Genomic DNA, 72,089 nt, shown 5'->3' with positions numbered 1-72,089 from the left:
AAAGAGCACTCTTTTCTTGTTAACTAAAACAAGCTTTTTAATTTTGAAAGTAGATCGGGACAACTTTCCGACCTACAAAAATATGATAAAGTTTTATTGGGGAGAGGGAGGGGTTTTTAATGAATTTACAAGATTTTGAATCACACATTTCACTAATGTTTTAGAAGTATTTCAAAAATCTGATAACGTTTGAAATACAAATTCTGCGCGTTTATTGATCACAGTAGTAAATCGGACACTGTTATGATGGTTATGTTATGATGGTTTTGATGACTCTCCGCCATTCCCCTTGCAGCAAACGTATATGCAGAATAGTTTATTGTATCGAGATAGTGTTCATGTTCATAACGTTCCAGGATCTGGAATTCGATCCCGTCCTCAGGAGGGAAAGTACCTAAAACATAACACGATTAGTCACAAACTCAGCCATAAGCTGAACACCACAAAATAAACCCCTCACATAGAAGTGTATGATAATACAAGAAAACAATAATTAGAGAGCCTGCGTTTATTTTACTAATATTATGTTTGGATACTGTCTCACCTGGAGGGTAGAGAATCTAAATCTCGAAACATCTTGTAATAGTATATTACGTTACTAGTCCTGAAAATAAGTGTTTACCCGACGAGTGTGGTCGTTCCCGTGCGAGACGAAGTCGAAGAGGTTATGTTTTTGTTTATAACCATTCATTGCCACCTAAATACAGTATAATCAGCTGATTGGTGTCCGGTAAAACGCATTGCAGTACAGTAGTACGCAATGAAACCCCATTTGAATAAGCTGGCGGCAAACAGCTGTTTTCTGGACTAAATCCTTGCGTGGGAAGTTCGTCAAAATAATGTAGTGTGGCATAAACGTTATTTAACTGTCATAACCATAATGTCACAATTACCAACAATAAATAAACGATTTTTATAGCTTTGCAACGAAAATCAACACGAGGTAAGTAAATAGCAAGAAAGGACTATACAAAAATTCTGACAAAGGCAATCGATACAATAGAATTTAAGTTGGCAAAACTTGGAGCGTTTGAAGGTCTTGCGACGGCGAAGGGCTTAATACGCTCTTGACACGCTTATGCCCCAAAGACCCCCCCCCCCCAGCACCATCTAACATGGCACACTTTGTGATTCCCACTCTCAGAGTAGTTTAAGAAGCTTCTCAAAAAACTAAAATTGAGGTTAGACTACTCTTAACATTTTGTTTGGTTTGGTGTTCACTACAGTTGAATGTGTGGTGTTATGCTTACAATAAAACTATATTATATGGGGAGTTAAAAGAAGTGTAATGGGCCATAACTAGATTTGATATGTAAAAATAAGTCTAGAATGCTTGGTAGTTCCTTTACTTTTTCCGCTTAGTTCAGCTGTAGCCCGACAATTGTAATTATTGACAATGTCATTTTGTGAACTCTCGTCAATTCTCCTTTTGTGAAACTTGGTTCTTAGAAACCTAAAAACTACCCAGAATGTAATCGTTAAGACTTGGTATTAAAATGATGGTAATTTTAACAAATTAACATTGAAACCAGAAACACCCCGTCAAATTTCAAAAATAAATTAAGGATGGATATGAATGGACGTTTTAGTTTATTACAAATACAATCACTCAAAAATCGAGGAAATCGCTTTGGAAACGATTGAATGACTTCAAAAAGTTTGTAAAACTGTTTGGGTCTGTGTACGCACTGTATATAGGTAGCAACAACGCTTAACAATGGTAATTTAGTTATGGTTTTTGCTGGAATATGACACATCCCTCAATTACTTATTCATAGTACATTTTATAGTACATATAAAATGAATACGTATTGAATTTATTTTCCCCTTTTTACATACATTAAAAATTTGTATAATCAATTATGAAGAAAATTAAAGACAAACACTGGTTAGTTTATAATTTTATCAGTCTTGCCAGGTCTGACTGTAGCTAAGACTAATTTATACAAAAATGTATATACATGGTGTCCCGGAACTCTCTACCAATATTTTAGGGCATTGTTCTAGAGTAAGAAAAATATACAGGGCGAGTTTTAAATGAGTTGTCCCCCTACTTTTTTCTACATTTCTTAAGATATCAACTCTGGACCACGTCAGATGATCATTGTAGAGTAGTAAATACTTCATTTTTACTGGCTATAAATATTTGGCTGCCATTTTGGATCCGCCATATTGGATACAAAGTTTTTTTTTAAATGTAAAGGTAGGGTTGTGACCAATCGTTTCAAAGTAGTTTTTACGCCGAATATGATGCTGCAATCCGTTTAATAAAAATCTTTATCCATTCTAAAGTTATGAGAACTTTTTATAACTTTATTTTTAGCCCATTTTAACATTGTGCATTTACAAACTAAGACCATAATCTCAAAATAGTGCTAGATAAAGATAAGTATACACCACCATTCATTGCCGACCTATTTTCACTTGGTAATGACGGATGTATTTTTTCGGCCGCCATCTTGGATCCGCCATTTTGAAATGTGATAAATTATTTTAAATATGAAGGTGGTGTTGTGACCCATCATTTTGAACTACTTTTTATGCTGAACTCAAGAACCACCGCGCAGCTTATCCTAAATAATGTGTGATAAATATTGTTGTAAACATTTTAATTGTGTGAGAAGTCCTTGCTGTTATATGGTTATACCATTATATGTACAGCCATGTTCGATCAAATCTTTGATAATGAATTGACAACTATCGTTCGTAGTACAGTATATGTATTCTTTGATAATCATACTTATTATGCTAAAATAATACTATTTTACATTTACTAAGTATGTAATATTTGCAATCCCTTTCTATTGATGAGGATTTTGAATTAATTATACAATTGTGATATTAATCATCACATTTTAATGCATATGTTTTATAGCTATGAGGATGTGGAAATGAAAGTGGATTTTTTATTAAATTAATTCCAAGAAACTCTTAATTTAACTTTCTGAATAACTCTAAATAAGTATTGTACAATGGTTATATTGAAATCATGCGTAGGGCAATTTGTATCAATACAAATAAAAAAGGAGTAAGTTTCACAATATAAATGAATACCAACAGGCTTGCATCCCAAAATGACCCACTCAAATGTGAAATAAAAATTTTTTTTTACATCAATAAACATTTATTGCTTTACGATTTTGAATTTAAGGTTTGCTTTGTAGGATTTGAATGGACATCCAAACCATCAAACTTAGTATTGTTAGATGAAACTAAACACTATGTTATAAACGCACTCAAAACATCCATAACAGTCATAGTCGTAAGTTTTGATAGTACGAGGAAAACTGAAGTCCAATGACTTAAGTTATTGGATTTAACGTTGTGATAGGGAGATCGTGTTTAGATTTTATCACGTAATGGAGAAATGGCGGCACAAAAAAATCAAAGTATTGTAATGCAAAAGCTACAGGTTGTGCATATACTTAAGCAAGACGTTTTAACAATACTGTTCATTGTATAGAAGAGGTTAAGTTACCTTTATTCTGTCCAAGTAACCCTTTAAGTCGTCATTGTATACAAGGGGTTAAGTTACCTTTATTCTGTCCAAATAATCCTTTAAGTCGTCATTGTATACAAGGGGTTAAGTTAACTTTATTCTGTCCAAGAAGTCCTTTAAGTCGTCATTGTATACAAAGGGTTAAGTTACCTTTATTCTGTCCAAGTAATCCTTTAAGTCATCATTGTATACAAAGGGTTAAGTTAGCTCTATTCTGTCCAAGTAATCCTTTAAGTCGTCATTGTATACAAGGGGTTAAGTTGCCTTTATTATGTTTAAGTAACCCTTTAAGTTGTCATTGTATACAATAGGCTAAGTTACCTTTATTCTGTTTAAGTAATCCTTTAAGTCGTCATTGTATACAGGAGGTTAAGTTACATTTATTCTGTTTAAGTAATCCTTTAAGTCGTTATTGTATACAAGAGGTTAAGTTACCTTTATTCTGTCCAAGTAATCCAAGTAAGTCATCATTGATTACTTGGATAGAATAAAGGCAACTTACCACTTGTATACAATTAGTTAAGTAATCCGTAAGGCAATACACAAAATGAAAATACTGTTCAACTGACAATTAATAATTAGTGCAAAAATTAGTGACAAAAATTAGACAAAATTAGTGCAAACATTTGAACACCCAATTTGTCGACTTGCTTATAACCGTAAGGATTTCATTAACTTGTCAAAAGAGTCACCACACAGCGTGAAGTCATTGTAACTGATGCAGAACTGATGGCAATATCATCAGCAATCGACAGCGTGCAGGGCGATAGCGATAACCCATTCTGCTGCTGATTCGGATCTTATCACAACGCTGTTCCAAATGTTCGAAACTTCCGTCATGACGTTATGGTATTAGGTTTCCAAATCAGTTGAAACTTTGTGTGGATACGAAATGGTTTGTAGCATCACTGCTATTGTACAGAATTACTTTTCTTATTTTAGACGTGTTAACGTATCCTAATTATCGAATCGTGCCAAACAGTTATTGTAAATTTATATCTTTACCATGACTAGTATCGAAACTAAAGGACAGAAATTTGGAAATTTAATAAAAAAACATTTCCAAAAGTAAAAAAAATTTGAATGGATGCAAATTTTAGCACATGCTTGAACAGGAATTTTTTTCGTTTTTTTTGGACTACTGCATATTAGGATGAGAATGATCTACTTGCCAACAGAAAATAAAAATAAAAATTGTCACGACCGTTATAGCTGTCATTAGATTACCAACCTTATAGTTATCACTATCAGGTCTGCGACCAAATACAATATACTGTTTTTACAAACTACTTCTGAAACCAAAGAATAAGCCTAATCTGCACACTATAAAATTTTTGCCAAAATTTTCTTGGAAAAAGTGTTGTTTAATGTATTACATAGGGATTTTAATTGAATTTATATTTTTCTTAGTTTAGATGTAATAGATTTAAATGATTTTTATGTTGTAGGAAGTTAATCTATTTTATTTCTTTTACGAATGAAAATACAACAGTATACTGTATGTTTATCATTTTATCATTTGTATTGTTTTGTAATATTGCTTTCAAGAAAATAAATACATTCCTATTCTTACTCTTCTTATTCTTATTATGGAGATAAACATTATTTAGTTGACACAAATGCCTTCAGACGAACTGGTGAATATTTACCGGTAATCTATTATTATAGTAAAAATAATAGGCCTACTAAAGCAAAGCCAGTCATGCAATGGTTGACAAAGGTTTTTTGTAGATTAAACTTTTACCTCCGTAGAAAGGATTTTCCAGTTGATTGAAAGAACAAGATCCACGTCCTTGGCTTGAAACGTAATTACTAAGACGTGACTCATCTAACCTTCCCATTTCTCCCTCCTACCCTTCATAACCCTTCTAACCCTGAACACCACAATTTGTAAACTAAACTTAGGGAATTAGTCTAACGATGACCTGTTTACAGGGTTTACAGTAATGCCAGGAGTGGAGGAAATCCCCACAGTCGTTACATGTGATTGGGTTTTTGTAAAATGTAACTGTATATGGATATGATTAGGCTCGAGTATAATATAAAACGGTGTATTTCATATTTTTGTATATTTTTGGTTAACCTGTAATTAACTTTATGGATCGTAACCTAAATCAAGGCTTGTGTAAGTTGTTTATCATTTCCAGTTTCATCACCAAGGCATTTCAGAGGACACTAAACGCTTTAAGAGCGGTTCAAACATCTAAACCATGGTTGGTGTGGATATGCCGTATCGACTTGATTTAAGGCATTGACTAGTAACTAACATGAAATATAAAAACATCTCTTCTCGTGATAACAAAACTGGCACATTATATACTACATAAATTAAAACACCGAATACCAGTTGGTTTACTTAATTCTTAAGCTCGCAGCTCACGGTTACTGTAAAGCTTACATCCATGAGAGTAGTCGTTTCCCAAGCTATAACTTAGTATGAGGGAAAATCGATCAGCTGATTTTCCTTCGCTCTAAATTTACTTTCCCTCGCTCTCCATTTACTCACTACGCGCGCTAGTGTTTTGGTACGGTTTGATTTAATTATTTGAATCTGCTGTATGCATTGTTAAAAGTTGTTTTAGCGAATTTCCCATATAGAGAATAAGCTATTGCCGTAGACCTTACGGTAAGACCTGGACTCGGGACCGATTTACTGTTTCGTTTTGTGGTCCCCAGAGGCCAATAACGCCCTCCATTCAAATTCATATATTTATCCAATTTTGATTAAATTTTGTAGAAACGTGTAAACCTACATTTATTAGAACGAGTTCACGAACCAGCATGATCGGACTATGGGGACGGGGGTTTATGGGGAGCTTTTATGGGTTAAAAATTTGTTTTCCCCCATTTTTACTTTAAAAATATTAAATTCCACAATTTCTTTCTAGACTATTTTGTAGAGCTTAAAACAAGAAATAATTTTGTATATTGAAGCGTTGTTGTATACCTAACGGTTACGGAGATAATTAAAAAAACAAACTTTAAATTTTAATTTCCCATGTTATTTTTATTATTTTTATGGAGAATAAATAACCTGTTGTAGTTTGCTTGTTTGTGGATCAACTTTAATCAAATTTGGCAATTTTGTTTATTTCATACTAAGCTATCAACATTTCAATAAAAACACATCTCAATACCTTCCCTGTAGCAGAAAACCTAGGTACTCATTAAAACTAATGCTATTTAAATAGGAAATAAATCTGACAATTTTCAGGGAATATGTTAGTAGAAATCCAGCCAGGTAACTTGTAAATTCACTTAGTCTACAGGTTTGCTGCGGTGGGGGTATTATTCTTTTATTTTGATGTTTAAAAAGATTTACTGTGAAATATACGTAGGTTTCCTTTAGGTCATTTTCTTTTATTTTATGTTTTAAACATTAATCGAAAACATGTAGGTATCCTTTTAGAAGATTTTATTTTATTTTGACGTTTAAACAAACTAATTGAGAAATAAAATAGTTGTAATATTACTGAGGTCTGTTATACTGTGTATTTGTGTATTTTTGCGTCGTGATGAAAAGTATCGTTCATAACTCGTACCAAAAGTTATTTTCCAGCACTTGATCCATTATTCCCGTCCTCGGCTTCGCCTTGTACGTGAAAATATCTCTCATATTTTTGGCTTCGCCTCGCACGTGAAATTGGGGTTTCCTGTGTAACACACAAAAACTTGAGCGCGCGCCGGAAAATGCCACTTTGGGTATTGGGGTGTTTTTTTTTTAAATATTTTTATTGAAATGTTGATAGCTTAGTATTAATGAAACAACATTTTCAAATTTGATTATAATATATCCATAAACACGCAAACTAAAACAGTTTATTTATTCTTCATAAGAATAACATGGGAATTTTAAATTATTTTTTTATCATCTCCGTACCTTTTGGGCATACAACAACGCTTCAATATACAAAATTATTTCTTTTTTGAGCTCTACAAAATAATTTGGTTCATTATAAAATTTCGTGTTTTTAGGGTTGAAAATCGGAAAAATCTATTTTACCCCATAAAACTCCCTATAAACCCCCGTTCCCATAGTCCGATCGTGCTGGTTTAATAGTCCAAACTCGTCTGAAAACGTAGGTTTACACGTTTGTGATAAATTTCATTAAAAGTGGATCATTTTTGCTCGAGTTATCAAATTAAGTCGTAGTTCTGTCTTCGGATACAGATGTCGTAGTGTTGGCTTTACACTTTATGAATGGATTCTCTTCGGAAGGTTTGCAGGAATTGTGGATGCGACTTGGTTCAGCCAGAACTTCATGATATGTACTAGTTCACATTATAGCAAACAGGCTTGGAAGTAACCTTTGCTCAGTTCTCCCAGCACTCCATATTTTAACGGGCTGTGACTTTGCCAGCAAATTTGGAACAAAGCGTGCTACCCTAAAATGTAATCCTAGTACTTTGCTAATGGACTTTGGAAAAGATGGGGAGGAAGAGATAGAATAAAGTTTGAAAAACACAGAGAAGTATCTAGTTCACATTTAAAAAAAGGATACTCAGTGTGAAACTATGAATGATCTAAGACACTGGATATAAGTACACCGTCACTGTACAACGAATACTTTTAAAGAACTGCATCCTTTGCTCGTGAAGAAGTTCTGTCTAGTAGAGCTACTAGACAGCATATCTTACGTGATTTTTATTGTACATACTTCCAAATTCATTGCTTGGAAGAACACTTTTTTCAACTCGATCCTTTGAGTTTTGGATACAGTGATGGTGGTTACTCTTTGTTGGTTTTTGGGTCAAAATCTGATTTCCAGCTTTGCCCAAATGATCTATTAGAATGCTGCAACTGCAAAACCTGTCCCAATCAAAGCTGCACATGTGTACGAAACTAGCTGGCATACCGTGTTGCCCTTTTTTAAATGTAGAAGTGTTCCTGTAGTTGACTGCCGCTATGCACACAAGTATATTGTGAACAGTTTCATTTTTCTGATGACTATAAAAGGGAACAGATCTAAATCCTCTTAACCCAAAAGGCTTATAATTTAGATCCAATAACTGCGCTCAAATTTTATGATCCACTAGTTCAATATCAATAGCAGTCCGAAGCAGCCTACCACCAAAGACAATGTCAAGGTACTGGTTGTGTTAACAAGACGTCAATGCTTGGCCGATGCACCAACTTTGCCGCCGGTCCCGTTCCCGCTCCATCGCCGTTTTAATAATAAATGTTATGAATTATAATAATAGTTACTGTTACATCCGTAGATCTATAATTATTTGTGATAATAAAAAATCATTATATAGAAAGGTCTATATTTTTTTATTTGTATACGTCATGTAATAACAAAAAATTAATTTAAAAATATTTTATTATTATTTTAATAACTTATATATCTGTCAGAAGCTTCTCGAATGCTTTTTGCAGGTTTTTTACCTTAAATGCGAAGAAAAAGTGCTATGTACCAAATTACAAAATAACAGCTTTTTATAATTATTAGTTTTTTTGGCAACAGAGATAAAACTTATAGGTTAAATATGACAATTTTAATATTTTAGTAGAAATGCAGCCAGGTAAATGTTTGCTTAGTCTGCAGGTTTGCTTCGGTGGGGGTATTTTGACCTTAAATGTAAAGAGCAATAAGTGCTATGTGCCAAATTAAAAAGAACAGTTTTTTTTAAAGATATTAGAATTTTTTGCCAAACAAAGTAAAAATTTATAGGTTAAATTAGCATAAATTGCTCAACTACTCCTAAATAGTTATATTTAGGGCATTTTTGTAAATACAAAAGTTGTTTCTTATTGTGTAAGCAACATTTATTGTAATTAAAGTAACTCGCTATATATTACCGTTTTCGAGATATAAGCTCCAGATGAGTTTCATGTAATAAATGCCGCCGCCATTTTTAAAATGGCGGATTCTGAGGTTATGCCCACTCTGCCAAGCTGGCACCCACGTTAAAAATGATAACCCACATAGTACCTACATGATCCCTTAGGGTGTTTTTCTATACATAAAATGCACACGGGAACCCCCCTAGCAAGTGGATTAAATAGCCGCCATTTTACAGTATGACGGCAAACTAAAATTCCTTACTGGACACCACATTTTTCGTCTCAAGCTACTCGTTTAGGAGTTAGATATGTTAGATATGAGAACAATTGCGTTATGTACATTCTGCACCCAGTAGCTTCTATCTTAGAAATGCATCATCATTCTAAAAGGATAATAGAATACATTAAAAATATTAATTTAACTGTAATAAAAAGGGCACCATTTTAAAATAGTGTGGGTAACATTAAATTTAAAAATCCTATATTTTATTATCTTTTAGAATGAAGATATAATTTTTAGATTTATTAATTATTCTTTGTATGAATAAAATCGTATTTACATTCCACCATTACTTATTGGGAAATAAAGGAAATTTTTAAGCATTCATTTTTCTTATGTTATGAAAAAAAGTTTAACTTATCCATATAATTTTTCCATATAATTATAATAGTTTCTGAAATACCAATGGTGCCACAGTTAAGTTGTTAACAACCCTATATAGTAGTCATTTTCGAAGGTAAGTTGCATATTTTTATACATACAATATTCATGCAAATATTCGTCTAATTTGGTGATTTATTCGTGTATTTGTGATTTCAATTCAATAATTGGAAACAGTCATTATCAATACTATGTGTGCAAAACTTTCTGTGGGGATTAGTCTCAATTGTTATTAGGAAGTTCCTATTACAGTTTATAAGCAAATCCAAAACCAGTAAAATTCTACAACTTGACGATTCCAATTCAAATATTATAATGTTTCTAATGTTGCTGTATACCTTGAAAATGACAAATATGATGAAACATATGTAGTGGTTTAGTCGAGTCAAGTCAAATCATTTATTTTCACACAACGTTTTACAGATCCAGCATAGCTGAGAAACAGGTGAAATGGTCATGGACAATTAAAATACATAAAACTATAATAACTATACAATATGCTAAGAAATCTAATATATACATCATGTAAAAAATCATTAACTTTGTAATACCCTTTATTAAGCAGCAATTTGGTAACTTCTTTTTTTTTGTATTTTTCAAGAGATTCTAATGATTTAATATTTTTTTCAGGCAGTTTATTATACAGTTTTTCCCTAGATATTGTGGAAGGGTTTCAAGTGAGGTAAGTCTATTAATGGGCAGTTGAAAATCATTTCGATGTCGTGTTAAATAATTATGGTTATGGTTTTCATTCAAAAAAGATAAAAGATTTTTTTTTATCGAGATTAATGTTTGCAGGATATAAACTGACGGAAGTGTTAATATTTTCAATTCTCTAAATAATAATTTACAGGACTGCCTAGGTTTGAAAATTTCATAATTCTAAGGATCTTTTTTTGAATTTTGAAAATGGTTTCGGCATTTGAGCAGCTGCCCCAGAACTCTATTCCATACAACATGTTTGACACAAACAAAGCTTAATAAACAAAACACACTATTTGAATTCTTAGGTTAAGAATACGCGAGTATAAACAGGAACAAGTCGGATCAACAATTAAATTGTCAACTGATCAGCTGATTAGTTGACGTTCGAAACATTACAATTTTACTTCTTTTCTCTCAATCCTTGAACCACATTGGTCCGTTACCCGTGTTGTTGTGAGAAAAACTATGCTGTTATGAAATGAAACTATGCTGTTACGAAAGTAAACAGCTGTTAAGTGAAACTTTTCAATCCTAAGAACTGAAATGAAATGGCTACTTTAAAAAACTGTCGTAGGTAATTGTATATTACGTTAGTAGTCCTGAAAATAAGTGTTTACCGGACGAGTGTGGTCGTTCCCGTGCGAGACGAAGTCGAGTACGGGATTACTATTCGAGTCCGGTAAACTCATTTTGGACGAGCGACGTACGATATTTTACGGCATACTACTAAATCCGTACAAATCCTTATATATTACCACCAACTAAAGAACAACAATCACTAGTCATAACCTCTAAGAAAGGTTATGTTTTTATTTATAAACATTCCTTGCCACCTAAATACAGTATAATCAGCTGATTGGTGTCCGGTAAAACTCATTACAGTACAGTAGTACGCAATGAAACCCCATTTGATTAAGCTGGTGGCAAAGAGTTGTTTTCTGGACTAAATCCTTGCGTGGGAAGTTCGTCAAAATAATGCAGTCTTGCGTAAAATTCGTTACAGTACAGTAGTACGCAATGAAACCCCATTTGTTTAAGCTGACGACAAACAGCTGTTTTCTGGACTAAATCCTTGCGTGGGAAGTTCGCCAAAACATTGTAGTGTGGCGTAAAACATTTTTTACTGATACACTCATTAGTTAATCATCCACACATGAAAGGAACGAAATGCAAGAACATTGCAAACGTGGTGTTATATATCAGCCGCAGTAGATGGTCTGGATATTCAAAACCTTTGGATCACTTTCGACCGCAAACCTGATGTAACTTATCTCTCTATGTAAGTACTCGTAGAACGTAGAAGAGTAACATTTATCGATTCTCTCTTGACACTTGTGCATCGCCCTGAACGAGCAGGTATGTTGCAATTGGTTCTGGTCCCATCACATTACGATTGTAAGGACTATTACGATGTCGTCATGTTTAATGGTTTATGGCAAACTTGCTTTTTAAACGATTTTCAAGAATGTAAAAAATGCACTTCATTGCTTAATCAAACACTGTGACTAGTTTTACAACTTCTTTTTTTCAGTTATCTGGATATAAATAATAATGAACTACTGTTTTGGTTTGAATTCAGTTGTGAAGTGTAGGGGTTTTCAACGGATTTACTTTTTATACATCAGATAGGTAAAACAAGTTAAAATAAATTGATAGCTATCTTTCAACAACTCGCTAGACGCTAACACTAACTGAGCACTAACAACTCGTATGGTTTGACAAAAATAGGGGTATCCCATCTTAATGATTGATAAAATGATTGATACAAATTGATTGATGTGCACTAGTTTTACATTGTATTAGACAAGTAAAACCGTAAAAATAATAAGTATACTATTGTCTCGATCTTATCTGAGTATCAGTCTTTATTCACCGTTATGGTATTTTGCCTACTAGATCATCGTAATTTATTATTAATTTATGGGCTTTTTTATTCGGTTGGAATTAAAAAAAAGTCTTTTAAAAATAAATGCCAGTTTCCAGAAAAAATAATAAAATGGCAGACACATGACACATTAAATTTAAATTTCTAATTGAATGAAAATGGGTAGTTTTATAAAAATATTTTTAAGGTTTACATATTTTAAATGCAAATCTCACGGGATTTATCTTTTAAGCTTTAGTTTAGAGAAATGTAATAAATATTGAATGGTTGAGTTTGAATACTTAAAAAAAATTAATAGATAATTTTTCATTCAAATTATATACCTGTTTTATGTCTTATAGCTGCAAAAGTAAAAATAATACTTAGCTGAAATATATGTCTAAACTGAAATAGACAATGCTGATACCTGCTGACTATAAGTTAATTACAAAAATACTACGTCCTAAGGAGAAGATAGAACTATGTTAGCATGTGTACAAATGTTAATAAGGAAACTAAGTTCCCAGCCTTTTGGTAAGAGGAACTTTCATCCGCAGTCTGATTCCTGAGAAATCAAAGAGGTCCTGATGGCATTCTTGCGGAAATCCTCAAGCTCGTTGTTAAGTACAATCCAAAACTACTGTTGGATATGTTCAACGCCTGCTTGGTAGATGACGTTTTTCTGTCGGCGTGGAAGGATAGCTTGACAACTGTTCCTAAATGTAACTACTTGGTCAATACCAATACAATATTCTTATTCTTAATAGTGAACACTCGTTTGGAAAAATATTATCAAAGAATACTTTATGTGAAAATCAGTACAGTACAGCACGGTCATAAAACAGGCTGATTGGTACATGGAAACACTGTATAAAAGGAAATACAAGCAATATTACATATTTATGAATGCATTGTAACTCTAATTTACCTGTTTCTTTTATCAATTGAATATTAGATCGAATGCAATAAGCATTTTAGTAATAGTAGACAATGCAAGTACATATACCCCTGTAATACAGTTTGTCAACATCCTGTGTACTCTTACAAACAAATATGGTTGTTAAAGGTTTTGTCCAGGTTTGGGTAACCATGGAGTTAGACAAAACTGTTGTTGCTCTCAAGGAATGGATCAATGAACAAAGTGAAATCCCAGAAACACCAGGTAAAACACATAATATAATATGTATAATTAAAGTCATTGTCATAATAATCATGAATTGTACAGGAAAACGGATTATAATTTGATGCTGACATATTGTATGTCCTAATTTTCCATCTAACATGTCTTTTTTGGGTAGATGAGTGCCTTTTTAATGATTCATAAATTGATTATCTATTATTTCTATTCAAACTGACAAAATAGAGCATAACTCAGGCCGTAATATAGTATGTGTATAGTAAATTATCAAAGTTGGATTCATTTAAAATATATCTCTATAGATTAATTGATTGTTTATAGCTGGTATTTCAAAGCTTTTCTGACACCGTATAAGCACTTAGCACTTTGCTTTGATCTAACCTAATGTTGACATTCAATAGATATTTCTATATATAACTAAACATTTTCAGTTCATCATTAAGCAATATCCCAATTTACATAGCAATGAAAAAATTATTAAAATATGTATGTTAAAAGTGATCACAAAGTTGAAAGAATCCATTTTAAACTGATATTGATTGATAATGCTATTCTTGGAAACCTTTGAAAATAGGCAATAAAGCACACAGAAAGAGAATGAATGTACCAAACCACAAAAATTTAAAAAAGAATAAAACTCTTTAAGAGTAGTAGGCCTTTTTAGCTGTATATTTTTTATTCATTGCTAGACATATTTTTACAAGAAACGTGAAACACCCTCAAGTTCCCCTTGATTCTGACCAATCGGAACCAAATGGAAAAACATAAAATAAATGGTGCATTTTTGTGAACCATTCAAATTATGTCTTGATTTGTCTACGTACAGTGTTAATTAAGTAAATAAAAGTACATTAATTAAATAGATAGGCACCGATACCTAAATCATATTTTAAATCAATTTGAATCAATAACATTCATTCAAACTGATGTCCATTAATTGCTATGCATTTTTATAGTACACTGCTAGAAAACCTTTTTCGATTATTTTGTTGTCATTTTGTTGCTATGCAGTTTTTTTTACGATTGATCAGAACTAAATGAGACTGGGGGGTATTTCTTACACATGTATTTATTATAACTTTAGAGTTTCAAGTTTGCAGCATGTTTGAATCGATATGTCTAGTATATCAATTCAAAAATTAAAATCTCTTCATGGGACACCCTGCCCTGCATACTCGTATATATACTATCAGGGATTACAGGAGTAGACATTTTGAGTACTTATTATACATTCAAGTGTTGTATACATTCATTGGTTTACTCCTTTAATATGATAAAACTTTAGAGTAGCAAATCCCTAGGTTAAAAATTTTGAAACATTCATTTAGAGGCGTTGAAAACAGAGGTTTGATGATAAAAGAGTGACCCTTAGTTGAGATTCCACTGTACCTTATTCTTTTCAATATTTTCTTTCTATCAGATGCAGATTTGAAGCTGTTTGCTCATGTGGCAAATGAAGACCTAGAAACAGCAAAGAGACTTATCTTCAACTATTACTCACATAGACTCAATGGTTATGAAGCTCTATTCAAAGATCGTGACATTGACAATGATTCTCTCACTAACATTAGAAATGTTTTGTAAGTTTTAACATTATTATATTTACCGGTACCGCATTATAAACGTAAAGTTAGCTATATTTATGATACAAACTTTTACAAAAATTGTCAAGAATCATGAAAAGAGTAAAGAACTGCATGCTGTCATCATCTCTCATTAAATTTATACTATGATGAGTAAAATTTATGCAAAAAATAAAGGCAATAACCGAACTTCGTACAATCCTACACTCTTATATGACTATATGGGCTGTAATAAAATGTTTCTGTTAGATAAGTTTGAAAAGTGTACAAAAAATGCTCACCTCCGAATGTTATGTTAAAAATTGATTATAATGATTAAAAATTATGTTATCCAACTTAAAGGCCAGCCCAAACTGCCGCAGTATGCGGTACGGGTAAACCGCCAGGTATTTTAACACCATGTGAGCTAATGGGAGCGCCCACACTGGTGCGGTATACCGCCACCAGCGCCGTACAATTTACCCTCGTACCACAAAAAAGCTGCATTCCCTATTTTTGCTGCACGGTATTTCAGCGGTATGCATATTCTCAGTATAGAGCAGTTGTAAATTGAAATAGCAGCATGTCAACTGATCTCTGTACTGCGCCAGTGTGGGCACCCTACAATACAGCTACCGGTGTATCTGTCAAGGCGGTATAAATACCCATACCGTAGACCGCGTACCCCCGCAGTTTGGGCAGGCCTTAATCATCGTAAATAACAACAGTATTGTTACACTCTACAGTAGGAAGGAATGACATAGTGGGAAACTTTAGACTTGAACATGATTTTAATTTACTTAAAAAATTGGGAGACTGAAACCAACTATTTACAACATTGGAGCAATCACTTAATATTATTTAACACTTGAAATAATACCATCTGTTCCAATTTCAAATACATTGAAACAATTTTCATGGACATTAGAATTGATCTTCAACACTCCCCTACAATTCTTCAATCCAATTCAAATTAAACAAACATAACTGATTAAATAAACTTTTAGAAAAGTCCCAGTTCTTTTCTGAACTTTTTAAACTTGGCAATTGATAGCTCTTTAAAAAAAAATCACCAACTTGTGTTTTAATCTCTTTGTCTCAGAGTCGTGGCCGTGTTTTGATCTCTTTGTCTCCAGAGTCGTGGCCGTGTTTTGATCTCTTTGTCTCCAGAGTCGTGGATCTTGATGCATGATCTTCATAAACCAATACTGGTAACACTTCTATAAACAACATTTCAGACATCAAGCGGGAGATAAAAACACATTCAGTAGCACAAATTGCTAAAGCGATGTACTCAGCTTCACAACTAGATAAAGCTACAACAGGTTGTTTCTTTGTTTTCCATGCAACTGTATTATCGAATACCTTAAATGTGTAGCCATTTTTTTCTTTCTTTAACGTCATTTGCAAAATCATAGTCGCTGTAGCATTGTGTTTCCCTTCCTGTTGAGTGTTCTTTAGTGTACATAAGAGATAAATACTTTGTTCCAATCAAATATCTTACAATACTTTACAGATGGTTCCAGTGTGAAATCAAAACAATTTTGAAAAATGCTGAAGTATGTAACTGAATAACAAAGATCAGGTCTAGTTCCCAGCATATTAAGCTTCCAAGAAGTTGTTTGTACGGCAAATTGGTATAGCATTTGTCACTTTTTACCAACTGAAGTATTGGCAAAGATACCGGTTTTGTATTTTCCATCCCGAATTTATGGATTATTTTCTCAATCAACTTCGATTGATAGAGCTTAAGACCCTGATGACATTTATCAATAGAAATACCTAGGAACTCTAGGTGATTTTCATCATTAAGTCCTTCTTTCAAAAGTGGAGATCAGCTTAGATTTGACACTTAACAAAGCATTCTTCCATTCCAAGTCAACCTTATCCTCAATTTAGTAGCCCATAACCTGTTACACTCTACAGTAGGAAGGGATAAACTAGTGGGAAACATTAGACTTGAAAATGATTTTTATTTACTGATAAAAATGGGAGACTGAAACCAACTATTTACAACATTGGAACAATCACATAATATTATTTTACATATAAAATAATACCATCTGTTCCAAATTCAGATACATTTGAAACAATATTTTCATGGACATTAGATCTTCAACAAGTATGACAGAAGGTTTGAAATTTACAAAATAAAATACTCGTACAATAGAGTTGTAGCATTACATATTATGAGTAGTGTGGAGTGTTGACATAAAGTGACAAGGTGAGACTGATGTTTGAGATATTATCTTAATTTTTCCTTTTGGCTATTACAGTGAAACCTTCATATGCCCCAAACCAACCCCTGAGGGTTGCAAAATTCTGATCAGTCATGCACTCACCTCAGACACCAAGAACTATGACATGATTGCTCAGATGAAGTACTTTGTTATGACTCTGGAGGCTAGCTTGATAGATGAAGACTTAGGACCTGGCCATGTCGTCATCTTTGACATCTCCACCCTCACCACAGGCCACATCCTCAAGTTCAGTCCCAGTGGTATCAAGAAAACCAGCAACTACTTGCAGGTAAGCATGTACGTACATTGAATCTACCACACTCAAAGGTTGTTTTGAGGACGGCAAACAGGCATCATTCTTCAGGGGTCAACGATAAGGTCTTTCCAGGCAAATTTTAGTTATTAAAAAAATGTATACTTATATCAGGGAGACTTAGACCTCTCACTTGCAAGTTGCCATGACCACGTCTACATTGATGATCGAGTAAACTGTTCTATTAATATTCATTTGTTTGACTCAGATAAAGGGAGTCAACAAAATTATTTTTACTTGCTCTATCAAACTATCAGTGACTTTAAATTATAGCTGTACGCTTTTATATTAAAACTACTGGAGTCCATTATCATACATCACAGAAACGTCAGTATTGATCTATAAAATGAGGATGGATTTGTCAAAGTCTTAAAACAATACACATACACACACACGCAAATAAATAATTAAATATTATAACTGACTTGTGTCAACTCTAAATGTTGCAATGATGAGTAATATTGGATGTTGATTTCCAGGGAATTACAAATTTACCTCATACTTGACACTTCGATCCTTATCAATCAAGGGGTTTTAAATTCATACAAGTTACACCTCCTCTTATAGTTTCGACGCTGACGACGCATGATCAATCATGACAATTTTAGTTTCTATATTGTCTATCAGGTGTCAATACCAATACATAGATCTACTCACCCAAGTGGGAGTCGATCAGTTACAGGGAACGTCAAAGACAAATAATACAGCAACGTTCATGGTCTTTAAGAGCCCATGGATAGAGCAATCCCTCGGTTTGCATGTGACCCGCTTTAGGACCAAGAGCTATTTGAGCCCCCTTCCCCACCTTCCTTGCTCGCAGGGGAATTTTAATCTTCCTTGGGCTTCCATCAAACCTAAAACCTCTTACACCCTTGGTCCAGGGACCATTTACAAAAGCAGCCATGGTACAGAGCACTAACAGATTTAAAAAATGAAGAACAGATAGAAACCTTCCCAGGTATACTTAAAACAGTTTCTCAAACTTTAATTGCAATCATAAGAACCAAAAAGCATAAAGAACTAACTGATAGACATATATTTAACAGTTCACAGTGCAAATAAGAGACGAGAGTAGTAGTATTTTTTAAATAGTCGTATTTAATCACATTTAATTAACATTATTTCTAATTGGAAAAGGTTTAATAATACCTGCTATTAAGCAATCCAATGTTGTTGTTAGCACAACTAGTTAGTTTCGAAGCCTGTGTGACACCATCAGGCTGTATAAGGACAGTTTTCTTTCTTCATACGAAGAGCGTCATATAATTTACACGAAAATAATAAATAAACACGACACAAACAAGAATACGAGACATTTATGGTAACAGATCAGTTAAGAAAACAGACGACGCTAACCCGGCGGAGTTTGAGTCCGGACTCAAAGTGTAGACTCCAGTGTATATAGTCAAAACTCAAACTCTGCCGGGTTAGCGTCGTCTTTTTTCTTAACTGATCAGTTACTATAAATGTCTCATATTCGTGTTTGTGTCGTGTTTAAATGTTTATTTATTATTTTCGTGTAAATTATATGACGCTCTTCGTATGAAGAAAGAAAACTGTCTTTGTACAGCCTGATGATGGTGTCACACAGACACCGAAACTAATTGTGCTAACAACAACATTGGATTGCTTAATAGCAGGTATTTAAACCTTTTCTAATATTATTTGGCAATCCGGAGGCTAACACCTACAATTAAATTATTTCTATAACTATAGGAGGGGATTCCATTGAAGATTCAGAATGTCTACTTGGTCAATGCTTCTCCAGTGGTGGACATAATGATGAAAACTGCAAAACCTTTCATTAATATGGATCTACTAAAACGAGTAAGTTAATTTAATAGCATCAACTGCCACCAGTTAAGACGGCAAATAGATTGTAGTCAAGTAAGAATGTTACATATGAATATTATTTTATTTTTCAAAACAGTAGGTATGGTACATGAAAGCTCTGATGCTTTACTTCATGGTGCTGGTGAAAGCAATGAATAGAGATGTCAAAGAATAATTTAGTCAAATTACCTTTCCAGTTTCAACATTATGGTGGATACAGTAGTCTCTACTAACTGATCATTATCCGTCTTCCATTTGCAGTTTCAACCACTGGCAGTTCGAATGGGACACAGAGTCTAGGGAATATTAGAACAACAGGCAATACCTAGCATGCGACCATGAGTGGAACGGGAGCATGGTGATGTAGAGTATTTTGTGACCCAATTTTTGTCGGGTCATGGGTGCTTCCGGGCCTTTTGACACAGAAAGGGGAAGGATGCCAGCTCGGACTGTATGTACTGTTCCGCCATTGCAGACATGGCTGAGCACACCTTCTTTTGCGACAGATGGCATTTCTGCCGAGCCTCTTTGATCTCTGAGATCTGCGTTGACATCATTCCAACAACATCGTTGGAGCTATGCTCCAGGGAGAGGGCACCTGGAACTAGTTTACCACAGCTATAACATAGCTACATAGTGGTAGTTTCGGGCTACGGAAGACAAGAAGAAAAGTCCTAGTGGTATAGTTGAAAAGGCCTAGCCTGAAGAAATGTGCTAAACAGTTCCAGGCTAGTGTCCTAGGAGATGAGGGGTTTTTTTAACCAGAAGTCGGGGATAATGAGCCTGCAGCAGTCCGGCACACTAAGATTGAGCATCTCAGTGTGTGTAAATGCATTTTTACCTCCTCCCCACAAAAAAAATATCAAAAAAATTCTATCTGATGTTAAGCTATTTAATTTTCTGCTTCATTTGATTCTCTCTGAAGACAATAATGTACCATAAGATCATGTTACATTTACATGTAGCATGACTTTGCACTGTGGCAGGTATGTCAAGAGAACCCATTTATTGCCTTCGACTGTGCTCGGAAGATACGCGTCAAGCTTTAGGTGCTTGCACTTGATTATACTTTCTCTTTGTTTTCACATGCTGTATACCATATGTTAAAATACCACATGTTTGCCAACTTTTACCTATGTACCTATGATGTACCTATGTACCTCTCAGTTGCCCCTAGCATCTTAGCCTTCTTAGAGTAAGTGGAGACCCAGAGCTGAGTGGACAACTGTTCCAGGAATAGGATTTTTTCCTTTCTTGTTAATTCTTTAATTTGTGATTAATGCTTCAGAACAAAAAATTGTTTGATTAAAATGTACTTATTTTGTTATATTAACCTAATTATCAATTTTGTATACAAAGTTTTTACCATTCCCTTTATTTTTCTGTCTTATCCAACCATGTGTCAGCTATTTTAGGTTGGATAGTCAAGATCTACTGTATTATATTATTTAATAAAGAATAAATAACTTGCTGACACCAAGGAGTATATAGAGGAAACCACGTTTTTGAGATCCAAGAACCAAGTTTTTGTATGATGCTAATTGGGATATATTAACTTGGAGATGTCAATCTTTAGGAATATATAAAGTTAAATATATTGTATGCATTTTTGAATGTTTCTATACTTAAATTATTTCCAACGGTTACATATTTTCTAAGTAGCAGATCGTACTTGGTGGCAATGTATTTACTAATCATATTTACAAAAGTGTTAATTATTGAATTTCTTGGTATCTATTTTTGTGTCAACTAAAGAGACATGTATTTGCTGATATCATTCTACAATTTATGTAAAAACAATTATAGCTTAAAATTTTATTTTTAGACTCATATCTACAGATCAGGCGATATGGAAAAGTTGTATGAACATGTCCCTAAGAGTTGTTTGCCTGAAGAGTATGGCGGATATTTGGGACCCTCTTCTGCTATAAACGGTTAGTTGAGGTTTGTTTTCAAAACCATGAAAAAAGAAGAAGCAAATATTATACTTTTCAAAAGGGGTAAACACTAGCTGAAACGTAACAATAATTAACCTAGTTGGTATTCACCTATTTCATCAGTAATATGTAATTACGGTAAGTATTTTTTGGGGCATTTTTATTACGCCATCTCTATGCATGCCTTTTTTATGACCCCATTCAAGTTCCCCATGGAGTAATCTATGAGGAAATTGTAATAAGGTGATTTACAGTAAATATATTAGATTACAAGCTTACAAAAATAAACTTAACAGAGAAATATCCAAAATACTAATAATATGTAAAATTGTATTTGCATTCAAAAATTATTTATCCATATTAGAAATCCTATTCATACAAATATTTCCTTAAAAAATCATAATAATCAACAACTTGTGAGCTGATTTAAAAGAAGGACAACAACTAGAATTATCATTGTCAGACATTCTTTTTATCTGTGGTCCAGCCATCTGTTTTGATTTTTTGTGAACTCCTACCAATGGCTCTGCGGTGCTGATCTCAAATGTACAGTAATATGTAGGCCCTCTAACCAGTAGCAAATCAGGAGGTTGAGGTCAATATTTTAATTGTTGGTACTAGCTTCAAAACTATTATCATCATTATTTTGATCATTCCACAACTTCCATAAGGTTTTGATAAGCAAATGGAATCCACATTTACATTTGTATATCAAACTACACACATTTGTGCACTAAAAGGTTATGGTTTAATTTGAATATGATGAGGAATATGGTTGATAATGTTAACCTTTAATTAAAACAGTTGGAAATAGTTTCCATTAAGAACTGTTATAAGCAGACCAGAACACTCTCCTCTATAAGAAAATAACTAATAATTTAATATATTTTTTAGAAGAAAATACTGCAAAACTTCGTAAATTGAAAGAGAAATTCACCCAAGAGGAGGATATCTTAAAGACAATGAAAGAGAAGGGGAATTCATAAAATTTATATCAAAAGTAAAGTAGGTGAGAAAAATAATATTTTAAGCTTTTGCATCAAGATTTATTTGTGCTACTAAAATGCCTGGTATCAAAATGTGATATATTGAATTTATATGACACATGTTTTAACATTCACTATATTGAAAATTAAAGTTTTATTTTTATATCATGTTTATTTATTTTATTTTTGTTTATTTCCTGCAAGTATAAAATAGAGTTTATCTCTGTACAATGTAGGTGTTCAAAATTATATTTTCTCATCAAATAGAGCTGACTGAAAACATTTTTAACACATTAAGAGGGTGAAAAATCCAATTATTTCAGAAAGAATAAGTATTTGTGTTAGTTGGCAAAGCCTGAGCTCATAAGGGATGCTAGTGGGTTAAAATCGTGAGGTTTTAGCAAATTAATTTAGAGTGGTTTAATGAATTGAAATTTGACACAGAAACTTCTCTGCAGATGCAAAATTGATTATGTATTAGAACAAACAACCAAAAGCTTTGATGGTAATATAATTGAATTTTATACTAAATGCAAAGCAGTAATAGTGTATAAAAACATTAACCCTGCATCTGGCAAACGACTATTGACTAGTCGCTAAAACTAGTTCCTCCACTGGCAAAGGACTAGTCGTTTGAGCATCAATTTCTATAACTGCTAAGTTTCAACAGAAAACATCACTGTATTAGATATTGGTTTATATAATTTTACACAGGAGATTCTAAAGTTTATTTTGATATATAGTTTGTTTAAATACCGTAGTGTACTTATTAATATGGGATCACTTGACGAAGCAAGGTAACATGAACCATTTAGCTTAGATTTAGTGATCCAGATGCTACTTCACCAACAATGAAATCAAACAAAATGTGTATTTTCAAATAATATTTAAGTAAAAAAATGTTTTGTAAAATTGAGAAAAGTAACTTTATTTTTTTATTTGTACAAGCAGTTATGGTATAGTTAACTATCAAGTAATTTGTATCAGTACATCATTTTATAACTTCATAAAATTATTTATAAGCTAATTTTTTACATATATTCATATTTTTATAATACTATGATTTATACAACTGCACGGTAATAGGAATATAAACATATCTATCTATTTACAAAACTGATTGATTAATCATTAGGACTGAGAAGTTGACACACAAGTATATTTTCATTGTTATTTCATATATGTAATAATACCTGACTTCAATAGGTTAAATATACATACTGCAGCTCTAGAATTCTAATGTTTACATATTTCTTCACATGTAACCATCTTATGGTTAAGTTGAAAGATCAACAATCAAGATTGTACTCTTTTCTGGATAGTTGAATAAATTACAATGTATTTTGGAAATACAAAACAAGATATAAACATCTAAAAAATAAAACAAAACATCGGTTTATAACAGTTTCATAGCTTTACAGCTGTACAGTAAATAACAATATTGAGCATAATACATCTATAAATAAATATTCACACATAACCAAAGTTTTAATTCCATTAAAAATAAAGTACTTTGACCGACAATTTTTTTGTAGTGTCTGCTGTAATGAACAAATAAAAACAACAAGGCTCAAAATCTACTTATTTGGGCCAATATTATAATAGGATATAAGCAAATAAAGTACATAGATTACTTAAAAGTAGTAACAAAATAAAACACATTTTTGTTCCTTCTTGATATAAGTTTATAACCAAAAAAACATTATTGATAGGTGTATCTTAAAATTATTTTTTTATCAATCATTTTGGTCCACATTTCCTTGTATTAATAAAGGTCTAGAATTTCATTAAAGTTTATAACAAATTTAGTTAATGTCAAACTAATATTCAGTACTTTAAAGCGCAATACAACTTTTATGATATTTTTAAATCTATAGCCCTAACTGTAATAGCCCCAACTTACAAAACATAGATGAACAAACAATTTTAATATGTGGGCCTACATAAAACCATGGATAAAACATACTCCCTTAGTAGATTTATCATTCTTATGGATCAGCTGAAGACAATGTTCTCTCCGATGTACTGTAGAGGTCGAATTTTGTTTAAAATTTGTTTCGTGTAATTTCAGTAATTTAAAACCTCGTTTAACCAAATAAAACAATCTAATCATAAACAATAACTTATCTCATAGTTATGTAACCAAACAGTAACGCACAAATCATAGAATTAACCCTAAAATAAAAAAAATTTAATAATAGAAAAATAATAAAACAACTTTATGTTTGTAAAACTTAGTAGGTGATGTAAAAATTGAAAACATTTGTATTATGTAGCAAATTTAACGGAATAAATCATTCATTCATAGAAACAAAATTTCATTGACACCAGCGATCAGTGTCACCGGACACGAATTAGACATGAAAAATGAGCTTCAACATTTACAATGGGATGAGAAGTGTACTTGTGCTGGTTAGTCTATGCTACAATTTAATAAGTTTATGATTCGTTATTCTAATGAGAAAATAAAAAAATAGATATAGATACACAGTATTGATTGATAAGTTAAACAATCATTTAACTTCTGCCTTGTTTATACTATTTATTTACTAGTAAAGGGATAGAGGAGAAACAGTGAGAACCAAAAAAATAATGTGTTGATTTTTGGTTTTGAGTTTTAAAATCTTGTTTTTATTTTACCAATGTGTTTTACCATGGTTAGGATTGTAGTTAGAAAAAAGCCAGACTTTTTTCAGTAGAATTGGAGGACTTTCAAATGTTCACTATAGTTTAAGAAAACAAAATAAAACTTGTACAATTTTACTACGTTTTTTAAACACTAAGGCCTAATATTTTTAAATTTTGTGGAAGACAAGAATTGATACATGAAAATATAAGCATTGGGTTATAAATAAAAAAAAAACTAACTATATAATTCGATAAAGATAAAAATGATATTTACCTCTGTTATTTTTATGTAAATAAAAAATACAACTATAAAAATATTTTAAATCCGTTATTCATAGTATACTGTACTTCAGTTGCTAAATTCATGAGTAAATAAAATCTTGGAAGACCTAAAACTTATCTACTGGCAAAATCACATAGTAGGAATTGTTTCTAAAAATTACATATTTTCCGATACAGTTCATATTAAACCTAAGTTGTCGGTTAAGGCACTTTAAGGTTTGGTTGTGGTAGTTTTAGCAAGAGGCCGTGTTGTGGTTGGAGGGGATGATCTGAATCCTCTTGAGATCATCTACATCCTCTTCATCATTCAGTAACCGACTACCCTCGATATTGGTCTTTGATCGAGTAAAGAACCTGCAGCAGAGGAAAAAATACATTTTAGCATGAACCATCTCAATTCTTATGGTCTTAAGAAGATTCCAGGCACAAATGTTGGTTGTAGGTGAGTTTTATAGACAAATGTTAGTAACAAAAATCCAATTAAGGAAAATATATGTAACAATGGTGTAGTTTGATAAGAGGAGTATTAACGTCAGATTATAATCCAGGTATTCAAAAATGTAAGACTAAATTATGTACACAGTTTCCGTCAGACAAATCAAAACAATATGTATGTTGTTGGACATGTTTTGGTATTAAAACACCATCGTCAGCTTCAGGTACTTGACAAGTTTGTCAGTAGAAAACTTTTTCCCACAGACCAACTTTACAAGTATCTGAAGGTGACTGGTGTCTTACCACCAAAACATGTCCAACAACACAATATTGTTTTGGACATAGATGTTGTTGTCTAAACAAAAATATTGTTTTGAGCTGTTTGATTGAAATTGTTTAAGTAATTTAGTCTTGCATTATGTCCATCAGTTCGGGGACTAAAATATGGATTTTTAATGATTGGTTGGATCTAAAGATTAGTAAATATTTTTAGGTGAAGATTAGAGATAAAATAACTCTACCTTCCTTTAAACCTGTTTTCAATACTGATTCTATTGATTTGACTTAACTCAACTCCCAGTTACAATATGAAAAAACTCCATAGAGAAAAGGGTTATTTTCATAATGAAAATGTAGTTGACATTTGTAATCAAAGTGAGAGATGGGTGAGCTATAGCAGAACAAGAGAAAACAGTACTGATAAGGAGTTAGTGGCTATTATGATATGCAAACCAACAACATCACAACCATAATCCTAAACCAATCCACCTGCTAACCAACCACTTGGATTCTATTTTAAATGAGAATGTTGAACTAAATAGGACTGGTTTTGTTACTAAAATATTGAAATAAAGAACTACAGGCTAACTGCTAACATAAATAGAGGTATACATTTCTTTCATTTTCCATAAGTGTTATAATCGTACAGTGAAGTTTTTCAACAGTATATAAGTTGTTAATAACAAACGTCTAACTAGTAAAAACTCTAGTATCCATCTAGCCAACAACAAATTTTTAAATATCAAGGGTTTTGGTTGATGTTCCACAGCAAAACTTCAAAATACAGAGTGAGGCAGTGAAACGGCACGATTCTGATACCAGCTGACAAGGTATTGAGGGCTATTAGAGTACGGGGGAAATGACCATAGACGTCTAGACAAGTAGAAATCTCTGTAGCCATGGAGTGTTGTACGAGTGCTCAACATGCGTTTGCTGTAAAAGGCATATTACAAAAACGTGGATATTATGGTTTGCGCTCAGCACACTTTCCGTTAGGAGTTCAGTCTATCGCAATAGACTCCCGTGCCATCAAAGAAAGCTATCCTCCTTTGGGCTAATAACTTTGAAGCCACTACTAGCACGACAAAGCGCTATAAAACGATTGCAGACGTTATGCAAAAGCTAAAATTAATTTCCACTCATCTACTTAGGATTTATGTTAAAACAACTATCCTTTTTTCTAAATTAATTATTTGTGATTTTTCAAAATTGTGCCGTTTCACTGCCTTAATCTGTATATTTTAACTAGCAAAATTCAAAGCAGTGCCGCCACCCATTGCTGAGAGAATAACTTCTTTACAATTTTACTAAGTTCAGTGTTTTGGGTTTGACTTTTGAATTTTAAATTTAGGCGAATAAATATGTTTTCCATTTTGTGAATTTGTGTTGAAATGCCTTTGAAAATAGTTATGGCTATATTAATCAACAAAAGTTAGATATTCTACAAGATATCAAACATCTCTTGTTTGTCACAAAGCCTACTAACCTATTAAAACCAGTCATTGTAGTCATAAGAGTGAGTCATTGAATCATAAATATAATTTTTGTAGCACAGTACATCAAGTTTTGGACTAAGAAAACAAGCAAACTAGTTTTGATCATTAACCACAGTTAGAAAAAAATGCAAATCGACTATTTTGATTGTTTGTTCAAACTTTAGCAACAAACGTAGTAATTATTCCACGGATATGGTTAGAAAAATGTACACACTAAAGTTACACAGACTAGTGTAAATTTCAGACGTAAAACAAAAATACTGCTGCTCATATGTGCTTGATAAAAACCACCTCCTCAAGCATAAAAAACAAACCAGATTTAAAATATTCCATCACAATATAGAGTAATGGATCTGATACGTCCAAACCATTGGTAGTAACTCTATGAAGCAGGTGAATTGAAGCCATGTAACAGATTAACTTACACACAGATTAATGAACAAACGTCAGATTCAAATAAGAAAAGTTTTGGAATTTCAAGCAGCATTCAAACCACGCCAAACCATACCTTCTGAGGGATTAACAGGAAGAAAACTCGTGATACTAGAAAATCAAGATCAGAAAGACTCCTGGAAAGAGAAATTCAAACTCTATAATATAGTAATAATTTGTTTGTTGGGAACCTTTACGGGACCGCACAATTGACATCAGTATGTAACGTGTTTATGAAAAGATGATATCATGGCCTTTTACAGAGCGGGGTCTTGAATAAAAATCCAGTTTATCTTGCCTAAGGAACCCACATTTTTTACTTGATATTTGGACCTACAGATTAAAGTGAGCTGTACCACTGGTTATATATGGTGATAAGCAGGATTAGAACCACGGCCCCAGGGACAAAACTCCTGCACTCTAACCATCTAACATCCCACCAGCAGCATCCCACATATATACTACAAATACTAGGAGGGAGTTCTATTTATCACAACTAATTGTTAGTAGTGTCACTTGGAAAACTATGGTTATACCCAAGCTTTTATTTTACTTGTCCCACAAAAAGTTGGCAAGGAAGAAATATTTATGGGGTCTACTACAAAACAAAATCAGATTTCAGGAGTATTTATATTTTACAGACATACCAACCAAAACACTTGAACAATCTCTGACCTCAGTCTTACCAGGATACTTGTTTAAAAATAAACTGTTTGAAGGATATGTTATTAAACAAGAAGTTTGGAATCGAAGCAGGTAAAAAGATATTGTTGTTATTGTTAGTAAAACGGTAGTACATCTTATATCAACCTTGGATGTCTCAATTTTAAAGTTTAATGAAAACCATTTTTTTTTTCATAGGAAAACTAAATTGGAACCTATTTCATTATGTGTTGATTTTGTTGTTAAAAGTTATACTCTCTTTTATTAGTTGATAGAAACAAAATCTAAACAATAAAGCTATTACATGTAATTTGTTGTTCAGATTATTTTTTATAGTTTGTTTTTTTATCATAAATTTTTTACAAGGTTAAATTTGCTAAAACATAAGACAAATAATATTTTAAATAAGGAACGATTTTAATGTAGTTACCCTTATCTGACTCGTTTTAGGTAGTTAAGATAACGCATGTTTTATATATATATAACTGAATAATCTGAGGAAAATTACTTTGATAAATACACAATGACTATGGTTATGGCTATTAAAACTAACTAGAGGTCAATGATTTCACAAGGCAATTTAGTTTTAAAATATTGATTGTTAAGAAAACAAAACACTTGCAAATGTTTTATTAGTGTGTAATAAATTCACCACTTAAGAACTATAGAGGTATTCTCAGGTAGTGAGTGATTAAGGTTCAAGGGTTGTTATCTAATATTTTACACATTATTACTCTTTGTTTTTCATAATTTAATTAAATATAGAAGACCATACCTGGAGAATGTACTGCTGGTGGAATGTGAGAGATTAGGTCGCTCTATGTCATCGATTCCGCGATGAATGGATATCTGATCGGTCTCCCCAGCACTACATTTGTTGCGAGCTTCCAACACAGCGAGATACTCCGAAGTCGTCAAGGACTCCCGTGTCGGCTTTCGCCACCTGAAAAATAAATATGAATTCAGTGCTCACAGTAAAATCAAAAATATTTGTTGATCAGCCCATGGTGCAAGGATAGTCTAAATAAATCTGCAATGTATGTAAGAGTCTATAACCGTTGTAAATTGTATGTTATTTGAAGGATGTGGAAATAAATTTGACAGCTAAACCACACAGGTAACTATGTCTCTATGTCAAAGATTCTAAATCAATCTCCTAATGCAAGCAGTACTGACTGCTTTTTCACAACATTGGGCACATTGGGCAGCTATTTGTAACGTCAAAATGTATGTTGAATGACAGAAGAACAAAAACTGTAAAGTGTTAAATAAAATAGCTTTAAAAATCTTACTAAACCATTTATCAGTTTGTGTACATGGCACTCAACTCTTCACTTCAACTAAGCTCTACCACAGACAGGTAAACCCGTCACTCTCCTGGCATGGGGAGACAACTTCTTTGATCAGTTTGTGTACATGGCACTCAACTCTCACTTCAACTAAGCTCTACCACAGACAGGTAAACCCGTCACTCTCCTGGCATGGGGAGACAACTTCCTTGGTCAGTTTGTGTACATGGCACTCAACTCTCACTTCAACTAAGCTCTACCACAGACATGTAAACCCGTCACTCTCCTGGCATGGGGAGACAACTTCTTTGATCAGTTTGTGTACATGGCACTCAACTCTCACTTCAACTAAGCTCTACCACAGACAGGTAAACCCGTCACTCTCCTGGCATGAGAAGACAACTTCCTTGGTCAGTTTGTGTATCTGGCACTCAACTCTCACTTCGACTAAGCTCTACCACAGACAGGTAAATCCTTCACTCTCCTGGCATGGGTAGACAACTTCCTTGGTCAGTTTGTGTACATGGCACTCAACTCTCCAACTCTCCACTAACAACCACTTAGCTAAAAGATTCGCCCAATCCGATGATTCGAGGTGTATGTATAATCCAAGGATTATGAACACCGTACTATGCCCCAGTGGTTGTAGTATATCGCTACAAACACACAGGTCACCAATTATTTGCTACACAGGACGGAAATCGAACTCGAGCAAACAAATGCCACTGGCCAAGAGACACATGCCCTAGCCTTCTCGGCTATCTGTGCTTGGAGAATATTGAGTAAAAGCTGGTATTTAAGCAGACGTCAATAATCGCTAACAGATGGCGGACCCATCGGCGCTACAACCTAAGTTGTTCAATGCGTTACTAGATAGCAGCACTAGTTAGTCATGGACTATTTGGATGATATTTTTCAGCTGAACTACAACAGTGATCTTGAATGGTGTTACTGAGGCTTTACTGACAAATAGGTTTTTTTTCCAAAAAAGGCTATTTTATTTTTTCATTTTTTACCTTATCCAACTAAATCAAGGTTAAATTCAATATCACATAGTAAACTAGATGTTTTTAGATTTTATGAGATTTTGGTTTCAAATAATGCTATCAGAACATTACTATACAGTTACAATTCAATAACAGGTAAAGGAATTAAAAGGCAAACAAAAAAGTCTTACTAAATACGAATCATTGGCCTAGCCCTCAAAAGGTTAAACATATTTTTATGTCAATTTAGGAAATCTTATTTTCAGACTGTTTTTCAGCATTTATTTGAAATAGAACTTAAATGTTTCAAAACAAAATCAATCCATTGTTGGGGTTTATAAAAATACATTAGAGAGGTAGAACTCAGATATAGATACAGTATACATAAACTTTATTTAATGATCTGTTAATGTTGTTATTTTCAAGATTATAGCAACATCGATGGCGGATTAAATCTACCACCTAATAAAATTTAAATGGTCCAATCTAAAAAGGATTGAATCCTATCAGCTTTAGTAATGTACTCTTAATCAGCAAGGTGTGACAACATGCTAAGTATAATGTGTACATAATGACAAATAAATTATGTTTTAATTTATAACCTTTATCCATGAATAATCAATGTTATAGTAATTTGAATAGTCATGAAAGATCAGTCATCATATAAGTACACCATGAAAACTTGATAAATGCAACAAAACAACCTTCAAGAACTTCTTGAAATGCTAATATCTTATTTAAAGAGAACAATTTTACAGAAGAGTAAATTCCCAGTATCTTTCTATTATTTAAATAGAATATAATTAAAAATAACAGACTGAATTATAATTTTGACATTAATTAATAGAATTAGTTACAATAAATAAGTGTTAACTTATGTAGAACTTTCTAATTTTATAAGCTTGCTTAATAGTTTACAGTAGATACTGTATTTATTATTTAATAGGTTTTATTTCAACCAAAGGTTAGTGAATTATTTTTTTTTTTTTTATCTGCGATTTAACATGTCATGTCGACCCTTTCTATAGCTTTTAAATCGTGTTTAATTATAGTCCAACTAATAGAATTTGTTAGTAATGACCCCTCGTTATTCCCCAATAGGTCAACTTATGCCATTTATACAAAGATTAAAAATTTCTTCTTTTATACAAAACATTAGCCGTTGTATCTACTATGTCTTGAGATATTCTAAAGAAAAACTACTTCACTACCTAACTAGTTTGGTTTTTGTGTTGAGACTCATTATTAAGAAATCTTAAGAACCACTATCAGCTATAGACAGGCTGATGGGAAAAGATAAGGTCCCCCAATGTTATTATCTAATTCTGTATATGATTTCCTCATTTTGAGTATTTCCTAAGATTCTTTAAATCAAGAATTATTGCATTCTAGCACAGACTAGGGAACAAAAGAGAAAGTCACTTTTGTTCCTTAGTCTGTGATTCTAGTAAGATATCTGCAGTGTTATGCTCAAAATGTCTGTTTACATTTTTAATTGAAAATTACTGTTTAAAGTAGTTGTATGTTATTTTTTTTTAATATTACAAATAGTAAAACTGTTCCCGTTAGTACTAAAAATATATTTTTTATTCTCATATTTAGAAGTAAATTAAAAAATTTCATTGAGTCCAATTCTAATAATTTGGGGTTGTTGATGTATGAATAATTTGTATGGAAAATAAAACACTCAATGAATGAGTTTGATTTATTTTCTACAGGAAAGATGGTTGGTTTGGATCAGCAGGACTAACACAACAAAAATTACAGAATATTTTCAAGATTCAAATATATTAATAGGATTACAATAAGATGCAATAGTAATTGTTAAAACAAACAAGTTGAACAAACATTTTTGCTTTAATACATCATACATAATAATGCATAATCAATTATGACATCTAAATAATTTACATACTAGTGTGCTTGTAATGTTAATTTATTCAAAGTAAAAAAAAACTAACAATTTATACAAGTTGTTTAATGTTATTTATCTCAGTATAACTTTAAATGTATTCATACGATTTTTTACATAAATAGCCGAAGAATATTCTTCTTACTATTTAAGAAAGTAATGTTCAGTGTATGGAAATAGAGTAGTATTCGAGGAATAACAAACAGATGGGAACATGCCAACTTTCATTTGAGTACCATGGCCTGAGAGAGAGTGTGTGAGGGAGAGGGAGAGGAGAGAGAGAGAGGAAAGAGAGAGCAATAGGAACCAGTTGACAGTGGACAGTTAGTCAGTGTGGACGCAGTATTGTGTTGTGGACAGGTGTACGAGTCAGTGTTCCATGTCCTAGACAGGCACAGACATGTCGCCACTACTGGTGACTGTGTGTCTGTTTACTTTTCATTTCACTGTTGTTTTGTGTGCCTCTTCTATTGTTTTCCCTGATGAAGAAATCGATCAAAGCCCTTCAAACATTAGTGAAAAACTTATAGAGTGTCTCACAGATGAGTTTAAAATTGAATTTAACGGAGAATGTCGCTCATTATTAAAACCCGACTCAAATGTTTGTCCAGAGGGACAGTGGATAGTTTTGGATCTCTCAGCTGCGTCTTTACCTAACCCAGTGATAAGGGGGAAATGTGCGCTACAGAAATGTCCCTCGCAGATGCATTACTTTTTGAGCCGACAAAGGTGCATCCATGAAAACCAAAGTTCGTCTGTTTGCCCAGTAGGTAATGTTGCAGACACAGACTTTTTTGGTGATGGGTTTTGTAGCTGTATCAAGTCACCTGTTCACATCAAAGATGAAAAATCGGGAAAATGTTATCAAGCGTACAAAAGAGGACCGTGTCCTAAAGGACAAGTGTGGGTTGTGGGGGGTTGCCGGTTAGATAACTGCACGACGACTCGGACTCGCTTTCCAAATAAAACAATCGTTACGTGGAGTGACGGCAAGTGCTACGCTGTGAACGAACAAGGTCCATGCAAGGATGGTTATGATGTTAGCATCAACGTTCACACTCAGACTCCTGAATGTGTGGATCGACTTACATCCCTGACTCTTGTGGATCCTCCGTGCTCAGGCGCTAGTCACTCAGGACAATGCACCAAGCCTGTCAGTTCACCACAGTCTATCTTCTACTCCCAAGTGGCGTCGCAGGTCCACAAAAAACGGCCCTGACTATAGTGTGACTTCAGTTATATGGTGATTTAAAAGTGAAAAATCTCATCTCATAAACTGATACAGTATTTTACAGTGGGAGTAAAACTATATGTGAATTGATTTTTTTATTTATTTGACACTATATGTTTCAATACTAATAATCTACAGGTTTTTTTTTATTTGAATGATATTACCTAGAAAACAAAACTAAATTTAGTTTTAAATCATTAAAAATATTAAATGATCTATTAAAAAGTATTATGTTGTATCTTGTTCTTTCAAATATTTGCTATTTCTATTTGAGAAACCTTTGCTCATGTTTAGGACGTAAAGATTTACAAATTCAGTCCAACCCTTTAAGGAGTAAAATCTGTAAACCTTTATAGACTACTAATCTTTACTCTCATAAGGACTTGAATAAGCTTAGACTTCAAAGTACAGATTTTCAAAGAAAAACTGTTTGTTTGGATTTATAGAATGACCTAACAACATACCTTACCTCCTGCACCTAGGCCTATACCTTTTTTTAAAATAAAGTAATTTTAGTAAACATTTAAAATGTTTTGTAAGCTTCTAAAAGTTCCTAATCACTTTTACTACCCTACAAATAGAAAGTTTTATATCTCAAGTTCATATAAAAATACTGAACCCAGGAAGTAACACTACTGTATTAGTAAGGTAGTGTTTTTCTTTTAGTTTAATATTACAATTTTTAAGAGTAGTAGTTTTATAGGAAAAAGTGCAAATGATAAAAAAATTCACTATCCATGTTTACAATTTTTGGCCTAAATTCAATACTAAACAGTTATTCTTACATCAATCTGTTACAGGTATATTGTTATGATATTTTTCAAACTGTTAATTTTTAAGCATTCACAATGTTTTCAAAGCTTGTAGTTAACCATTTGGAGTAAGTGGCTTTTCATGCTTAGAAACCTAGACACAAAACAAATCCTGATAGTGTTTGCCTACTGGATAGACCCTGTGGTACTGTAAAATTAGGCTTTACTGTTCAGTATTTTATATTGAATTCAGTGTTCTGTCCTATGAACCTTTAAACTTCCTTAACATAAGTATATAGAATAAATACAACTATTGGAATTTTAGGAAATTTTAATTTGAAAAAGTAGTTTTTCAAAAGGTTTGTTGGTAACAGGAAGAAAGTTAAACAAATTCTGTTCCCATTTCAGCTGTTAAATATTTTACTTTAGTTTGATTTTCAATTAAATAAAGATACTACATAATCCAAGATACTACATAATGGTCGTGAAATTTCTAATGCAAAGGAAAGATATTCATATTTATTTTTAAATAATGACCCTTATTATAATTTTTTTACTGACACATCTCATAAGATTCATAAATTACTAAAACTATATTTTAAAAAATTTACAAATAAATATGAAAAATACGTACAGGATGTCCGGTCATAAGTGTTAAATAAATTTATTTGTCAAACTACATCATAATGGTGATTGAATGACGCCTATTTGAGGTCCCCAACCCAAACGCTAAGGGAATAAAAGATAAATTAAAATTTTTTACAAATAGTGGTAGTTTTTATGAAAAAAAACTTATATTATATATAATATTTGATATGATAATATTTTACGCTTTCATCGGAACTCCGCAGCATAGAAATAAGGGTTTTAATAGTTATTAAGTTTTTATCTTCATTAATAGTTTTAACTTTTACAGTGAATCTTAAGTAGAGTCTCATTCAATACCCCAATGTTTATGAATTATTCTTATTGTAAATCTTGTGAAAATTTCAAAAATGACCTTTATTTTAACAAAACATGTCCTTCTAACATAGTAATATAAGTTTTTTAACATAGTAATATTGGTTTACCTTGTGGTTGCCAGGTTCTTGAAGATTGTAGATTTCTATGCTCAATGTACATTTTGCCACAAGTGTGGCATCTTCAGGAGCAAAGTTTGTTATCACATCACTTAAAACACAAACACTATTTTACTATTTACATTATCGGATGGTGGCCGATTTGCGGCGCGGTCGCAGGAATCCGGGCGTGCAAGCGTGTACGCGGACTGGAGTCACTACATTCCGCTCTTGTGGCAAAATGTACATTGAGCATAGAAATCTACAATCTTCAAGAACCTGGGAACCATAAGGTAAACTATTGTAACTAATCATTGGTTCTGGAAACTGGGAATAGCACACAAATATTTTTCTGGTCTTCTATCTGTACAAGAGATTAAAGATATATAAGAATTCCTTGATTGAGTAAACAGGTTGTTCCACTAGCCAGTTTCACAGTCCCTGTTTAGTGTGTTTCCTCTCATAGTCTTGAGGTCTTGGGGCAGTGCATTGATGTACTTGCGGCCAATATAAGGATGGTTTCTTACTCAACTGCGTTATATGGTGTGCAGTACAGGAAGGCTGAAATCTGTTGCTCTTCAGGTATGGTATGGGTGAAAATGTATTACTGGGAAGGTCCAGCTGAGAACAACTGCACTGATGTAAAGTGCTATGATGGTTGGGGGGGGGGGGCGTTTAAAAGGCTTTTCTGCAGCTATCTGAGGGGTCAAGGTCTATGAGAGCCATAATGTCTTTCTTCAGAAGCACCAGGATTTTGTTAAGGTTTGTTTTCAGATGTCCCTACCCATGATATCAACCCATACCTGAGATGGGACTCCAGTAAAGTGAAATATGCTGCATTAGCTGCTTGAATGCCTGCAGTCCATTTTATCCTTTTCACCACAAGGATCCCGGATTTAAAAGCTGCTTTGTGAAGTGATATGGTCTGTCCAGGAGAGATCAGCATCAATAGTAACACCCAGGAGATTAAACTTTTTTCAACTTCCATGAACTTTAAATATCAGGGGGTTTCAGGTATATGCTCAAGTCTTCTGCTATAATTTACCTGTATTATCTGAGAAGGGTTTAATAACCAAGTATTGTTTTAGGCAATATTGTAGAACTGTGTCTGTAGATAATAGAATATCTTAATATAGTTCTTGTGCTGTGTCATTTATAAACAGTAATGTTGTGTAATCTGCGTTTTGCGTACATAATAGTTTTGATGTTGTTGTGATTTATAAAACCAGGAAAGTCATTAGTAACTGCATCTGACCATCTTAGTCTTATTCTACCTCATTTTACAAAGTCGTGATATTTAAGCTTTTAACGAATTTCCCATATAGAGAATAAGCTATTACCGTAGGTCTCATGGTTAGGACTGGAACAAGGACCGATTTACTTAGTATTACCGTAAAAAGAAACTAAAAACACATTTTTGTTAACATGAACATTTTTCCTGTGACCCCAAAATGGGGTATTTTGGAGGCAACTCAAAATTTTAAAGTTAAAGCCCCATCAAGTGACACCTAATTTTGATGGCCCGCTGATGATTTTGCAATCCTGGTTGTTTGGGAAGTTCCACGGAACCATTACTGATTTTATGAACAGAACTTTAAGAGTGGTCGACCAATGGTGTCTTGAAGTTGGGCTCTCTATCAATCCCGGAAAAGTTGTAATGGTACCCTTCACAAGAAGGAGAAAACTGGAAGGAATCAGCCTCCTAATACTGCAGGGTACTGAAATTGAGCTGTAGGATCAGGTAAAGTATCTTGGAGTAATTTTGGATAGATCTCTTCATTGGGGACGCCACTTTCAAAGACTCATTGACCGTGGCAAGTGGTCCCTAATGGCATGCAGGCAACGTATCTGTTGTTCGACCTGCCATGACATATGGCTCGCTTGCGTGGTGGCCTAAGATGGAATCTACAGCTGCAGTTAAAGCTATAGCAGGAGTAAAGAGACTTGCTGGCCTTATAATAACTGGGGCAGCAAGTAGTTGTCCCGGAGCAGCCCTTGATTGTCTGCTTGATATGCTACCCATTGACTTTTTTAATAATGTGGAAGCAAGAATCACATCACTACACCTAAGATGCAAAAACTTATAAAACACCACCGGGAACAACAAAGGGCACTCTAAAATTGTTCAGGTAGTACATAGCGATGTGTTTTACTTGCCTTTAGACCATATGTTCAAAAAAATACTCCTTTGGTAAGCCTTTCAAAGTACTATTACCAGATAGGGAGGAATGGCTTGGCAGAAAGAGGCCTATCCCCGCAGGTGATTTACAATGCTATTCCGATGGTTCTACGATTAAACAAGGGGGCACCGGTGCAGGTATGCTTTGGAAAAGAGAGGTCATTGGCGTTTTGCAAGCGGAGGTCACTGCCATCTTGGTTTGTGCCAGAGAAAATCTTAACAAAGAGATTAGTGACAAAACAATTAATATCTACACTAATAGTCAAGCTACCTTAAAAGCAACTACTCATACAAATTCAACTCAAGGCTCGTGTGGGATTGTCTTGCTTCTGTGTCTGAATTGGGTAGGAGTAATGATCTTACGCTTTGCTGGGTGCCTGGACACTCAGACATTGAAGGAAATGAAGCCATGGACAGATTGGCAAATGCTGCCTCAGCGGCAACAATGATTGGTCCACAACCCTTCTGTGGTATATCACGAAAAAGTGTGTCACCTCTATTGTGTCACCAACGAAATGCACAGAAAATGTTGGGTTTAAACGCCCCTTCTTGGGGTCAGCAAGCTTACTCTGTATACACCTTCTAAACAGGTTGCCTCTGACTTTTTGATGCTAGACAGACGAAGAATTGAATCAAGAGTAGAGCTGATAACTGGCCATGGGCGATTCAGGAAACATTTACAACGGATGGGCCTGTTTGATCGCGAACCGATCTGTAGGCATTTTGGTAGGTCAGAGGAGACAGACGATCACCTGCTCTTTGATTGTGAAAAGCTCTCTGATGCTAGATGTATTACTCTTGGCAATTTGGTAAGAAGTAGACACCTTCCTGAGGAGGAATTAATTGTAAGACTACAGGCTTTCATTGGATGCCTGAATTTGTAGGGTCTATCAATAAAACAACCATCTGGGGTGCGCAGTAATTCAACTTTTCAGATAAAGTGCTTCATGGACTCCGCCTGCCCTGGTTAAGATAAGGCCATCAGTTAAAAAGAATATCGGTGAAAACCAGAGATCTTTATCTCAACTCAGTACAAAATGGCAGCAGTTTTTAATCTTCAGACATTACATTTAACATTTTTGAGCTGTCCCAATATGCTTCATTTTGGGGTTTCCAGGGGAAATTGTGACAAAATGCCGCCATTTTGTATAGAGTTGAGATAGGGACCTCTACTAATGGCCTTCAAAATTAGCTGTCACTTGATGAGGCTTTATATTTTAAAAAATTGAGCTGCCCCCAAAATACCCCATTTTGAGTAATTTAAAAAACTAAATTTTAAATGGCCGCCATTTTGTTTTATGAATTTAGAAAATTTTCTTAATTTTTGTAGCTTTGACTAGTGGTCATAAACGTTTGTGCAAAGTTTCAATTTCGTATCTTTTACCACTATTTAGAAAACAATTAATAAGTGAAAAAAACAAAATTAAATGTTCAGACTGTGATAAATCCTACATTGGCCAAACAAGTTGTAGCTTTAAGAAAAGGTTCCAGGAACATATACAAGCGTTAAAATCAGGTAACAAAACGACAATGAAATCAAATTTTGCAGAGCACCTAATCGAAACTTGACATGAATATAAAAAATATAAATGAAAATTTAGAAATTCTAGAATATGAAAGTATTAAAGCAAAATTAAATGTCAAAGAAGATTTTCATATATACACAAATTACAAAAGATTTCCTCAAAATTTACTGAATACCATGAACATCAACAAAATAAATCCGATATTTGAAAAGATCCTACAGTTGCAATAAAACAGAAATATTATATAATATACAAAAAATTAAACAAAGAATAAATCAAGATCCTCTAAAATCTAAGTTAGCTCAACATATGACTATATTTATTCCTTTCATTATTTTTGTTATTGTATTTGTATATAATGTAAATATGACTATGACCTAAGTGTTGAAACATTTTGTTTGTTAATTAAAATGAATTTAAAAGGGTACTAATGTTTTTACAATGTTTTTGATTATTTATATAGTAGTAGCCATAATCACAGCCATACTTATTATATATATATATATATACAGGGTGTTTCAGTAAAGCGTAGCGGGCTATGCAGTTTCAGATTCTACATGCAAAAATAAGTTGAAAATGTAGGATAACTTTTTTTTAATTTCGGCTTAGTTTTGCCGTAATCCGCCAGTTTGTATTTTTTTGAAAATAATTAATAACTCAAAAACTCTTGAAGATATTCTTATGAAACTTTGTATAAACTTTTAGACTACAGGTATAAACATTCTCTGAAAATATCTTTGATCAGGCTCATAAAATTTCGAAATGGCGGCCATTTAGTAGTAGAAGTAAAATTCAATTAAAAACAGCCATTAAAACAAAATTTTAAATGGCCGCCATATTTAAATTTGATGAGCCTGATCAAAGATATTTCCGAGAATGTTTATACCTGTAGCCTAAAAGTTTATACAAAGTTTCATAAAAATATCTCCAAGAGTTTTTGAGTTATTATTTTCAAAAGAATACAAAATGGCTGAATACGGCTTAACTAACTGAAATCGAAAAAAAGTTATTCTATATTTTCGACTTATTTTCGCATGTAGAATCTGAATCTGCATAGCCCGCTACGCTTTACCGAAACACCCAGTATATATTAATTAATTGAAGGTTACAACCAAATTATTTTTTTTTATGGAGATTGCCATAGCGTTATATTTTATCAAACATATTTCACTGCCACTTGCAAACCATACCTAATGTTATTTGTTAAAAACTTGAATAGATTTGTCTAGTAAAAAAGTATAAATGTCATGTCGTTTTTCATCAAAATGTCATTAATCATACTTACTCCAAATCATACTTATGTTATTAATTTACTTACTAAATATATAAATAAGTTTATTTATTAGGATTAATTTTTTCCTAGGTTTACAACAAGTTAAAATGTAGAAAATCGTTAAGACATTTTAATTGTAGGATTATAAACATGATATCTAAAAATTGATAGAGATGAATAACTGTTTGGTAGTCTTCACAATGGACTTTGTGTGCGGCAATACATAAAATAGCTAAACATTATGTATACAAATATTATTCAAAACTTGGTAACAACAAATTGATAAGCAGCAGATAGAGAAAAGGTACAATACACTTGTGCCTAATTGATGATAAGTAAAAATAGTAAATAATTACAGAGGTACTAAACGCAACAATCAAAATAAATTAATTGATTGTGAGACCAGACAGACAGCTTGACTAAGGTCAAGGAGTGGAAAACATTGTGTAATGGAAAAGTTGGCATGAGGTTAAGGCAGTGGTGGTGAGGGGGAGGGGAGGAGGGGAGGTAACCAGTTGTCAGTGTTGTCAGTTGTCAGTTGGGCAGCACAGTGAGTGGAGTGGACAGTGATGTGAGTGGACAAAGGTCAGTACATGTGGTAGCCTACAGAAGTCATGTCACCACTAGTGGTGACTGTTACTTGGATAACATACACACTGTCACTAGTCCAGTGTGTTCCATCCTTCATAGAAAACGATTCTATTGTATTCCCAGAGGTGGACAATGCTACAGCCCCTTCAGATATCAGTGCCAAACTCAAAGAGTGTTTGAAGGATTACATTTTTAAAATAGAGTTTAACGGTGAGTGCCATTCTGTATTGACGACGGATAAGACAGTTTGTGCTCATGGTCAATGGTTGGTTCTGGATTTTAACTCGGCTTCATTACCGAACCCCGTGATCCGAGGGAAGTGTGCGGTGAGAAGATGCCCTCCGCAGTACCACTTCTGGGTGCACCAACTTGCGTGTGTTCACAACAACCAGAGTAGTTTATACTGTCCCTTCGGGAGTGTTCTTGACACAGACTATTTTGGAGACGGGTTTTGTAACTGTATAAAGTCACCAGTGCACGTCAGAGAGAGAAATACAGACCTTTGTTACCCAGTATTTAAGCGCGGGCCGTGTCCCCAGGATAGAGTTTGGGTTAAAGGTGGTTGTCTCTTGGACAACTGCACGATCGCCAGAGCCCGCTATCCACAAAAAACTATCTTATCGTGGAGTGACGGAAAGTGTTACGCTGTGAATGAACGAGGGCCATGCAAGGGAGCTACGGAAGTGCTGCGCATCAACCCGTATACGGCGAGGCCAGAATGTGAAGACCCTAAAGCTCCCCTACACCTTGTAGACGCACCCTGTACTGGAACTGATCACTCAGGAAAATGTACTAAAGCCGTCAGCACACCACAGAACGCTTTCTACTCTCAAGTCGCTGAGCAGGCTAGTAAAAAAAAGACTAGAAACGTCAGTCCAAAGTGATTTGATAGTTACGGTACTGTAAATATTAGGGTCTGTATAAACTAATTAATTTGTAATAAAATCTAAACCTGATACAATTATTTGCCAGGTTTCTATGTTTACCTTCTTGATGAGTTGTGCTCCTTAAACTTAAAAGAAAATAGGAAATGTGACTCATTTAGAAATATACTGACTAATAATGTTTCTCTATTTTTGTAAATAAACCTTGGTAAAGACAAAGGACAAGGGATTTTAGAAAATATCATAAACTATTGAATACCAAAAACAATCAAATAACCATACATTGAATTTAAATATATTTTTTTATAATTTTCTAAAACATAAAACACATGTTTGATTTCCATAATTCTTAACTATTATTTAATATCATCCAGAAGTAAATTATTGCAGTAAAATATGTACAGTATAAATTTAAAATGAAATGTTTTGTATAATCCTGATTTAATTAACAAAATAAGAAAACTGAGGAGATTGTAAGCCTATGTTACTGTGCACTATATTAACTTATATTACAAACTTGTCAACATTTAAAAACTATAAATATATGAATAGTTCAGCTAAACTGATTGATATAATTGAAATGCTTCCATTTCATTGAAAAATGATTTATCAAGTCAAACAAATTCAATATATTTTGCATAAGCATATTAAAATATTTAAAGTATATTCACAGGTAAAATTACTTTTTTACTAAAAACTGCTACAAATAATAAGACAAAATGCAATATTTATTTGTTTTGTTATTAGTCAATCAGTAAGATATGTTTATCATGAACTGTGACCCAAGCTAAGGTTAATATGAGCCAATCTAGGTCAACAGGCAAAGTCCTTCCAAGGCTAATACTACAGCGTTTTCTATATATATCCGTTGGAAATTTGCCTTTCACTGAGGTAGGGGACATGAGGAAGTAGCCCATAGTTAGTGATAGTCAAGTATTTTAAACAGTTTCCATATCCAGAGTCTGGGCCATTCTCTTTCAAAACCAAAAATTCCAATGGCGTAGATAGACATACACAACAAACATTTTAAAATACAGGATCATGTCTTTATCGTGATGGATCATTAAGTATTTAATATTCAATGCAACTTGCCACACCATTTCCTTTAATCTTAAACTCAACAACAAATTTAATAACTGTTTCTCAATATACTAAAAATTTATTTTGAGATGAATTAAACAATTTAAGAACATTATAAGATTAATGATATTGTCAAGATATTATTTTTAAATCAATTAATTTTCAACACCTTGTTTATGATTTATTTCTGAGTATAACGTATATTTGCTAGTCAAAGATTTACAAAAAAAATTCCCAGCCATTGTAAACAAAAGACATTTAGTGTGTTTTGTCTGTGTTATTACATTATTACTAAATCAATAAACATTATTGAATTCATGCACAAATTTGATCAATTATGTATGAGCATTCAAATAGTACAACTTTCTTATTGGCTAATTTCCTATGAAAGATGAAAATGTTACCACAACCAAAATCGAATGCAAAAGGTCAACACTTTTGTATTAAGTTTATTTTCAAGAATATTGTTTGCAATTTTATTGAGCATGAAAATGCAGATAACTTAATGTCATTCATTATAATTTTAGGTATAATGGTTACCGGTACCAATACACCTTCAAAGTGCTAACCATATTATATTATTTTCCATGTTATCCTTACGAAGAATAAACTGATTATGTAGATTGCATGTTTACATGTATCTGTCAAATTTGAATTTTCAATTTTTTTTCTGTACCGGTAGGCATTTTTATCCAAACAAAAACACATCTGCATGTTCCTTGTAGCAGAAAATCCAAGTACGCAAAGAAAATAATGTTATTCATATCATAATATGAATGACAGAGTGGGTCTAAGTGAAAATTTCCTTTCATTATGAACCGGTTTAGTTAAACATTCAAAAACCCTACTGGAAATTCCCTTAATATGGTTTGCTGTGTCAGGAATATTTTAGTAATAAATTCATACTCAGGCTCTATTGTCCTTGCTCGTCAACCTTCTTGGATAACGATCTACGTCCAGTATTTTACAGCTAGTAATTATATTCATTATTCATTTGGCAGCCAAGCTACTTCAGATAATTACCCTTCCATGAATCATAGTACTTTTACTGGACTTAACTTCCTTTCTGGGAAACTCTTTAAATTCCTTGTGTTTACTAATAGCATTTTATGAACAGTGGGGATGGTTGCTTCACACAATTTCATAAGCAAGAGTGAATTATTAAATAACTAATAATGCCCTAGAAAAGTCAGTACTTTATGTTTATATTTAATTTTTTATGAAGAACTTTTGCCTTACTTTAGCAGAGTTTAGCCTATACTTTGGTTATGTGCAAAAGTTTAACAAATACAATAAAATCATATAAACTTGGAAATTTTTAAAACTAATTTTGAATAAGTTTAAATATAAATTATTAACTAAATTATGAGCATGTTTAAATTATACGTTTTTTAACCATGTTATGAAAAGTATAGTGTGTGTTTTAATCCTCTTAAATTGTTGAAGCTGACTTGGTTCCCCCAAAGTAAGGTTAAAAAAATATTTTTACTGTGTGAAAATGAGACTGTCTAAAAATAGCCTCTTTGTAAATGTAACTTTTTTACTATTATTGGTTAAAAAATAAAGCAATAAAAAATAAATTAATACAAACGTTTTACATCACAATAAGCTCAAATGGCCTATACTTGAAATTAATGAAAGGAGGATCTATGAGCCTATTGTATTTTAGGAAGCAATACACAGGTAGATTTCAAGCAGTGATAACGTAATAACAAGGATAAGTAAATGCCAAACCAGACAGTCATTATCTAGGATCATAGGTCAGTTCAAAACAATGAAGACAACTGAATTGAAATGAGATCACATGCGCATTGATCGTTACATTAACATGTCTGCTATAGTTCAACTACCCCAGTAAAAGTGAACTTGATTATTCCAGATAGGTTCTACAAACCAATCCAACAAATAAACAAAGCATCACACTTTGCTATTTCACCTTAAAACATGCTTGTGTAAACAGTTTAAAACCTATTATTGAAAAATCCAAATTGTACACAATTTAAATGTTTGTGATAAATGTTTATTTAATTTGAATCAGAATGTTTTTCCTTGAAAAGTAATTTTACAAATCTGGACTTCTAGAAGGGAGAAACTGTATAAATAGCTTTGCAGATTTACAAGTTTGGGTTATGGCTGTGTGACAAGACTTGGGAAATGTGACAATATAACTTATTGGTTTGTATTCCTGTCTGACGAGTAAATTAAATTTTGATGTACAAAAACAAGGAAATATCTCCTCACCTGCAGAACCTATCCTTTTGTTGTTTACTAGACAAGTAGACAATTTTGGTTCAAAAATATTCTGTTTACAACCAAAGCTAATAAAATAATTGGTGGCAAACTTTTCAGAAGTTTGATGGAAATATTTTGAAAGGCTCAAAACAAGCCCTTTAGCTATCATTAATTAAGAAAACACAAAGTTGAACTCCTCCAGGCTATTTCAGTTTAATTGCATATTAAAGAATTATTAGTGAACTTTATATAAAAGTATCTTATCACAAGCGAAGATAAAACTAAAACCATATAACAATATCAATATTATTATTTTTTATACACTGTGTTTTCTAAGTATAAAGTCAAACTCCAGGAACTGGCTTTATGGGTCAAATAAAATTAAAATTTTGAATAAAAATTTCTCAAAAATTGCCTTGTTAGCGAGATATCCGCCATTTTGATCCACAGTAGTCAAACGTTATACCTCTAAAACTATAAAAGATATCATTATGCAATTTGGTAAGTGTTTTAAAATATCAATACATAACTTGTAAAAAAATAATCATTCTACAATTTTATGTTGTTTCAAAATGACAGCCATTTTAATTTTTGTAGCTTAAATTACTAAGAAATCGCAGCCATTTTGAAAAAAATAAATTTTATTGCATGTTTTTTTTTACCAATACTTCATTCAAAAATATGGACCCAACTTCATGTCTTTGTATCTCAAAAAGGTATAAATCGGGCAGAATTATGTATGAATGAACTTTACACCATTCAAAAGAGGAAATTTCAAAATTTTTTACCATAGTTTCCTAAACAGCCGAACAAGTTATCGCAACAATGGGCAGCCGTTTTGTTTTACCATCAGTTGTTAGTAAGATGGCTATGCTATGCAGCATAAGATTTTCTGAGTGATAGAGTTTACAAATACAGAGTCTTCTATTACAGTGCTGCAAACTTTTCACCTCGGATTCGGTATTGAACCACCTACTAGAAAAAGCATAATTCGTTGGTTTAGGCAATTTCAGAAATTGCAGCTGTGCATTCAGTGATAGAAGAGATGATGTCTTGTTTATGGGAGAAATATTTGGCTATCGCTTAGATGTTTGCCTTGCGGCCCAGGGACACATTGAGCGTTTGTAATAGGTGTAAATAAAACTTTGAAATTTTCTCTTTCTGTGTAAAACAAATTAAAACTAGAAATTAATTAAAACTAACTAAATAAGTGTAAAACTTATTTTTTCCGATTTATACTTTTTGAGATATAAACTCCCGAAAGTGGGCCCATATTTTTGAATAGCCCTGTATTTTAAAACACAAACCGAATCTCATTAAGATATTTTTAACACGTTCGCGGCGGCATCCGCGGAACCCTAATGCTATCCTGGTGGGTGCCATCGCTCCCAAGCTGCAATGCAGTACGAAATGATTTTATTTTTAAGCCAGGATTAGAGCTAGAAACTTGAAACCTCGCACAGCACTGCTCAATAGTATACTGTATTTTGTTGTGGTGTAGGTTGGTAGTAATTATATACTGGGGATTTCCCCGTAAAATCCCCGTCTGGCAATCTCAAAAATCTACTTTTTGTCCCGTCTTTTTCCTTCCATTTGGCAATACAATTCCAATGGGACCGGCTACGTTCCAAGCAGTGCTGCTATCTGTGGGTGTTTAGCGAACTACGTCGACTCTCGTTGTAAAGCAGGACATCCTCGCACGTTATTTGCTAATCGTCAGACCGAAATTGGAAAGCCAATCATACGCGGCAATCGGGTTTGTTCGGCGCTGAGGGCTGCGCCGCACTGGGGATACGCCCGCAATTTGACGTGCCGCCGTGAACGTGTTAATCATTTTATAGATGGCGGTGAGTATGAGTTTAAAAGCAAATACTATCAGAAATTATTTTTCCTTTCTTTTTAACTTATTTTGGTCGTGATTACTTCCACTCAGCTTTCTCTAAGGTAAAGAAATAATATTCAAATCAACAATATTATTCATTAAAAACACTTCAGCGAAACCGATATTATGCGTTTTATGTATGTAATATCTTCCTTCTTCTTCCCTTTAGAGAAAAAGGCCTTGAGAATTGAGATTTAAGACGGAATTATAAGTAACCAAATATACATCTTATGAATAGGAAATGCACTGAATACAATTGGCCAGCCAACCCCAACAACAAACTTAGAAACCAAAAATGGAATCAAGAACAGTAAAGTCCCATAAACTTGTCACCCGATAACCCAGCAGTTTAGATTGTTCAGCGACCATGTAAAGAATTGTTATGTAATCACATTGATAGGTATGTTGTACATTGCTTTTGTCATTTAGACTTTAAATTACTGTAATTAGTGATAATAAAAGAGAGTTATTTGAGTCACACTTCTCTGAAAACCAGAGTGCTAGCCAGTAAATATAAGTCTGCACCATTACCTTAAATTTGATGAGAAAAGGTAAGCACCATTTATTTTTCTATACAAGTATTTGGTTCCCATTCTATAATTCTGGTTCCCATTCGTCTCTCCACTATATCAATTTAAAATTTGGTTAAGTAGAATGACGGAAAAGGGACATTACAGAGAATACTCAGGTTGTAATAAGTATATAGATAAGCCCCAGCACAAAAACGTATAATTTGGTTGTCGCTTAACAGGGATAACCTATGGTAATTTCTTATCCCCATTAGTGGAAAGCAGCATTCAAACCTCCTCTTAAGTTGCTCTTCTGATTCTTCAATTTCTATTTTCTTCTTATGTAAAATATGTACTGTAATTGTAAGTATTTTATGATTGCATTTTTTTTTAGCTCTTGTCATCCCGTTTTTTAAAACGTTTCTTCTTTTGTCAGAATTTGGTTTTAATAGGGTCTATGCGTAAACGCTCTTGTTACTTCTTATTTGGTGGTACCCCCGATTCCATGGCACGTTTAAGTTTAGTTTGGATTTGGTTCACTATGATTTTACCTCAACTTATTTGTAACTTCACATAAATAACATACTTTTTGTTATGAAACCATGAAAAGTTTACTTTTGTTTTTTCATATCAATGCATGCTTAAAGCCTACTAGTGGTTTTGCTGTTTTCGTCAAATTTTGATGTGCTATATCTTGCATTTGACATACTTGTCAAATACTTGATTATGTATCAATTTGAAGCCCATTTTATGCTGAATATTTTGGTTTTTAATTTGTCCTGATATCTTAAGTTAAATATCTGATAAAAAAAGTTATGTAACATCTAGTATCAACGATTTTTGTCAAAAACTCGGGTTTCGCACAAACAAAGATGGCCACCAAAACAAATTCTGAGGGAATAATTATTTAATACTTGCGTGACATTTCTATTGATACAGTTAACATTTTATAAAAGTTTCATCAAAATCAATAATGTTGAGCAAACAAATAGTAACCATAACAGTGCCTGTTTGACTTGAAATGGATTGACCCTGAAGGCAATTTCCGCACATTGGCTATATCTGTATTTAATTTTTAAGGATAATGCTCTCTCGCACAAATATGTGTTTTACGACTCCATAATTAGCTTTTTAATTACTACTGAATTGGGACAATTTCTTTTTATTGGTCCTCCTCCCCAAGTGTTATTAAACGTATGTAACTATAATTCATAGCACATTTTTTAATAATTCTGCAGCTAAAACTTAAAGGGTGAAATAATTTGCCAAAATATATGTTCAATTTTCTTTGGATTCCAGAAAAGTATGGGTCTGCGGATGTTTTGGGGCCCAGTACAATTATAAATGTAGCCTGTTTCAGGCCAGGCTCAAAATAAATAATATCAAATATGTGGTATTTACAAAAGATAATGATAATTGAAGAATCTGTTATAATAGCTAACATATTCTTCATGAACTCTTCGTAGACAAATCTTTGTAAATCAAACACTGTCAGAAGTAATTAAAAGTAGGTTAATTTTTGACAATTTAACTAAGGCTTAAGTTGATTTAACTAAAAAAAACTCAAGAATAAAAAACTAGTATGTTTACAAGCTATTCAGTAGATTTTTTGTATTCTGTATTTATCACAAATCCATCCTAACTTTCCGTAACCGAAGCACTAACGTTTAATCATCTTTTGCGTTCGTGGTCACGTCATGATAATTTACATGTCGCAAAGATTCAACCGAAAAACAAATAGAGTAGGTTAGCCCTTTGTTTATAGTCACAAAAACATTGATGACATTCTCCTTGATTGCAATATTAGAGCGTTATTGTTGCCCAAAAATCTAAAAAAAAACTGTTCAAATCCACACAAAGAAATTAGGAATAAAAGTTTTCTAAACTATTGGCATTTCAAATTTCTAGTTCAAAGCTAAAACAAGTCAATCACTTTAAACAGTAAATATTCTGAAGATATTTTAATGTACAGCCCTGCCCCTTCTTATCTGCTTGATACCATTCCGGAGCTCGGCAGACTGTTCAGTTACAAGTCACTATAAAGAAAAACATGTTTAATGTTTGGCCTCGTCCCGCGACCCACAGTTTAAGAACTGCCGTCTTAAACAACAAAATTAATTTGTTTTATCTATTCCTATACTCTCATTAGACCTATGTAGTGTTTGATCACATGGATGGAGAACCAGTCTGTAGGAGAGAGGAAACAGCTGATCACCTTTGATTGTGAAGAGCTCTCTGAGGCTAGGACAGCTCTTGGCAATTTGGTAAGAGAACCTTCCCGAGAAGGATCTGATTGGCATTCATCAGATGCTTGAATCTGTAGGGTCTATCAATAAAACAACTTCCTGGGGTGCGCAACAATTTGACTATTCAGATGAAGTGCTTTATGGTTTTAGCATGCTCCTGCAAGATGAAGATAAGATTGCATTTCTTGTATGGTTCCCAGAAGAAACAGCCATGAAAACCGACAACTGACTTTGAAATCCAACCCATCCTTAGTAATATATTTTTCCCAACAACCTAGGTCTTCTGAAACCTTCCGGTCAATAGGCCTTACAGTCCACAAACGCTGAGTTTGAAGGACTGTACTGCAAACAAAATAAGGAAGAAGTTACTTACATTTTTAACATCAGTGAAGATCCAACCACAGAAACTGAGCTGAGAGCCATGGCTGCTGATGCCATCCACGGCTGAAACAATAAACAACAATTTGGAACATTTGACTAAGGTGAAATCTTCGTATTTAATTTTCTTATGCAAAAATCTAAAAATGTAACAATTTTGCCCTTTCAGTCTAGTAATATATTTATGTAAACAACTGAGGATTGTGTTAGACATGTACTGTAGCCTGGGTGACAAGCATCAAGAATCAAGAAGTTTATTGGCCATTAAATACAATATACAAGAATACATTAGTGTACAATAGGTTTTGTCAAAAGGCTTTGATACAAAAAATCTTAAATTTCTAGTCTAAGTCTGAAATGTACATTTATGGTATTCATCAATTCTGTAAAATGCTTTATGTTTTAGCCAGTTTGAAATAGTTTCTTTAAATTTTACAAGAGGTATATTTAGGAATTGCTGGTAACTGTGACTTCTAAATGATTTGTGTAGGTGTATACAAGATGTTGTATAGATGTAATGCAGATGTAATCAAGGTGTTACAAGATTATGTTTGTTTCTCGTGCTGTGTTCATGTTGATTGCATTGTTCACTAAAATTAACAACATTTTCACAGTTTTCATTTCAACTTTTTTAAATGAGAATTTATCTGAGTTTGTGCAAAGACCCCCTGCAAACTTGAAATTACTAAGTAGTTTATAATAGTCTGGCAAATTAGAGTTCTGATTGTGAGTCACACTTGTTCATACATTGACAAAAAATCATTAAAGGTGTCAGGCGAAAGACAAATTTCAGTTGGTACTTTGCTCTACTTTGCTCTGGTACTTTGCATTTGTTTGTTGATTTATTAACTAATTTGTTGTTTGCAGAAATTCTTGCTTCATTCATATCTTTTGTGTAAACTTTCTTGGCATTTTTAAAGTTAATTTTATCATTAACAGTTTTACTATTAGACAGTCCAAACACTAAGACATTAGAGCATTTGGTTCACTGGTATTGTGGTCTGACTTTGATGGCCAGGACTAAGTGGTCTACATTTAGTGGTTTAAGGTGTTTTGTAAGGCAGGAGACACTGAAGGCAGATATGGCTGAAGGATGGAATGAGTTTGGCTGGACTGAAAATATCAGGCTGGCACACCTCGATAGTACCTTAAATATGATGGTAATTTGATGTGATAAGAAGGGTTCAAACTTAGAATTTGGCTAGTTAGAATCTTTCATTGCTGCATACATGTTTTTACTTGAAAAACCCCCTATTAGCCTACCTCAAAAATACTTTATAGAAAAACATAAAGACAGGTTGGTGTAGTATAACCAATCCATTCAGAAAACTTGGTAAAACTATTTGAAATATGGTACAATATTGGTATTGAGAATTGTTTTTTAGGTATTGGTATCGAGAATCAATAAATTTTGGTATCGACACATCACTAATTTCATCAAATATTTTTAACACTTCTGCTACATTATATATTATTTTGATTAGAATGTGTTTGGTTATTTGAGTGTGTTTGTTTTTGTACAATTAAGTTTTATTTTCTAAACCCTTAAGTTTTGTATAAGCAACCTATACCAATGCAAAATTCTGTAAAATTGAAATAACTTATGGATATTTTTAGTTTTAAAAATAAAAAATTAAGTAGCTATCCTAAACATCATACAAATTTAAAATAAGGTACCGATGGTACCAGAACCAAGAACCGAGAATTGATTTTGGCTAGGAACCGGTACCGGTGAAAAAGTGGTACTGACCCATCACTATATTGAACATATATATTTTGTACTTATTTGTACATATATTTTGTACATATTTTTTACATATTTTGTACATATTGCACATATTTGTAAACTCCCTAACAATTACCAGAAGATAAGCTTCCAGTTGCAATCCTTTCAAATACAACAAAGAACTAAAATGGTACAAAAAGGACAAATTAAATCAAGCAACGGAGACAACTTAACCATTTTTAATCAATTGCAACTGTATATTGTACACATATATTATGTAGGATAAGTTTAATAATAGAACTAAATAAATTGGAATCCAACAATAATCAATGAAACAGGTATTTATAATTTATCATTTATGTGTCCGCACTATAAACAGGACTGGAATATAAAATATAAGATTCATACCTGAAGGAAGATGCCGAAATAGGTTAAGCAGCCTGCTGCTAAAGGGATGCCAACAATGTTGTACATGCTAGCAAATACGAAGTTGAGACGAATCCTCTGCACAGTCTTCTTTGAGAGGTCGAAGCATCCGATCACATCCAAGAGGTCATTCTGAAACATTACGTTTATTTTTAGGCTATGATTAATTTTTTCTCAACCTTCAAAAAGATTATCAAATAGACATTTCAACATAACGCTGTTTCCAATACAAGGGTTGCAGGGTTAAAGCAGTTATTTTTATCGCTAGGCCCAAAATAAAAAGAATAAGCTAGATTTGAGGACATCATCGAAAGGACAGTTAGAAAATAGTCAATCCGTGATGTAGTATACAACATTCAAGTCTAGTTTATTTTTTTATTTATTTAACGTCTCACATTACATCAATTCTCTTGACAGGTGGTTTGTCATACAAGTATAATACTACATAGATAAATCTACATAATAAAATACAAAAGAAATATAGCAATCAATACAAACTTATTGCAGAAGTAATATCTTTCAAATACACACATCTTCCAGACATTCTTCTAGTGAGTAAAATGTCCTCTCATAAAGAACATTTTGTAAAGATAATTTGAGTTTAGAGAATGAGGCAATGTTTTTAATCTCAGCGGGTAATTTGTTGTACATTTTTTGCCCCATATACTGAGGAGATAAATGGAAGATGTTAAGCTTTTTTGAACTGGTTATACAGGGTTAGTAAAAAGTGTGGAGACCCACTGTTATTTTTTTAACAGCCCATACTAGAAAAACCAAACTCGGCACACCTTTATGGTATGTTATGAAGTACTTTTTGGGCATAACCGCCACTTAGTGTACATCCACAAAATGGGGGATTTTGGGAGAAACTCAAAAATTTCAAATACAAAGACCCATCGAGTGACCCCTCATTTTGAAGGTCCTGGTAAAAGAAAACCCACAACGCAAACTAGAGGTCTATATCTCAATCCAGTAAAAAATAGTAGCCAATTGAAATTATCAGAAGTTAAATTTAACTTACAGTTTTCCAAGTCTGGAGACCCCCTGTAAATTTTTTAATGGCTCATACTAGGAAAACTAAACTCTACACACCTTTTTGGCATGTTATGAAGTACTTTTTAAGCCTAATATCCACTTGGTTCCCAAACCCAAAATGGGGGATTTTGGTGGAAACTCAAAAATTTTAAAAGTTAAGCCCCATCGAGTGACCCCTCATTTTGAAGGACCTGGTAAAAGAAAACTAACAACACAAACTAGAGGTTTCTATCTCAATCCAGTAAAAAATGGTAGCTGATTGAAATCTTTAGAAATCAGAAATACTTGCAATTTTAAATTCAATTGTCCGCCATATTTTACTGTGTTAAGATAGAAACCTCTAGTTTACGTTATTGGTTTTCTTTTATTATGACCTTCAAAATGAGGGGTCACTCGATCAGTCTTTCCATTTGAAATTTTTGAGTTTCCCCAAAATCCCCCATTTTGGGGATGTACACCAAGTGTCGGTTATGCCCAAAATGTACTTCATAACATGCTATAAAGGTGTGCCGAGTTTAGTTTTTCTAGTATGGGCCATTAAAAAATAACAGGGGGTCTCCACACTTTTTACTAACCCTGTATATAGGCCTAATATTTTTGAATCTTGTGTTATGTGGATGAGATTTTTGACAGTCCATCAATGTGCCAAAATCACTTTCAACCATTAATGCCTGTGTTCAATGTGTATTTAGCCTACATCATTGATGACACTTGCCGTTTGCAGTAAGGAATTGCGGCTGCATCTAAAACTTTTAAGGAACCCTAGATAAATTTGGTATTTGAACTTTTATTTGAATTATTTTTTCCAGAAAACATGATCCCGATAACTTGAAATCCTGATGATTTGGATGCGGGTCAACTGGAATATATAGTGTTTAAAAAAAGTAGGAAGTAGAATTACAAATAAAAGGTGTAACAGATTTGACAAGGTACATACCCTCATCAAAACAACGTCAGCAGTTTCCATCGCAACATCGGTGCCTGAGGATATTGCTATACCAACATCTGCTTGTACCAATGCTGGGGAGTCGTTGACCCCATCACCAACCATAGCCACACGGAAGCCTTTCTTCTGCAGACTTTGTATCTTGGCCACCTTGTGAGAAGGCAGTACTTCTGCAAACACCCGGTTTATGCCAACCTGTGCAAAAACATAAGTTTAAACAAGTAGTTAAAGATTATTATTTGGATTGGACAAAGTCAACTTCTTTGTAGTCAATAGGAATTGTTGTTCAAATACTAATCGTCCTTTCTTACAATCAACCGTATGTATTTGTATAATTCCCAGTATCTTCAGTGGCCCGGTCAAATAAAATATTTTTTAAACACTATAACAATAAAATACCATAATTAGTATACAAGTTAAATCATTATTTTGTAACAACCAACACCAAAATCATGAACATAATCATAATTTTAAATCTTTATGAATACAGTACACTCTCGATTATATGAGCCACGGTTATCCGTGCCCGCGGGATAGTCCAAGGTCTTTTTAAGCATAATATAAAATGTATATTTTGTATTTCCAGTCGGAAAGCAATAATTATGTTTTTAGGAACGTTTCCGTTGAAAGTAAAATATTAATAGTAATTAGTGGTTTCTTAAAATTGGTACTTTAAATAATGATTATAGGGATTATTTTGACGTAGAAATGATCGGCAATAACCTAGAAAATGAAAATCACACACAGTACTAGCATTGTACTAGTTTGGCTGCCAACCATTTTTGATTACCTGCTCGGGCATTGCCACTTTGCCGGCTCGTATCACCTTTTGTCATTGTTTGTCATAACAATTTTTTGCTTTATTATTGACATGATTGTGTCAAGTATAGTTCAAGTCAAACTAAAAAAAAAATTATTTTATACTTTAAAAACTGTTGGGGCCCACCTTATTGTGTTACATACCGTACAGTATTTAATCCTGTAGAGTGTTTGCTTGGCATTATTTTTAATAATACTCTATTTAAGGTTTTCCAAGACTACTTAAGAAAAGTTAAGCATGTTTGAGTCATTGTTTGACTTAATAACACTGCCTTGTTTAAATATATTTTCCATTAAAATAAAATTATTGATGATTTTGTATTCATTTTGAATTGTTATCAAAACATATACTTTACAAATCTTAGACGTGGCAGTGGTACCGTAACGTTCGTAGCCCCGTAAATTAGGGGCCCTAACCTCAAATCTAAGAGACCTCCGTGTTATCCGAGATTCTGGTTATCCGAGGTAGTCTCGGTCCTAATAACCTCGGTTAATCGGGAGTGTACTGTACTTGAAAAGTTTCAATTCAATTTCTCTTTTTTTTGAAGCAATGACACAACTGTATAAGAGTATCTGCAAAAAGGACCAGTAAAAGATGATAATTGTATTACATTTACCAGCATTACGGTACGAGTACATCCACATTGAACTTAACTAATTAGGGTTCCATAAGGTTCAGCTAATATAAAATAATCTTAAAACTATGTAGAAAGGCAGAGCTATTACGGGACTGTTTAGATACTCCTGTGCTTGTGCATTGTGATGAAACACCTACTATATAAAAAGGTTGAATAATGAATCCTGAATTTAAAAATACAAACAGCATTTATTTGCTGAAATATGTTTACAGTAAGTTAACTGCATAGTTTACAGTGGTGTATCCCTAAAGTATCTGTATATTTTAAAAGAAAGTCAAGTGACTGATTTGGATGATTTTGGAAAGGGATCGAGTTGAGCTAGCTTACCTGAGAAAATAAGTTTAGGGGCATTGGGGCAAAATATCAGAGTTCTGTTTTGTGGCCTTTTATTGTGTATGTTTTAGCCCCTGGACACTAATTTTCTTAGATAAGCTAGCTGAACTTAAAATGATTTCTTACCTAGCTGTATGACATTTTTGTAAAGAGTTGCCAAATGGTTTTTTGGACAAAACAAGGTCTGGATTGATAAGGATTGGATGTATTACCAACAGAAAAAGACTAAGCTATATATATATTTACCTGTCGTGCAATAGCAACAGCAGTTTTCCGGTTGTCTCCTGTAAGTAGAATCACCTCAAGCCCCCGACTTTTGAGAGTATAGACAGCAAGATGAGCTTCTGGTTTGACAATGTCGGCTACACTCCACATAGACACCAGGATACCTGTCGAACAGGAAAGGTGTAATTTTTATGGACTTCCTGGAAAGAGGCATTATAATAAACACTCAAAGGTATTGCCACACTCTGCAAAACCTCAGAAGATCGATACAAAACAAGCACAGGGGAAAGTTAAGCTCAAAGATCCTACTGATTCACATTAACGCCCGGCCCCACATGGCAAATGTCATTCAAGAAGTTCTTGAATCTTAGAAGAGGGAGTTGTTTCGTCATCCGCTGTACAGCCCGACCTGGCACCGAGCGACATCCACTTAGTCCCAGCAATGAAGAAGTGGCTGGCTATGCAGCGTTTTTATGACGACGCACCGCTACAAGAAGAGGTAACCAAGTGGTTGAAGGGGCAGGCGGCCGAATTTTATGACAAAGGAATTTCCAAGCTCGTCCATCCTATTAGGATAAGTGCCTTAATTTAAATGGTGAATATGCAGAAAAGTAGTTTTTTAAGGCTAGTTCACATGTGGCGACTAACTGTGGTAAAAAAATCGGGTCTTTATGCTTTGCAACAAATGGCCCGTGTCTCAAGCATTGAAACTCTCAAAACTATTTACTTTGTTCTAACAAATCTACATATAGTTTATTAAATAGTTTTATATGGTGGTACCACCAAAAAAATCTAGACAAAATTATAAGTCAACAGTAAAAAGCTCTTAGAATTATCTTTAGTATAAAAAACAGAGAATCAGTTAGGGGATATTTATTTTTCTAAATTGGGTATAATGACCATCTACGATTTTTACTTTTTAAAACTATTCTACATGTAAAATGTTCAGATCATCAAACTAACAATTTCCACAGTTACAATTTGCGAAACACCAGACATGTAGAACAATACAGATTGAAGCTATTTGAGAAAAAACCCAGTTTTATTGGCAAAAAAATTTATTTAGCCTGCCAAAAATATTTTTAATGAACATAATTACAATAGGTAACTTTAAAAAACTACTGAAAAACTATTTTCAATCTAAATCATTATATTCAATAGAAAAGTTTTGGAGATTAAATAATTAATTATAAATATGTTGTGTTATAGTTTATGTTTATAATCTTTTATTTAGGATATACACCTAATTTATTGTTTCTCTTTTCCTTTCTTTGATGCAATTCATGTATTTCCTGTAAAAATACTTTGATGAATGAAGATGTTTTGTATTTTTTTGTATTGTATAATTCGCCGTGACTTGGTTTCCGCTACTATAAGTCGCAGACTCGCAAGCAAAATATAATCTGAGTTCACACATCACGAGTTGCAGCGACTAGTAGCGTTTTGCGAATCGTTTCGTATTAATATTTGTGCTGTGAAAAATAACAATACAACAATCAGCTGTTAAATTATTAACTCATGTTCCATATGACTGGCGATGGTTACTAGACTGTTCAGACATGGCAATATACGCGCTACCGACTCGCGGCGAATGAATCACGTGACTCTCAAGGTTGGCTACTAGCGACTACTCGCCACAAGAGTTGAACATGTACGACTTTCTACGCAAGTGAATCATTACTCGCTGACGAGTGCTAGTCGCCGCTACTTTTTCTTCTGACATAAGGCTGTGTCACACTGGGACACAGTTTTGCGATTAGTAGCTGCTACTCTAGTCGCAGCAAGTAAAATCGCCATGTGTAAACGAGCCTTAAGTTTGGATTTCATCTCTATACTGTAATAAAATTTTGTCCAAGACTTTTTTATTCTTAATTCCAAGACATAATCTACTTTCTAGATAGCCTTCATATTTCCACAACCAACAAAGATTTTGCAACATTTTGTCAATAATAAGGGTCTGCATTTTCTCAAGATTTTTGCATCGGGTTGAGTCAACAGTTGACCTGAGGGATCGGTTCAGGCCGTAAATAATTTTCAGACCAATCTTAGGTTGGGTATACGGGTGTACAAGCGGCTCTATTATTGATTCGAGACGAGCTTTCAACTCACAATCGCAGAAAGCCGTTGAAAACTGATGATTTAGCCGCAATGGCAGTAGACAATGATGATACCTTCGTGACCGTAGAAAAGGTTCAGGATTTCACCATGATTGCAGGATATAATGTAAAATATTAAATGACCGATACTATTAAAAGAAGTCTGTTAAGGCCTGAGATCCGAAGGTCAAAATGTTTTATCCGATTTGAAGTAAAAAGGTCTGGCTCAACCCTTAGTAATAAGCAATAGTAATAGAATATTTTATAATCATAAAATCAACATAGTAAATGACTAACCTTAGATTATAATAGATTGAAAGAAATGTACTAAACAACGATTATTCAGGGTGTCCTGTAAGTAAACAGCCTGACTCAAGAATATGGTTCTATGGTGTGACGGTGCAATTTCGTCCTGGGACAAAATTGTACTGTCGGCCTCGGATAGCTAATCTAATTGAGTTAGTACAGGGTTAGTAGTAATAATAATAGTTAAGTTTTAAAACATGGGCTCAGATATGGTCGTTAAAGCATCAGCTTTCAGTAAATGACACATTCATCACTGCCCGGGTTAGGCCTTAATTTAAACAAATTAGTAATTAGGTGTTAATTCCGGGAGTGAAACACTGGTCGTAATTAACTAAAATCTTAACTTCGAAAATAAAATAAAACCTCTACTTAATGGATATACCGTGTTTCACTTTTGGAATTAAAACCAATTATACTTACAATTAACCGATTCGATTGTCGCGGGTCCACCGAGCTATTTCGCCCTGGCCTAACACCTACTATTCGACGACACCAGAGTTATTTCACCACTGGCTAATTACCGGGCTATTCCGCCCTCGACCTACGGTTTCGCGATGTATATGCGCGGATCCGAGAGCTATTCCGCCCTCGGCCTAACACCTAGTATTCGACGCTACCAGGGTTATTTCACCACTGGCTTATTTACCGGGCTATTCCGCCCTCGACCTATCGTCTCGTTATATCCGCGGGCCCGAGAGCTATTCCGCCCTCAGCCTAACCCTAGTATTCGACGCTTCCAGGGTTATTCCACCACTGGTTATTACCGGGCTATTCCGCCCTCGCCCTACCAGGGAGATGTTGCTAGCTATTCGCCCAGCACTCAAGTCCGACTGGCCCGTGTCCTGCGCCGCTTTTATAGGGGTCGCGACGCTAGCGCAGTACGTGGCCGCTCGGAGAACTAATGACTCTGCGCGGGCCATTTGAATTCGTACGAACGCTCGTTTTCTTATCTCGTGAAATTTTTACCGTTACACCCCCTCTTTAGTTCGGGGTGAGAAAAAAAACGCACGAAAAAAAATGCTCTCACTTCAGAGAAATCAACAATGGGTGCCATCGTTTCCCGTAACTGAAAGGAAAACTCTCGTATAAAATAAAACAATATTCTTGTGATGTTAAAGACGCTTTTTCAACATCAAATAGGTAGAACGACTATTAATCGTCATGCCGTCCTAGAAAAGGCCTAAGACTCTTAACTCGAAATACTTGTTTCTATTTCCATTCGGGGGGTTTACTTTGTACCGACCTGTGACAATAACAGGACCCTTCATATTTCGGCGCTAATCGACTCGCAATAGCTTCGGTTTTCGACGAGAGCACGTGAGTTCGCTTTAGAACGGACCGAACAACATTGTACCGCACATCCCTCCTCCGTAGGTTAGCCTGTCTATTTAAGGCAGTTCGGAGGTTCTTTTGGGCGTCATCGTACAATTTCGTACAATGCCGTATCCGTTTGGCATGTTTTGCCTCACGCTCTGGCTCTAATAATTCCGAAGTATATTTTCCGTATGAGGACGTATATTTCCTTACTTTTGCAAACGAAGTATGATACCCACGATCTGGGTTCGTTTGCTCGATAACCTTTGAGGATTGTAGCGATGGCTTGAAATGCGCGACTACGGGACAAATTGTGGCTCGTACATCTTCAGCTAGAGGTTGCTTAACGGGATTTTGCAACAAAGCATCGGCAACTCTATCGTTCTCTTTAAGATTGGTGACCTCAAATTCGTCATCTTGTTTCAAATGACAAGTTTTAACGTTGTACGTGATCAAGCCTAGTTTATGTAGCGTATCTACTCCCAAAACAGCATCGCTAGTCAGCGAAGGTAGATGGACTGCATTTAAAACGTTTTTCCTATCGTCAATCGTAGCCTCAAACTCGAAAAGCTCAGTTTGTTTTGCTCTAGTACCGTCCGCAAATCGAGTCTCAATAGAAACTGGCTTAGGCCTAATTTCACAACTTACCAAGTGTTTCGCCACTTTGGAACTAATCAGGCTCACAGCTGCCCCAGAATCCAAAAGAGCCAAACAGTTTTTCCCATAAATAGAAATCGCAACGTACGGCCGATTGTCCGTGGGATCTTTGACTGACCCAAAACCCATCGGAAATATTTTAATACGCTCCAACCAATCGTTCCAACTAGAGGGTTTTTGTGTAACCTGGGAATGAGCTCCTACCACCAGAGTCCGAGTTTCGTTTCCCAGATTGCACCTACAATTGACTGTTTTAATACCCACAGTTTTACAGTTAAAACATTTTAAAACTTTTGGTCGTCGGCAATCTCGGTATAAGTGCCCTATTTTATCGCAATTCCAGCATATGATCGATCGTCGTGCAGTTTGTTTCACCTGCCTACATTCTCCTATACTCGCGATATTTGCGGTATGCGCGGCATTCGGCCTACGTGTATTGTAGTTATCGTTATTTTGATTAACCATGCGGTTATTCCACCGCTGGTTAAAATCGTATTTTCGATGAGAAGCTTTATTCTGTAATTGATGTAATGATTTATTTACATCGTCACGCATTCCTTCATTCTCGCATTCGTGTGCATTTATTTCTGATACATTAATGACGGATTGTGCAAAATGTTTTTCCATTTGCTTTCGTGTCTGATAAGCTGTTTCCGGTACCAGTGCCATCGACGGCGGCGGTGGCGGACGATATAACGCTTTGTCGCGCATATAACTTTCAACATGCGTCGCCTGCTTAATCATCTCCTCAAGAGAGAATATTTCTCCTCTCCTCATCGTTAACTTGTAGTCCGGTCGCATATTGGTAAAAATAATGTCAAGCTTTTGTTGTAACGAAAGCCCGCCTTTCCTTCTCATTAACGTCGTTATCGCAACTACAAAGTCCCTAAAAGGCTCCTTTTCGCCCTGTGTTCGACGCCTTATCTCCTCATCGAGGTTTCGCTGATAACCCTGTGGCAGAAATTGTAGCGCGAAACTATCTCTAAACGTCGCGAATGTTGGCCAGAAATCTTTCCCATTTCTGTACCACAAAAGTGCAGTACCGGTAAGCAATTCGGGAAGTGCTTTAAGTATCTCGTCGTCGTTAATCCCGTATGCTTCGATTAGCTCGTCAAGTCGTTCGAGAAATGATATGGGATCTTTATGTCCGTCAAACTTCACATTCCATTTTCTAACAATACTACAAACTGATGGCGTAGTGTTATATTCGTCCGTCAAATGTCGCATTTTGCTAACAGTAGGCCTATTTGACGTAACGGTTTGCGTACTCATAATAGGCAACGAGCTGTAAGTTAATCCGCCCGTGCCTCGCATTGGCTCGTTAGTATCGTAAGTATTCGATCGTCGTGTTAAATTTGAAATTGATATACACAATTCCTCGAACGGTACATTTTCTGGCATTCCTAAAATTTCTTTGATTTTATTAACCTCGCTCGTGGTCGTTTTCGATATCGCCCCAGTACTCGTAGTATTAGTAATCGTCGAAGTACTGGTCGTTTCGATCGATTTGGTCGTTTTCGATATTGCACCAGTACTTGTAGCACTACTCACGGTGCTCGACGTAGTCCTGAGAGTTTTATCACTCTTATCCGCAATAGTTCTACCCGGAGTAACTACGTAGTATACGGGCCAGAGAAGATAAGACCAAATGTTTAAGAACAATTGTAAAACTCGCATTTTCGATTTTTACCGTTCTTACTCACTGAAAAACAAATCGTTCGGGCGCCAGCCAAAAATGGCAAAAATTAACGATCGATAACTATATAATTACCAAGTCCCTGTTCGCAGCGCCATTTGTGACGGTGCAATTTCGTCCTGGGACAAAATTGTACTGTCGGCCTCGGATAGCTAATCTAATTGAGTTAGTACAGGGTTAGTAGTAATAATAATAGTTAAGTTTTAAAACATGGGCTCAGATATGGTCGTTAAAGCATCAGCTTTCAGTAAATGACACATTCATCACTGCCCGGGTTAGGCCTTAATTTAAACAAATTAGTAATTAGGTGTTAATTCCGGGAGTGAAACACTGGTCGTAATTAACTAAAATCTTAACTTCGAAAATAAAATAAAACCTCTACTTAATGGATATACCGTGTTTCACTTTTGGAATTAAAACCAATTATACTTACAATTAACCGATTCGATTGTCGCGGGTCCACCGAGCTATTTCGCCCTGGCCTAACACCTACTATTCGACGACACCAGAGTTATTTCACCACTGGCTAATTACCGGGCTATTCCGCCCTCGACCTACGGTTTCGCGATGTATATGCGCGGATCCGAGAGCTATTCCGCCCTCGGCCTAACACCTAGTATTCGACGCTACCAGGGTTATTTCACCACTGGCTTATTTACCGGGCTATTCCGCCCTCGACCTATCGTCTCGTTATATCCGCGGGCCCGAGAGCTATTCCGCCCTCAGCCTAACCCTAGTATTCGACGCTTCCAGGGTTATTCCACCACTGGTTATTACCGGGCTATTCCGCCCTCGCCCTACCAGGGAGATGTTGCTAGCTATTCGCCCAGCACTCAAGTCCGACTGGCCCGTGTCCTGCGCCGCTTTTATAGGGGTCGCGACGCTAGCGCAGTACGTGGCCGCTCGGAGAACTAATGACTCTGCGCGGGCCATTTGAATTCGTACGAACGCTCGTTTTCTTATCTCGTGAAATTTTTACCGTTACAATGGGTCAAAATAAAGAGAAAATCAAGAATACAATTTTTTTTCCTAAATCACTTTCTTGACCAGATATCTGCCATTTTGTATTTTATATATTTTATTTTCACTTTATTTTAACCCATCGAACCATTTTCCAGAGTTTGGTTTACTTATGGGACACCCTGTATATGCAACTGAAGAAGTAGTTTATAATATTTGTGTTAAGTAGGCCTACAAGGAAACTCATGATATGCTGAATAAAGCATATTTTAAGTAAATTAAACCATTACTAATATTTTTGTAAAGACAAAACATCACTATTTGGTTCAGCACCACAATAAAATGTTAGCCCAAATCATAATTAGGAACTCTCTTGTTACTTCAACTGGCATAGGCCTGGTTACAGAGGTTAACTGAGATTTTGGGACTATTCAAAGCATATATGGATTAAAGTTAAAACTTTGAAATGTTTTAATACAAACCATTAATAGCAACCAGAATAGCTGTATGGCCCAGTTCTTCTTCTTCATCCATCTTCATCTCTGAGTCAGAATGCAGTTCAATACCATTCCTGACCATCCACTCTCTATTACCAATGACAACCTGAACATATGTAGTTATTATTACAATTTGAATCTAAAACACCAGAATTTCTTAGCTTAGGTACATGCAACTCAACTTCCCTAATTGTCTTTGAAATGACTCACCATCATTCCTAGTCCTAATAATATAATACCTACCATTTTAGTTTTATAAAGGAAGTCAACCAATACAGAGGGGTGCAAAAGTAGGTATACAGTAAGAAACTGTTTTTATAAAAAATATATTCATTCATACAAAAACCAATCTTTTCCAATTTATTTTAAGAGTATTACGACACCTAAATTAACTCTTAAAATGTCGTACTTGACAATAACACTCACTTCCCCGTGTGTTCAAACTGTTTGCCTGTTCGTACTGTATACTTACTTTTGCACCCCTCTGTATTATGAGGAGCTAACATTTTTAGTTATATTGTTGAAAAAGATTATTTAATGTAAATATTATGGTATTAGATGTTAGCATTTAAAAATGTTATAAAAAACAGTATTTAAAACAGTGTTATTAGCTCAATAGCTTAAATAAAACATGTATCTACAACTTTTTCACCGGCCTGAAATAATCCAAAATTGCAATTGATTTACAAAATGAAAATAACACATTTAAGTGGTAATCACTCTTAAGGGTGGATGTGAAAACTATTCATGTCATAATTTGAATTTGCTTCTGTGAAAACCATTGTGGAAGAACCCATTACAGTTACACTCCATAGTAAGTCTGTTACCCTTAAAGTTTGTCTTTATTATCTGCAAACAAGATGTGGTTTGGTTAATTTTACAGTTGGTGTCATTTAAATGAGTGAAAGCATTTAACTCTTCAATTAATCATCGTACGCTGATAAATACTTGGAATAAAAATGTAAATGTGTGTCTGTGAATAAAAATGACTTTGTAAAAAGCCCAAACCTCGTAAGTTGTATTGTTTGGGTCTGTTTCCTCTGGGGAGCCGATGTTTAGAAGCCGTTCTAGTTGCAGAGATTTGGAAGCAGCTGAAGGAACTAGTGGAAGTAGGTCAACTAGCACTCCATTCAATAGCACTTGACTCTTGGAAGATCTGTAATTATTGACAATCTTCTCATATACAATAAATAAACTGGTAACATTATTTACTTCGATACTTAACTCTGTTAAAGATGTAATTCATATTATAATGTCCATAATAGTTATGTTAGAAAAGAACATATGATGTTTCCTTGGCAACAGAGTTTAGTTGTTTGTTATATTTTGATGAAGTAAGATGTATACACAAATCTAAGTTTTTCATTCTATCAGTTTTACTATTAAATTAACTTAATTTTTGATCCACAAGACGACTTGTTATTTTAGACGATATTTCCAACATGGTAGCAGAACAGAGTGGTTAAATTAATTGAGAAGAAGTTAATAGAATAGTGAATGATGAGTAATGAAAAACAGATTGAAAAATTAAGAGGGACTGAGAATTTCACAACATGGAAAATAGTCATGAAGGTAATCTTAGAATGTGAAGGAGTTTATGGAATTGTTAGTGGAGAATTCGGAAAACCAACAGCAGGTACACCAAATTATGACGAAAAATTGGTAAATTGGTCAAAAAATGATGCAAAAGCCAGAAAATATATTGTTTTATCCCTTGAGACGAATCCTCTACTTAGAGTAAGCAATTGCTCTACAGGAAAAGAGATGTGGGAGAAACTTGTCCACATTTATGATGTCAAGTCAACTGAAAATATTGACATATTGAGAAATAAGTTCCATAACATTTCTTGGGAACCTACCCTTGGAATGAATGGTCATCTGGAAAAGTTTGACGAAATCCAAAACCAATTAACAATATACGGTAAGCCTATTAATGAAGACGATTTGTGTGCTCGACTCCTTCAAACTCTACCAAAGGAATATGATCACATATATGTGACTTGGCACGACTCACCAAGGGAGGTGAAGACATGGGACATTCTACAGAAGAAATGTCTCAACTTTGAATTACGTCTAAAGGACAGAGACGAGATGGATGTAGCAGTAGCCATGGTTTCCAAAATAAAAGTAAGTTCTAAACAGCCAAAATATATGGGAGCCAAAAATGCCAAAAAGGGAGACTTGCAAAAATTAGGAGCGATAAAATGTTTTTCATGTGGCAAAAATGGTCATCTATCTAAAAACTGTCGAACAGGTGTAATTTGTTTTAAGTGTCACACAAAAGGACATAAATCAAATGAATGTACCCGTGAGATACAAAATGCTGCAATGATGACTCGATCAAATCTAGAGGTAGGCCTAATTGATAAGTCATTTTTCAGTGAATGTGACAACTGGCTTGTTGACAGTGGTGCTTCTCACCATGTGACAAACCGCAGGGACTGGTTCGCCACTTACAAACCATTTGATACTCCTAAAAAGATGGACAGTGCTCGCCAAGGTGTTCATATTCAGGCCTTGGGGTCAGGAAAAATAGACGTTATGGTTTTTGATGGTAAACAGTGGACTTACAGGTATTTCGATGATGTTTGGTACTGTCCTGATGTTGCTTGTAACTTATTCTCTGTGAGGAAAGCAGGTGAAAAAGGCATTCACCAGACTGTGAAAAACAATGGTAAGTCATGGGTGTTTTCTCAAAACGGAACAACCATTGCTTTGGCTATATTTAATACAGCTAATCAATTGTATAATATGGTTGTTAAGGTCATTCCACCAAAAGAATCATGTTTTATTTTGAAGAAAATAAACAATAACGATGATAAACACTACTTTAACATTGAAGAGAGTAGCAATGATATCGAGAATGATCCCCTTGACAGTAGGCAATCAATTCTAAATAATGAGACCAGAAATCAGCTTGTTGACAGTAATCAGGACAATATATTCCATGAAGAAGAGCAAGATATTGTGTATCCAGGAACCAATGATACTGATGAGCAAGACATGTTGTGTCCTAGTGATGATAACGCTATTCAAGGTGATGTATTACAAGATGAGACTTATAACCTGAGAAAACGTGATGGAATAAAAATACCTATGAGATATAGAGATGATTCTGTCATGTGTGTCAGTGACAGAGATAAAAATGAGCTTTTAGCTTCTGCAATACTTACAAACGAAGTACCGGAAAATTATGATGAAGCAATTAGATCTGAGCATGTCGTCGATTGGAAATCCGCTATGGATGAAGAAATAAATTCATTAATAAAAAATAAAACTTATGATTTGGTTGATCAACCAAAAGGAAGAAAATTCATCGATAATCGCTGGGTATTTGCACTGAAAACAAATTCTGAGAACGAGATCATTCGTTTCAAGGCGCGTTTGGTCGCAAAAGGATTTACTCAGCGTCCTGGTATTGATTATGGTGACACTTTCAACCCTGTAGCTCGGTTTAAGACGATGCAAACTATGTTAGGCTATTCAGTTCAGTACAATCTTGCTATCAAACAATTTGATGTTAAAACAGCATTTTTGAATGGCAATCTTGATGAGACTATTTGGAAGAGTAAGCTTCAACGGTGTGTTTCCAAATCTTCAATGGAAGCAAAATATGTTGCCGCTAGCGAGACCTGTAAATCCCTTCGTCTTGTGAAAGAGATTGGCGCAATTGAGGAAAGGTCTATTCCTATACTACATGTGGGCAATCAAAGTGTGATTAAACTTATGAACAATCCAATGTTCCACGATCGCTCTAAACATGTTGAGACGAGATACCATTATGTTCGACAGTTGGTCTCTGGGAAACAGATCACTGTCAGATACATTCCAACAGAAGAACAAACCGCTGATATTTTAACAAAGGGCTTATCATCATTGAAACATGTTAAAATGAAAACTTTCATTGGGATGGTGACCTCTTAACTAAAACTTATTTTTCTAAAATGTATTATGGACATTACGGGGGTGTGTTAAAGATGTAATTCATATTATAATGTCCATAATAGTTATGTTAGAAAAGAACATATGATGTTTCCTTGGCAACAGAGTTTAGTTGTTTGTTATATTTTGATGAAGTAAGATGTATACACAAATCTAAGTTTTTCATTCTATCAGTTTTACTATTAAATTAACTTAATTTTTGATCCACAAGACGACTTGTTATTTTAGACGATATTTCCAACAAACTCTACTGGCCAAGAGTTAACTTTGCTAGTTTTAAAAATACTTGGTTTTAAATGAGTTTAAACTGTTTCAAAAAGATGTCCACGACCTTTAAAAAGGTATATTATAAAAGACATACAACCTTTAAAATAAATTTGCTTTGATTCCTTGAGCGCTTTGCCGATGTTTTATTTTTTACGAGCAAACAAAATGTATGTGGATTATTTACCTTCGACAGATAATACAGTATTTCTTTGTTGATTCATCATTAGATTATTTTAAATGTCAGTATTAGCTAAGGAACGATTTCTATTACCTCAGAAATTCTCTGTAACATTCTAAATGCTTAGCGATAACACTTTGTTGGCTGCCAGACTAGATTAACTTCTGGACCAATGAACTAGTGGTAATGAATTGTCTGACTAGTAAATGAATGTCATAACCAAATTCAACTCATCCCAGATCTAGCCTACCCTAACCGGTGATGAATTGACAGAATTCATCTGAGAATACTATTATTTTCTTAGATTAAAAGGTAGTTAAAATTAGTTGGTGGTAAACTACCTGGCTTGGTTGCTGAAGTTGGCAGTTTTTTCAGAGGTGGTAGCAGCTTGCAGCATAGACGCAATATGAGACACAGAACATTTCAGACCACACCCTGGTACTGACTGGAAGTTGGAACATCTCCCTGACATTTCAGAATTGATTGTCTCCTTGATGAAAGTCACAATTGCTATAAAACAACATTTATAATAAACATTTTATGGTAGGATAAATAATGGTTAAAGAATACACTTTAAGTTTAAATATATCATGTATAATACGAATATGTGATTTAAAAAAATATGACGTTCTTTGGGAAATATGACTTAAGGCCAGGGTTTTAAAGGATTTCGTAGTGGATAGCTTTAACACCACGCTTACTTACTTTACTTTAGCGTGCTTACTTTACTGATGAAAATATATGAAAATGCTCAAATAAACATATAAACACAAGGTTTTAGCTCATTATTCTGTAGTAGAGTCTTTGTTCAGGGTAAGCTAATAGTAGGGTAAGCCTGCTGTTAAAACCTATCCACTACCAAACCATGAAATTAAAAAATATAGAGTACATAAGGAACAATTACAAATTAAGTAGACTAAGAAAATCTTAACTAATATGGTGGATGGCCGATTGTAATTGTACTACCTCACACATAAGCTACGTTCCATTAAAGAGAGTAGTATCTATGGCTAAGAAATATTACTATAATATTGTATCTGTAATTATTAATCAATACTATCTGCATTTTATCCAAGCAATGCTCTTTATGTCAAATACCTGATGCAATTGGGTGTTCACTGTTGATTTCTGCAGTGCCCACAATGCACAGTAGTTGTGCGATGTTAAATACTGTGTCATCAACAAACAAACAGAGTCGGGAAACCATTGGAGTTCCATAAGTCACAGTGCCTGTCTTATCCAGCAATATCTTTTTAACCTACAAGAAATAATACACTTAGTCATTAGGAAAACAAATTAATGTATAAATACTTGACAATTTATATATAAGATTGATGAAGTCTTTTATAATACGAGGTGGGGCTGTAAAACAATGAGATTGGCTTTCCAAGAGACAAACTGCGCGTACCTGAAGGCCAAATATATTGTCAAAATGCCTGCCATCCTCCCTCTACATTCCAGCCTGGTTTTGACTTGGCTTGCCTGGTTCGGCCACAGCCTTCATTGATCATGAATTTGCCAATCATAAGAAAAAATGTAGGTGTTATAATTCAATTCAATTCAAAGATACTTTATTCAAAAATATACAAGAGTATAACATGAATGGTGTTCAGAACTTTACCTCATACATTATATAATAACAAGATAGAAAACTCATATATATTTTTATAATATTATAAAATATTATATTATATTAAGCAAAATGTCAATGTGAATTATTTTTTTAAGCTTGGTAACAGTTTAAAAAACTCTTTAAACATTTTAAAAATACCCTAAACTGTTAAGGATGTTCCTTAATGTTTCCCTAAGTGTCAAACATTGTTACATTAGTTAGTACTTTGGTTCAGAAATTAGAATTTTGAGCACCACTTTTTTAGTACACAGTTCTCTCATGTTGAAATGTTCGTGAAATATTGGTCAAACTGATTCTTTGTAAATTCTAACAGTCCAAGTAACTGTACTCAAGACAAATATGACTTATGAGATTGCCTACTTTCCAATGTTTTAATCAGTTTTTGAAGTTGAAGGACGGCCTTGAGGCTAAGCATCTATGTTGTCTTCTCTGTCTTCTTTGAGTCGTTTATATCACTAATAAACCCGAGTCCATGACACATATTTATCCCCATACACTTGTTGTAAAAGAGAACTTATCGAGCTTCACAAAAAATATTCCCTTGATATGTTGTTCAGTAGTTTTCTAACAAACTGCAAATAGACTAAACTGATTTTCAAAGAGTTGTTTAGCTTCCAGATTACTGTACTTAAAATTATTTACGATACGTGCATATAGTAATCCTTTGTTGCTGTTTTGGCAACTAGTTTCGGTTATTCTGAACCATCATCAGACTTCAAGGTGTCAGGTAATCACTTCATTTGGAGGTCGTTATCAGAGGCCAATAAATAAAACATATATGAGACGTGGAAACATAGAACGGACACACGTTTACAAAAAAACACGAAACACTCAAAAGAACATTGACAAAATATAACACGACCGAGCTGAAGTAAATCCTAGACTAAAATCTTAGTATAGACTTTACTTCAGCCCGTTCGATTTTGTCAATATCCCTTCGTGTGTTAAAGTGATTACCTGACACCTCAAGACCTTAGACAGAACTTAAGATGTTTCCAAATATTGTAAATGAACATATGTTACGTTTAGTTTTCTTTTAAGAACAGTTCCAATAAATGGCTTGTTGTTATATTGAACAAACTTGATAAAACTTGTTGGGGCAAAGGTAAATATTCACCCCACGCGATATATTATAGCGATAGGTGTGGGCACTCGTAAAAGGTAAATTCGTTCTCTGAACATACATGTTTTTTATCTTCGTCCAGTAACACGTAAGGCTTCAACAATGGATTCAGATTTAAAGTACAACCTTGACCATAAAATAGTTAATTTAGATGTTTCGGTGGAGAGAGATATTCAAAGAGCGATGAATCTGTTTGACTAAGGGACTTGTCTGCTATTCTATGGTTCTTGATAGATTGATGTAGTTGAAGCGTTAAAACATGGTAAAAATCAAATAAATAGTAGTTCACTGAATTTGAGCTACGACCTCCAAGATCAATAAGTAAGTTGTTGGTACAGAAAACACTTGCTAGTCCAGCTTGTCTTGGATTTCAAGGCAGGGCCGTTTGAGAATACTTACTTACTTACTGCTGTGGCCACTGGTACCCTAGATGGTACTTGGCCTCCCCAACACACTGCCTCCATAGGTCTCTGCTTCTTGCATCTTCCTTCCTTCTCCCTAGCTTCCTCAGGTCTTTCTCCAC

At 34.1% G+C, this 72,089-nt stretch overlaps 4 protein-coding genes across 4 annotated transcripts; 3 read left to right on the top strand and 1 right to left on the bottom strand.

Annotated features, from left to right (window-relative positions):
* Positions 1 to 11,945: 11,945 nt before the first annotated feature.
* Positions 11,946 to 22,694, top strand: LOC128982376 (alpha-tocopherol transfer protein-like). The gene is made up of 7 exons (XM_054401334.1): positions 11,946 to 12,009; positions 13,584 to 13,679; positions 15,076 to 15,235; positions 17,494 to 17,746; positions 19,487 to 19,597; positions 21,429 to 21,537; positions 22,435 to 22,694. The coding sequence occupies exons 2-7, from the start codon at positions 13,607 to 13,609 to the stop codon at positions 22,524 to 22,526; spliced, it is 798 nt and encodes a 265-aa protein (XP_054257309.1). The 5' UTR covers positions 11,946 to 12,009; positions 13,584 to 13,606; the 3' UTR covers positions 22,527 to 22,694.
* On the bottom strand, positions 22,681 to 70,068 carry LOC128982372 (copper-transporting ATPase 1-like; the record flags this gene model as incomplete). Its single annotated transcript, XM_054401330.1, has 10 exons — positions 22,681 to 25,790; positions 29,517 to 29,684; positions 50,745 to 50,815; positions 52,884 to 53,033; positions 54,874 to 55,077; positions 56,919 to 57,061; positions 64,409 to 64,529; positions 65,432 to 65,579; positions 69,152 to 69,320; positions 69,909 to 70,068. Coding segments are annotated over 10 exons (1,455 nt in total), but the record flags the coding sequence as incomplete, so codon positions are not given.
* LOC128982375 (uncharacterized) lies at positions 33,253 to 34,299 on the top strand. Its single transcript, XM_054401332.1, has one exon. The coding sequence runs from the start codon at positions 33,329 to 33,331 to the stop codon at positions 34,145 to 34,147; it is 819 nt and encodes a 272-aa protein (XP_054257307.1). The 5' UTR covers positions 33,253 to 33,328; the 3' UTR covers positions 34,148 to 34,299.
* LOC128982374 (uncharacterized) lies at positions 41,484 to 42,694 on the top strand. Its single transcript, XM_054401331.1, has one exon. The coding sequence runs from the start codon at positions 41,562 to 41,564 to the stop codon at positions 42,420 to 42,422; it is 861 nt and encodes a 286-aa protein (XP_054257306.1). The 5' UTR covers positions 41,484 to 41,561; the 3' UTR covers positions 42,423 to 42,694.
* Positions 70,069 to 72,089: the final 2,021 nt, after the last annotated feature.

Source organism: Macrosteles quadrilineatus, unplaced genomic scaffold, assembly GCF_028750875.1.
Source record: "Macrosteles quadrilineatus isolate MER2022 unplaced genomic scaffold, UCM_ALF_1.0 Scaffold_226__1_contigs__length_155321, whole genome shotgun sequence".
Lineage (NCBI taxonomy): Eukaryota > Metazoa > Arthropoda > Insecta > Hemiptera > Cicadellidae > Macrosteles > Macrosteles quadrilineatus.
This window is presented reverse-complemented; position numbering and strand designations above follow the sequence as displayed.

Coding starts and splice junctions, on each gene's coding strand:
- LOC128982376 (XM_054401334.1), top strand. CDS start 13,607: ATGGAGTTAGACAAAACTGTTGTTGCTCTCAAGGAATGGATCAATGAA. Junction 15,236..17,493: donor ACTAACATTAGAAATGTTTT/GTAAGTTTTAAC, acceptor TGGCTATTACAG/TGAAACCTTCATATGCCCCA. Junction 21,538..22,434: donor ACCCTCTTCTGCTATAAACG/GTTAGTTGAGGT, acceptor TATATTTTTTAG/AAGAAAATACTGCAAAACTT.
- LOC128982375 (XM_054401332.1), top strand. CDS start 33,329: ATGTCGCCACTACTGGTGACTGTGTGTCTGTTTACTTTTCATTTCACT.
- LOC128982374 (XM_054401331.1), top strand. CDS start 41,562: ATGTCACCACTAGTGGTGACTGTTACTTGGATAACATACACACTGTCA.